We start from the raw sequence: 72,089 nt of genomic DNA, 5'->3' as shown, positions 1-72,089 counted from the left end.
TTGCGCTCCACGACGCCGTTCTGCTGAGGAGTATAAGGAGAAGATAACTCATGAGTAATACCAAGTTCATCAAGATAGTCATCTAGACCAGAACTCTTGAACTCAGTTCCATTGTCACTTCTAATGTGCTTGATCTTCACACCAAAGTTGGTTGAAGCCCTCGAGGAAAATCGTTTGAAGACTTCCCGCACTTCATGTTTGTAAGTAACAATGTGTACCCATGCGTATCGAGAGTAATCATCAACAATAACAAAGCCATATTGAGATGCCTCATTTGAGACTGCAGAATAATGGTTAGGATCGAAGAGATCCATGTGAAGCAATTCAAATGGACGAGTGGTGGTCATGATAGTCTTCGCTGGATGCTTAGCCTTTGTCATCTTCCCAGCTTCACAGGCTCCGCATAGGTGATCCTTGAGGAATTTGACATTCTCGATGCCAATGACATGCTTCTTCTTCGCAAGCGTGTGCAAATTCCTCATGCCTGCATGACCAAGTCGTCGATGCCAGAGCCAGCCTTCTGAAGCTTTTGCAAGTAGGCACACGGCTGGTTGTGGTCCTGTAGAGAAATCAACAATATACAGGTCTCCTCTCCTAAAGCCTTCGAAGACTTTGGAATTGTTAGCTTCCATAACCACAACACAACGGTACTTGCCAAAGACAACAACCATATCAAGATCGCAAAGCATTGAGACAGACATGAGGTTGTATCCTAAGGACTCGACAAGCATGACTTTGTCCATGTGTCGATCCTTTGTGATCGCAACCTTACCTAGACCCAATACCTGACTTTTGCCTTTGTCGGCAAAGATGATATGCTTCAGATGCGACGGAGATAATGGAGCATCCATCAATAGATTCTTGTCACCAGTCATGTGATTTGTACATCCACTATCAAGGACCCAATCAGTGGCTTTGGGTTGATCATCCTGCATATGAATTAGTGCAACTTACGAACTCATATACTTCATTAGTGAAGAATATGACATCAATTCATCAGATCAATTTCATCAAGCAATAGAACAGATAAAGCAGTATGAGGACGTGTGAAATGAAAGTTCATTTCTTCATGGTTAGCCTGCGTCCTATGAGGCATACTCAGGTCTCCATCAAATATTTCAGACGATTACGTACGTCTGGAGACCTGACCCTGCAGAAGCGATTAGTTCTTTTTCTTCACCACCCACATCTCAAGGGGTGGCAAAGAGTTCATCACTCTGCAAGCTCCATACAAGAAAGATGGCATAGAAGCCAGCCCATTTCGTTTCACATAAGAGGAGTTAGAATAAGCATATGAATAAGCAGAGAAATTCATAGAGGACTTATGAACATGATGATTAGAAGAATAGTGCTCATATTCATAGCCCTTAGTTCTTCCCTGTGAAACAGAGTTGTTAGCACGATGATATTCATGTGAGGACTTTGATCCTTTTGAGGAATTTGGTCCATATGAAGAATTTGATCTGGGGTTCCTATTCTTCATAGGTGGTGTCCTGAGGACATTCACCTGAAGACTTTCAAGGCACCTTTTGGGAACCCAGATTTTCTTCATAAGGGGACCGTTCCTGCAGTTAGTGCCAACATATCTAGCAAATATTTCACCATTCTGATTTTTGAACAGTTTATAGTTGGAGTCAAATGACTCATCATCAGAACGAGGAGATTCACATGCAAATCCAGATAAGTTAGATGGATCAACTGGAGGTCCCTTTGCAGCAACCCATGTAGTTTTGGGGTACTGCTCAGGCTTCCAATATGTACCATCAGCATTGAGTTTCCTCTCAAAGGCAATACCCTCTTTCCTAGGGTTCCTGTTGAGGATTTGCTTTTTAAGCACATCACAAAGAGTCTGATGCCCTTTGAGGCTTTTGTACATGCTTGTCATGTACAATTCCTTCAGCCCTACATCGTCGGTGATACTAGCAATGTCCTCAAATGAGGAATTAGTGATAGCAGAGGCATGTGAATAATTTGAAACATTAGCAGCATTTGAACATTCAGGTGAAGAATTAGCAGATTCACGTTCAATGCACTTCAAGCATGGAGGAACAAATTCTTCCTGAGAAGCGCTGATTTGTTGAGCAAGTAATGAATCGCGCTCCTTCTGAAGATCTTCATAACTCACTCTTAGCTTCTCAAGGTCTTGCTTTCTTTGAAGAAATTCATAAGAAAGCTTCTCATGATCAGATAAGAGAGTGTTATGATGACCTTGAAGGTTGTCAAACCTAGTCTGAAGTCTCTGAAGACTTTCAACCAAAGCTTTTGACTGATCCATTTCTTCACCCAACATATCATCGCTCTTATTTAGCATGTATTGAACTTTTTCCAAAGCTCTTTGTTGTTTAGTGGCAAGGGAAGCAAGTTTGACATAGCTGGGTCCAAATTCATCACCAGATTCATCATCACTAGACTTAGATAGGTAGCATTCAGTTACCTTAGCATCTTTTTCCATAAGGCATGATGTAGAAGATGATGATTCTGGTTCGAATGTCATCGCTTTGAGAGATTCCTTGAAGTCCTCAAACCAAGGATCATGGCAGGTTCGATGACCTTCATAGACCTTGGAGAGACGTTCCCAGATAAGCTTCGCATGATCGAGATGCATGATATTCCTGAACTGATTTTGAGACAGACAGGAGCAGATGACGTCCTTCATCGTGAGGTTGAGAAAAGTGTACTTGCGAATGTCATCTGCTTCCGCCATCTTGCACAGATCGGTCAGACCAATCTCAGTGACGGTCCACAGTTCGCTGTTCATCGCCATGGGGCGCTTCTTCATCATGGCCTTCCACTTGGGATACTTGTGACCGTCAAAGATGGGGCATGTCACTTTCTTCATACCTGCCATCGACATAACTAAAACTCCAGGCGGTTAAACCAAAATCACACAGAATAATGGAGTACCTTGCTCTGATACCAATTGAAAGTGCGTTATATGGACCAGAAGAACTTCGTCTCTGTCACTGAAGAATATGACTGGACTGTATGAGATTTCCAATGGCTTCACTCGAAGGGATTGGTAGGTGTAGGATTTTGAGTTGAGCATCACATGGAAATTTTTCCTTAGTATTTCCTCGACCCCTTTAACAGTACGGTGTTTCCTATGACTCAAGAAAGAGAAAATGAAACTACGAAAACAAAAGTCTTCACGCTTCATGTTCCTCGAATGAATACCAAGTCTTCAAGGTCACACCAATTTCTTCACTTTCAAAGTCTTCATAAATCCAAAGTCTTCAGTCGAAGAACTTCATTTTTAGGGGTTGACTTTCTCTGTAAATATCAAACTCCTCATAGACTTATAGACCTGTGTATACTCACAAACGCATTAGTCCCTTAACCTATAAGTCTTCAATACACCAAAATCACTAAGGGGCACTAGATGCACTTACACGCATGACTGACATCTGGACCCAGAGAGGATCCCAGTGCCGGCGGCGTCGCGGTCGGCTAGGGCGCACGAGGAGGAGGTGCGGTGCCGGCGGGCGCTGCTGACGCCGGAGCAGCGCCCTGACGCCACCTACGCATCCGACTTGCCGAACTGGAAGAGGTGGTTCGCCTTCGAGCACGAGGAGGCAAGGCGAAGCGGCGTGCGTGAAGTTGACCGCAGCGTGCCGCCGCCCCCGCTTGTCGTCTGCGAGGAGGACCACGCGGCGGAGGACGCCTACCAGATGGCCCTTGCGGCGGTCTACCGCGAGAGCGAGGAGGACGAGCGGCGCATGGTGGAGGCGGGCGAGGAAGAGGAGGCTCAGTACGAGGCGGACATGGCGCATGCCATTGCCCTCTTCGCGGCCGGCGACTGCGTGCTGCCGCCAGTGGCCCCGCTGTCCCCTCCCCGACACAGCGTCAAGGCCGACCCGGAGCTACAGCCGGAGCCCGAGCCGGAGGCGTCCCCCATCGAACGCTACTCCTGGATGAGAGTATTGCATGAGTGGGTGTCCGTGCCACCAGTTTGGATGGGGATGATGCCGGCGCAGGAGGCGGCATACCTCGAGATGTGGCGCCAGCGACGGCTGGCCGAGGAGCACTGACGCGGCAAGTACGAGGAGATGCTCGAGTGCGACCTTGAGGAGGAGCAACGCGAGGCTGAGGAGGAGGCACGCCAGGCCGCGGGTGCATAGGCGGCCGCATAGCCCTCCGCGCCGGCATTGCCCATGCCGGAATAGCTGCCTGCGACCTACATTGCCGCCGCCTGGAACATGACGTTCCCGTGGGCCGGCCCTGCACCGACGCTCATCGACCCCGAGGACGACGACGATGCCTAGGGCAGTGCGCCGCCTCGTACTTTAGTTTGTTTTTGATTTCTTTTAATGCTAATGTGGACGCGTGGACTCTCGCCGACCTTTCTGGCCGGCTTTAATGTTTAATTAAATTATTTTTATTTTAAATATGCATGCACATTTTTTTTGTCGGTGCCGCCAAAATGGGTCGGGCGAGCATTGGGCGCAGACGCCGACTCAAACGTGAAAGCGGACGTCCGTGTCCGCCTGGCCGACCCAAACGAACAAAAATGGACAAATGTGTTGTCCGTTTGAGTCGACCCGTTGGAGTTGCTCTAAGGTATGAAACTTGGACATACGAAAAGGGCACGTCGCCTACGCTCTCATCAACCCGTCTACCAAAATGAACTCGCGCTACTTAGCCCCCCTCATTTTCATTTTGCGATCTTGTCCTCTTACTCGTCGCCCCCTATCTATTTAGGACCCTGTGCAAGCGGGAACACAAAGCCCACACTTTTTTTTCTCGTCACTTCCCGAAATCTCCAAATCCGCCTCGTCATCCCGTGTCGTGTATGCTGGTCTTTGCTTCTGTCATCTCCTCTCGCTATGTCTGCTACCAGCTCTTCTTTGTGTGTTCCCAAAATCCCTTCCCCTCGTGCCTTGCCCTGGCTGTCACGGCGAGGTTCTTTTTCTTAAAAAAATATGCATGAGTGCGCATCTCATATATTATAAAAGAAAGGGGTGAGAGACCCTCCATAAGGTTTACACTAGATTTATAAGGTTGTAACTAGAACCTTCACAAGCATGTTTTTTTTGAAACTGTCACTGGAGGGAAAGACTCCCACCTGAATCTCTACTACTTAAAAAAACGCAAAGTTTTCATTTCACGTTACTTTTCACCATCCCTTCGTCCAACCTTCCTTGTATAATAATAAATCAACTTAATTGACTTACCTTCTGAACGAATTTCACTTTCATTTCCTTACCAAACTTCAGATCAAAATATAAGGTAATTCATGGGCAGAATTTGATGATCATTTATTTACACAATCACATTATTATAGACAGGTAAATTACAAGCCGGCGTACTGAAGATCTATATCACGTTGCAATGGACGGGCATTGTTCTAGTTAATTACAAAATGTTGAAGCAGTGGACCGATCCATAGCCAAGGTCATCACTAGAAAATTTCTCTATACTAGTTAAAAAGAAGGTAAGGTTCCCATTTCACCTTTCTTTCCACCACCCCTTCATCCAACCTTCCTTGTATAATAATAAATTGACTTAATTTACTTACCTCCTAAACCAGTTTCACTTTAATTTCCTTACCAAACTTCAGATCGTCCTACACTTAGCCCCAGATAAGGAGTCATCATTAAACCAGAAAAAAATCCTCCTACACTTGTCTATTGTGATGCCCTCGATTTGACCGTACACTAATCATACACGCAAATGTGTACGATCAAGATCAAGGACTCACGGGAAGATGTCACAACACAACTCTAGACACAAATTAAAATAATACAAGCCAGGGGCCTCGAGGGCTCGAATACATAAGCTCAAAAACACAAGAGTCAGCGGAAGCAATAATATCTGAGTACAGACATTAAGTTAAACAAGTTGCCATAAGATGGCAAGCACAAAAGTAGCAACGATCAAAAAGGCAAGGCCTCCTGCCTGTGGCCTCCTAACTACTCCTTGAAGCCGAACTCCACGTAGAAACATCCTCGGGATCCTTTGGCTCCTGGACTCCATCATCTGGTTGCGACATCCGAGAAAAATGGAAAAGGGGAAAAGAGGGACAAAAGCTACCATGAGTACTCATCCAAAGTACTCGCAAGCAAGGATCTACACTACATATGCATTGGTATCAATGAAATGGGTAGTATCTGTGGACTGGACTGCAGAATGCCAGAGTAAGAGGGAGAAAGCTAGTCTTATCATAGACTACGCTTCTGGCCGCCTCCATCTTGAAGCATATAGGAGAGAGTAGCTGGTAAGTGCACCAAGTATCATTGTATAGCATAATCCTACCCGACGATCCTCTCCTCGTCGCCCTGTGAGAGAGCGATCACCGGGTTGTATCTGGCACTTGAAAGGGTGTGTTTTATTAAGTATCCTGTTCTAGTTGTCATAAGGTCGAGGTACAACTCCGGGGCGTCCTTTTACCGAGGGACACAGCTATTTGAATAGATAAACTTCCCTGCAGGGATGCACCACATTACCCAACACGCTCGATCCCTCTGGCCGGACACACTTTCCTGGGTCATGCCCGGCCCCGGAAGATCAACACGTCGCAGCCCTACCTAGGCTCAATGGTGAGGTCAGCACACCGGTCTAAATCCTACGCGCGTAGGGGTCTGGGCCCATCGCCCATTGCACAACTGCACGTTGCGTGGGCGGCCGGTGAGCAGATCTAGTAACCTCCATTACAAAGGAAGTTGCGTTACGCGGTCCAACCCGGCGCGTGCCGCTCAGTCGCTGACGTCAAGAAGGCTTCGGCTGATACCACGGCGTCGAGTGCCCATAACTGTTCACGCGTAGTTGGTTAGTGTGTATAGGCTCGTAGCCAGACTCAGATCAAATACCAAGATCTCATTAAGCATGTTAATTGATGTAACCGTAAACGCCAACCAGGGGCCAGGCCCATCTCTCACCTAGGTGGTCTCAACCTGCCATGTCGCTCCGCTACAAAGTAACAGTCTAGGGCCGTCGGGAACCCAGGCCCACCACTACCTGGATGGAACCACCTGTCCTTTTAGTCCCCACATCGGAATCACTTGCGGGTACTCTACGAGCCGACCCGACTTTAGTCACCACATGTATCATATAATATGTATGTAAGTATATACCAGTGATCACCTCCCGAGTGATCACGGCCCGGTAGTATAGCATGGCAGATGGACAAGAATGTAGGGCCACTGATGATAAACCAGCATCCTATACTAAGCATTTAGGATTGCAGGTAAAGGTAACAACAGAAGTAACAAGGACATGCTATGCAGCAAAATAGGTTCATTTCTCTGCTTTGGGTCATCATGATGAAGTAGGCATCCTTTCTTCAGGAACTTCATCGTACTTACGACATGATAAGGGGGTATTTCGGAAGAATGGGCCGCTACAGTGTTGCTTATCTGGTAGATAACATCTGGAAAGGTGGAGGAAAGTAACTCTCGATTTGAAACTTAAGACATTATCGAGAGAAAAGTAAGAAGGTGCAAGATAGAAGTTCCAAGCACATAGGCAATCGCTCGTCGCCTAAAACAAAGTGTGGAAGGGATTCAGAGCAATGGGAATAAGTAATGCGTCTGGTACCAGAATAGATCACTAGGCAGGTGACCCATGAATTATATATGAAGTCAAGCGCGAGGAATAACTTTGGCAACCGGGTGTACAGGAGAGTTAGGTTTTGATCCCGTGGAACTGTGCGTTATGGGCCCACCATGTGGGTTAAAAGTAGAAAGAGCAGAGACATCTTGCACGGTTATGATAGCAAGGCACGTCACAGAATAACCTGTCAGTTATGTTGGCAACCACATCGGTGCCAAGGGCGAGGGACGAAGAGAACCATTTTCCTGTTCGTTTAACGAGGCGGACCAATAGGCAAAGTTCTCGTCCATCAGTGGTTACCGGAATGTCATCAACAAAAATAAAAGGGTTTTACTGACATGGTGTACAACGAGGTGCTTACTAAAGCAAGGAATTATCACTGCTAAGCTAAGTCAGATTACAAGAAAGGTTAAACAAAACAATGGAAATGGAAATGTGTTTAAACACATATTTCAGGGGTATATCCTTCCCAAGGACAAATAGAGCATGATATCCATGACAGAATAGAAAGTAGAAAACCATTTAGGTAATGGGAGAGGAATTTCATGACAATACCCATACAACGGTGTTAGGATAATCGATAAAGAAAATTTAGCATTGTGCTTCAAATGTTCTTATTGAAGATCGGAGTACCACAGACATGCTTCGAGATAGCATTGACATGGTCTTCGAGCAAGGTCGGACTTTGGATACACAAAGGATCCATCAGGAAAAACTTATAAAATAAGTCATTCAATTTCCTCATGGAAGAATGGTTAACCTTGCTAAAAAGGAAACTATAACACTAGGTCCTCCGCCCAGGTGTGCTAGGCATGACATCACCTTACCGGGTCATATGAGGACCAATGTTACAACTCTTGAAAATATGTTCCAACCATCATATCTGACCGAGATTCAGATCTGATTGGTGTCAGGATACCTCAGACTCAGGATGCCTGAGAAGAAGGTGCAACACCAATTAATGAGGTGACATTGTAAGATTCTTGGGAAATGAACTATGGAAGCGAGTTCCGGAACAAGAGTTCATCATTAAACCAAGGATAGGATGAGGGGGTGGCTGATGGACTAAGCGACAATCCTCAAAATTTCCAACAAGATGGATTTCCACAATTATGTGAACAAGGAGAAAACATTTGTCTAATCAAACAGTACAATATAATGATGTATGTTCAAGGAAAACATCCACAGTTAAACATTGGTTGAACGGTGCACACGAAATATGGGCTGGGTTGCATGGCCAACATTGGAATGGCGATTTAGCAACCTGCACACTAAATTGGAATAGTTGTCCATTAATTCAGAAGCAATAGGGTTGCTAGAAATATTAAACTCTCACAACAGAGTTCACTTATTGGTACTCCAGTTGGAACACGGGGACCAAGAGAAGGATGGTGATGATGAGAAGCATCACTATACCAAGAATTATTAAGAGGTGGAGCAATTCTCACAACATCCTCGACATAACAAATGGTAATACTCCAACGTAGAACATATCATAAGCTAGATAGCAAGGAAGTCAAGATACAACACAAAACATGAACATGTTTGTGTTGGGGGAAGGCAAGAATGTTGTCGATGATAACACAATTCATCAAGGGGCAAGGATGGTATTTCTCATCCTGAATTCGACACACCACTTGGAAAAAGTCAAATTGTTGACAGTGATCACGACAAATTTGTCGAGAGGTTTCAAGAAGATGTAATCAATCGAAGATGACATCAAGTCAAAGGAATGATGAAAGCAAAAGGTTGTTGGAACCGCGGGTAGGACACAAACTCAAAATCAAGTTTGTTGTTCAAGGAGAAGTGATATGACGAGGAATATCGACGCGAGATTAGCTCACTGTCGAAATTTGTGCTCTGGGAAGAAGGACCATGTAGCACAGATAAAATTAGCATGATAATGATATAGCCGATCAGGCTAGGAATGACTTGAAGGATTATTAAACTCGTAAGCAACGAAAATTGTTTAGAGTTATTGAATCGAAGTGCGGACTCGATTCACTATTCGGTGTTCTTGGTTGACGACAACCCAGAACCTAGGAACAATTGGATCCGGTGAGAAATAATAGTTGATGAATGTCGGTGTACAAAGGTAGGGGCTCCCCTTTTGACCCCTTTACTTGTGCACGGGCAGTCAGAGCCGCGCCCGCGGCCACACTTAACAAGGCAGAGGAGGGAAGCCGGAGGGAAACCGAAGCATAAGACAAACAAAGCAACGCCAAGGCCAAAAACACTGAAAAACAAAGGGGCAAGGTGGACTCCCTCGGCAAGACCCTTGCCGGGGCGACCTCCGCGGCCCCGGCAAGTGCCTTGCCAGGGCAACTTGCCCAACACCAGCAGAGCGAGCCACCCTTGAGCCCAGGAGTTCCAAACACCGCCAACAACTACATTGGAACCAAGGCTCGGGAGGCACCTCCATGGTGACATGCAGATCTTTGTCAAGATCATAAACACGCAAGATCAGATGAGGACCAGAAGACGACGCCCCCCGGCGAGATCCTTGACGGGGACCACCGCGACGCCACGGCAAGACCCTTGCCGGGGGCCCGGCAAGACCCTTGCCGAGGACACCAGCAGGACCGCAGCCAGGCCCGCGTCTGCCAAAGCTCCACCGTCGTCCCCAAGCATCTGCTAGCTCAACCAGCTATGCGGGCACCTGCATGGCGACGAGCGGCCTCTACACCGACCCAGCAAGCACCTGCGTGGTGGCATGCAAGTATTCCTAAATGCTCCACCACCGCGCCAGCCCAGCAGCCAGCCAACGTGGCACCACGACACCTCGTCAGCTCTGACGCGTGTCGAAGCTAGGCATGGCGGCGACAGCTGGGACGTGCTTCCTTGTCGTCCTCGATAAAGTGAGAGGGGCACGTCGTCAGCGCATTAAATGTGTTTGTCCAACGGTGCCAGATGATAGACTCATCCACTATACATATTTCCACCTCCTGTGTGCCACGGTGGCAACCCCTTTTTCTTATAAAAGGAGGCCCGAGGCGACCAGGAGGAGGATTTGGATCTTTTGGGCAAAGTTGCATCCTGTAGCTAGCTCAAGAACACAAGAACACTCTCAATACATCCACCATAGTAGGACTAGGGTTTTACACATCCTCGCGGCCTGAACCTGGGTAAACGATCCGTGTGCTTCCTGTCAGACCCACTCTTTCCACAACCCCGCGCCCGCCAACCATAGAAGGGATCCCAGTGATCCCATAGGTGTCGATTTCCCCCGACATCTTTGGCGCGCCAGGTAGGGGGAGCGTGGTTGTGAAAATCCGGTCTAACAGTCAGCCTAGCAATTCTTCATCGTCATGGCTCCCAAGAAGAAGGCGGTCACAACGATCAGTTCGTCGGGAGCTGCACGGCCCGTACCGGTGCGGGCGAGCAGCGGGCCGGTTGCGGATAGAACCCGAGGTGCGGCCCGCGAGAACCAACATCGCTCTGGCAGCCAGAGCCTGGCGAGCGGCTTCGTTCGCGCGTGAGACAGCAAGTCGCATGCCGCCAAATCCAAAGACAGAGCCGGGCCCCTCGCAGGCGGCACGGGGCCCTCCAAGGGCGGCGCTGTGCCACCTACGGGCGGCGCGGCGACCTCCAAGTCGCCTACGCCAGCGCCTATGATGCGGTCTTCTCAGGATGCACGTGACGAGCAGCGCCACCATGCTGGGGACCCCGGGCGCCGCCATGAGGAGGGGTCATGTGCATCACTCGCCGGATGGAGGAAGCCAGCACGCCCGCCGAAGTGCTGGCGAAAATGGCACACACCCGCTGGGCCGTGATAGAGCTCCTTCTAACGTGGTTAGAAGTCGAAGCGCGCCACAGTCCATGCAACTTTCGCCGCCACCCATGCTAGCAGAAGCTTTGGCGCGCGCACATCTGCTCCTCGACTTCGCTCATGCCGCAGAAAAGCTCGACGAGTGGAGAGCCACCATTCGGAGCCTCGTCGGCATCGCCAACAAAGATGAGCCATGGCCAGCGGGGCCCTCAGGCCGGCGCTCCGTCGAACCACCGCACGCCAACGGTGGGGGGGGGCGGAGGTGCTGTGGCCAGGTGAACTCTCCTCCTCCATGCCAGCCGCCATGGGTGTCGATCCGTTGTGATGACGCTTGTGATAACATTTCCATAGCGTCATCCGATCCGCGGACCCACCACGACCAGCGTCAAGTTCTTCGGGAGCGAGCCCACGAAGATGCTAGAGCACTGGCGCGATATGCGCCACCAGTCAGACAGGCGGGCAGGGCCCGCTATGGACCACCCAGCACCGGGAGGCTCCGGCGGCCTACCTTACGAGGTGGGTTGCCCAGCCTTTACCCATGAGCTGCGGCAGTTCCAGTGGCCGTCCCACCGCATGTTCAAGCCCGACGTCGGCGAGAAGTACAACGACAAGACCCATCTGTCAGAGTTCCTCAGCATCTACACCATCGCGATGCAAGCCGCTGGAGCTCATGACAACAAGGTGCTTGCTAACTACTTCCCATTGGCCCTGAAACCCAATGTCATGTCTTGCTTGATTGTAACGCCCTCGATGGGGTTATATCTCCCACGTGTCGAGGCACGACTTAGAGGCATAACCGCATTGAAAGCAATGTCGCAAGTTAGGCAATCTTCGCAACATCCCATGTAATATAGATAATAAAAGGGGAGATAACATAGTTGGCTTACACTCACCACATCAATCAAAGTACATGAATAGCACTACAACATTCAAACACTCATGGCCCGACTACGGCACCAAAATAAAAGATAACCCAACATGCGACACGGTCCCGATCACCCCAACTGGGCACCACTACTGATCATCAGGGAAAGACACGTAGTATCGGCGTGAGTCCTCGCAAACTCCCACTTGAGCTCAAGCGCGTCATCTGGAACGGAGTCGTCAGGCCCTGCATCTGGTTTGGAAGTAATCTATGAGCCACAGGGACTCAACAATCTCGCACCCTCGCGATCAAGACTATTTAAGCTTAAAGGTAAGGCAAGGTAATTATGTGGAGCTGCAGCAAGCGACTAGCATATATGGTGGCTATCCTGTTCGCAAAAGAGAGCGAGAAGAGAGGGCAAAGCGCGAACGAGAAACTAGAGAACAACCTGCGCAAGCATTACTCCAACACCGTGTTCACTTCCCGGACTCCGTCGAGAGGAGACCATCACGGTAACTCACACTGTTGATTCATTTTAATTAAGTTAAGGTTCAAGTTATCTACAACCAGACATTAACAAATTCCCATCTGCCCATAACCGCGGGCACGGCTTTCGAAAGTTCAAAACCCTGCAGGGGAGTCCCAACTTATCCCATGACAAGCTCTCATGGTCAACGAAGGAATAGACCTTCTCCCGAGATGTTCCGATCAGACTCGGTATCCCGGTTCTTCAAGACACTTCGACAAGTTAATAACCAATCCAGCAACACCGCCCGAATGTGCCGAAAAATCCCGATAGGAGCTGCACATATCTCGTTCTTAGGGCACACTCAGATGAGATCTCCATACAACTAAAACCAAACCTCGAGTTTCCCCGAGGGGGCGCTGCACAGGACTCTAGTTCGGACCAACACTCAGAGGAGCACTGGCCCGGGGGGGGGGGTTTAAATAAGATGACCCTCGGGCTCCGGAAACCCAAGGGAAAAATAGGCTAGGTGGCAAATGGTAAAACAAAGGTTGGGCATTGCTGGAAAAGCTTTAATCAAGGGGTTCCCATTATAACCCAACCGCGTAAGGAACGCAAAATCCGGGAACATAACACCGATATGACGGAAACTAGGGCGGCAAGAGTGGAACAAAACACTAGGCGAGAGGCCGAGCCTTTCACCCTTTACCAAGTATATAGATGCATTAAGATAACATGGCAATATAATGATATCCCAACAAGTAAATAGTGTTCCAACAAGGAACGGTCTCCAATCTTCACCTGCAACTAGCAACGCTATAAGAGGGGCTGAGCAAAGCGGTAACATAGCCAACCAACGGTTTGCTAGGACATGGTGGGTTAGAGGTTTGACATGGAAATTTTGGAGGCATGATAAACAAGTGGTAGGCATCGTAGCATGGCATAGCAAAAGAGCGAGCATCTAGCAAAGCAAAGATAGAAGTGATTTCGAGGGTATGATCATCTTGCCTGCAAAGTTGTCAGAGTTGACTGGACCCTCGAAAGCAAACTCAACGGGCTCCTCGTTAGCGAACTCATCTCACGGCTCTACCCAAACAAGACAAACAAGTAACAAGGACACAATCAATCACGTGCAAATCTCAAACAATAAGATGCAAACATGGTATGCTATACGGGATGCAATATGTGATGCATATGCAAGATATGACAAGGAACGAATGAACCTGGCCTCAACATAGAAATCCAAGTGTGCCACTGGAAAGATGAGATGAAATCGCTTGAAAACGATATAAAGAACCCCGGAATCGGAGTTATGGTTTGGAAATGGCAAGCAATTCAAATATGGCCACATTCTGCGATTTACAACAAGTAGCCATCTAAATGCAACAAGATGAACATGCTACAGCACCCAAACGTGGCATCAAAATACATGGAAGGAATCCATTCAGGATGCTTAACAAAAGTCTAGCACTGAGCTACGGCCAATTAATCCATTAACAGGTTCAAACAAGCATGGCAAAAATGCATTTGGCAAGCAGATCTCAGACTTAATGAAATTAACACTTGTCTGGAATTTCAGATCAGATAGCACTCTTTGAAGCATGAAAACAATATGCTACAGGACCTGAACATGGCAAAGTAAAGCATAGCATGGAGCTACTCAAAGATCTTAACAAAAGTCCCTTAGTGATCTTGAGCCAAAAGAGATCAGAGAATACATTTGCAAGCATGTGAACATGGCAAAAACATAATCAGTTCTCAGACTTAGTGAAAACCGGAGCATGCTGAAACAGATATCAAGTAGGCATGTTTACGAGCTCGATGCACTCACTACAGAGCATGTCATGACAATCTAAGCATACAACCATCAAGAATACACAGAATACAAGCTAGACATGGCAAGAACAAAAACATAACATGCACGGATCAACTACAACATCCTCGGCAAAATTGCTAACAAGTAGACAATCTGCCTAGATTCACGAAATGACAAAAGTAGAGCTCGATTGACTCAAGCTAGGTTGCTCCATAATTGCAAACAAAGACATGGATGGATAGAGCACTACAAGATTAACAAATCATCCTTACTGATCATCCTCAAAAGAGGCATGGATCACTAGGAAACCACATGAACATATGGCATAATGAGATAAACAGATCAAGGACTTAGTGGAAATGCTAAGTTCCTGAAATCAGCATTAACGAATGCTCCACTTTGCAAGCTTGTGCTAGTCACCACACACATCACAAAAATACATGGGTTGCACCTCTGTATAGATGGCAAAACATCTAACAAAACACATGTAGAGCTCAAGGGTATATCATGCACACAAAAATCATGGCAAAAATGACAAATATCTAATTGGAGCAGCAGATCTGACAATTATCTCAAATAGCATTCTTCTAACAGCATTTCCGGCATCAAGATGAACTCAAATGAAAATGATGCAATGAGATGAAATGATGACCTCTTGGAGATGAACATTTTGATATGCTATATGCCCAAAACGGAGCTACGGATGCAAAGTTACGGCATGTCAAAGTATGCAAGAAAATTAGGGTTTAGGGACGAAAAGTCAACCGATTCCGGATCTAGATCTGGCGGGTACTGTAGCTCCACGAGAATCAAGGTTCACCGGAAATGGAACCACAGTGGCCGGAGCAGCAGGATCCGGCCGGGGTCGGAGGAGAGGACGATGGTGCGGCGGGCTCGGGCGTCGGCGAGGCGCGCGGTGGCCGGAGCGAGGCGAGGCGGCGAGGTGCGCCGGCGAGGTGAGTCGAGGCGGCGGGCGGTGGTCGTCGTCGGCGACGAGCGGACCAGGCGGCGCCGGCAAGGAGAAGCGGCACGGGCGGCGTCGGGCGCGGGGCGGCGACCGCGGGAGCTGGCGGCGCTGCTCTGTGCCGGGAGGGCCCGCGGCGGGCCTCGCGGGCCTCGGGCGGAGGGAGTCGCCGGCTGCCAGGTGGCGGCTCCTCAGTGGCTGCGGGCGGCGGCAGCGGTTGTCCGGACCGGGATGGACATTGTCCGGCGGTGCGCGAGGTGGAATTTAGGGTTAGGGGGAGAGGAGATCCGAGATTTGGACGGGGAAGGCCTATTTATACATAGAAGGAGCTAGGAGGCTCCAAATGAGGTGCGGTTTTCGGCCACGCGATCGTGATCGAACGATCTAGATGATGGAGTAGGTTTAGGTGGGTTTTGGGCCAAATTGGAGGGGTGTTGGGCTGCAACACACACGAGGCCTTTTCGGTCCCTCGGTTAACTGTTGGAGCATCAAACGAAGTCCAAATGGTACGAAACTTGACAGGCGGTCTATCGGTAGTAAACCAAGGCCGCTTGGCAAGTCTCGGTCCAATCCGGAAATGTTTAATCCGCACACACGAAAGAAAGGTAGAAATGACCACCGGAGGAGAACGAAGCGCCGGAATGCAAAACGGACAACGGGGAAAAAGCTCGAATGCATGAGATGAACACGTATGCAAATGCAATGCACATGATGACATAATATGAGATGCATGAAAACGATAAAAACACACGGAGACAAAAACCCGAACCCGAGAAAATAAAATAACTTAACGCCGGAAACGGCAAGAGTTGGAGTACATATTGGGAAAATCACATCCGGGGTGTTACAACACTCCACCACTACGAAAGGATCTCGTCCCGAGATCTAGGACTGAAAGAACACCGGGTACTCAGAATGGAGGTGATCCCCGCGTTCCCAGGTAGCTTCACGGTCGAAATGGTGTGACCACTTTACTTTGAGGAATTTGATTGACTTGTTGCGAGTCTTGCGTTCAATCTCTTCAAGAATAGCCACGGGGTGCTCACGATAAGAGAGATCTTCTTGGAGCTCAATGTCCTTGAAGTTGATGGTGCGGTCAGGAGTCTTGAAGCACTTTCGGAGCTGAGAGACATGGAACACGTCATGAACATTTGCAAAGTTTAAAGGAAGCTCGAGTTGATAGGCGAGATCGCCTCTCTTGCTGACGATCTTGAAAGGTCCCACGTATCTAGGGGCAAGCTTCCCTTTGATACCGAAGAGACGAGTACCTTTCATTGGAGAGACGCGGAGGTAAACATGATCTCCGATCTCGAAAACCAAATCACGATGCTTACTGTCATAGTAGCTCTTCTGGCGGGATTGGGCTGCTTTGAGGTTATCTTGAATGACTTTGCACATTTCCTCTGCCTCTGTGATTAAGTCATTTCCGAGAAGCTGACGCTCACCGGTTTCAGACCAGTTGAGAGGGGTACGGCACTTCCTGCCATACAGAATTTCAAAAGGGGCCTTGCCTGAACTTGCTTGAAAACTGTTGTCATAGGAGAATTCAGCATATGGAAGAAAATCCTCCCACTTCATGCCGAAGGAGATCACACAAGCCCTGAGCATATCTTCAAGAATCTGGTTGACACGCTCGACTTGACCGCTAGTTTGAGGATGGAAAGCTGTGCTGAAGCGGATGTTGGTGCCAATGGCCTTCTGAAAAGAATCCCAAAACTTTGAGGTAAAGATGCTGCCACGGTCTGAAGAGATCACTTGAGGAATACCGTGCAGAGATACAATCCGAGAGGTATAGAGTTCCGCCAATTGAGCTGCAGTGATAGACTCTTTGATAGGCAGGAAATGAGCCACTTTAGTGAGTTTGTCGATGACAACGAATATAGCATCATTGCCATGCTTGGACTTTGGGAACCCAGTCACGAAGTCCATCTCAATGTGCTGGAATGGCAAGAGGTTGGAGGAGACCCGCTGGCCTTTGATGTTCTGCCTTCACTCTTCTGCAGACATCACACTCATTTACGAACTGAGCAATCTCGCGCTTCATTCGAGTCCACCACTAAGCCTGCTTGAGGTCCCGATACATCTTCGTGCTCCCAGGGTGGATGGAGAGGAGAGAATTGTGAGCCTCGTTCATGATCACTTTACGAAGGTCACCTTTGGGCACGATGATACGATCCTCGAAGAAGAGAGTATCCTTGTCATCAAGGCGGTAGCACTTGTACTTGGGTTGACTCTTGGCAATCCCAATCTTCACCTTTTTCACCATAGCATCAAGAAGCTGGACTTGGCGAATCTGGTCTTCTAAGGTAGGAGAGACTTGAAGGTTGGTGAGGAAACCTTGAGGAACAACTTGCAGATTAAGTTTGCGGAAAGCTTCACAAAGCTCGGGTTGATAAGGCTTGAGAATCAGACTGTTGCAGTAAGCCCTCCTGCTCAATGCGTCAGCAATCACATTGGCCTTGCCTGGAGTATACTCGATACTCGGATTATACTCTTGAATCATTTTGACCCATCGAGTCTGCCTGAGGTTGAGATTAGGCTGAGTGAAGATGTACTTGAGACTCTTGTGGTCAGTGAAGATGTCCACTTTTCTTCCCAATAAGAGATGTCTCCAAGTCAAAAGAGCATGCACAACTGCCGCCAACTCGAGATCATGAGTGGGGTAGTTCTTCTCATTGGGCATCAATTGGCGAGAGGTATAAGCAACAACTTTCTTCTCTTGCATCAACACTGCGCCAAGACATAGGAGAGAGGCATCACAAAAGACCTCATACGGCTTGGATTCATCAGGCGGAGTCAGAACTGGAGCAGTGACCAATTTCTCTTTCAAAGTGTTGAAAGCAATGTCACACTCCGGAGACCAAACGTACTTGACATGCTTCTGGAGAAGATTTGAGAGAGGCTTCGCAATCTTGGAAAAGTTTTCAACGAATCTTCGACAGTAGCTGCGAGACCAAGGAAGCTACGGAGTTGCTTCACGTTCTGAGGTGGTTCCCAATTCACAATTGCAGACACCTTCTCAGGATTCACCGCAATGCCCTTGGCAGAGATGATATGACCAAGATAAAGAACCTCATCGAGCCAAAATTCGCACTTGGAGAACTTGGCGTAGAACTGGTGTTCCCTCAGCTTATCGAATACCAAATGCAAGTGCTTGGCATGATCTTCCTTGTTCTTCGAGAAAACCAGAATGTCATTGAGATAGACCAAAACAAAGTCATTGGTGTAGGCGTTGAAGATGAAGTTCATCATGCGAGAGAAAGTCGGAGGAGCGTTGATGAGGCCGAAAGACATGACGGTGTACTCATATGAACCATAGCTTGTCCTGAAAGCCATCTTGGGACTATCTTGCTCACGGATTCGAATCTGATGATAACCCATACGGAGATCAAGCTTGGAGAATACTTGGGCACCTTTGAGTTGTTCGAACAGCTCATTAATGTTGGGAAGTGGATACTTGTTCTTATGGTCTTCTTGTTCAATGGACGGTAATCAACACAAAGTCGGTCCGTTCCATCCTTCTTCTTCACAAAAAGAACACCACAACCCCACGGAGAAGAACTAGGTCGGATGAGGCCCATTCTCTCTTGAACATCGAGTTGCTTCTTCAGCTCCTTCAACTCTTCCGGTCCGAGCTTGTAAGGACGCTTGCACACTGGTTCCGTGCCAGGCTCAAGATCGATGACGAATTCAACTGGCCGGTGCGGAGGCATTCCTGGAAGCTCTTCTGGAAAGACGTCTTGATATTCGCAAACGACTGGAATTTGCGAGATAGCATCCAGTTCACCCTTCTCATTGAGAGAAAACAGACGGATGGTATTATCCCGAGCGGCAAAGACAATTACATCCTCAGACGAATGAGTCAATTGAATCTGCCTGGCAGCACAATCAAGATGTGCCTTGTGCTTAGAAAGCCAATCCATTCCGAGAATAAGATCAATATCTGAGTCACCCAGAACAATAGGAGAAGCTAGAAATTTGTAGTCGCCCAACGTGATAGTAATATCCGGGACGCAGAAATTAGCTGTCATTTGCTTGCCTGGTGACACGATTTGCAAATAATTTTGCAGATACTGATAATCGCACTCATACTTCGATGCAAAAGGTTTGGAAATGAAACAATGCGATGCACCGGTGTCAAAAAGAACTTTTGCAGGGATATCGTTAACAGGAAGGTTACCCATGATGACATCTGACGAGTCCTCTGCCTGAGCTGCATTCATCAAGTTGACCTTGGCGTGCTTGGGGTTATGCTTGACCATAGCTGTACTTGCCGATCTGACAGGAGGAGGAGGAAGACGCCTCTGATTGAAGCATTTGTTGGCATAGTGACCCTTCTGTTGGCACTTGTTGCACGTGACCTCTGAAAGCGGACGGTGATACAGAGCACTCGATCTTGGAGCTTGAGATGAAGTCTTGTTCTGAAAGCCAGGGTTGGGTGGGTGGGAAGATCCACTGCCACCTTTGCTCTTCTGATACGGCTGACGAAACGGAGGAGGAGGAAGCCAATACTTCTGCTGCTTGGCCACTTGAGTAGAGGAAGAAGGAGTAGCATCTCTGACTCGCTTCTTGGAAGCATCACACCTCAGTTGAGCGGCCTCTTGCTTCAATGCCATGTTGTAGAACTCATCGTACCTCAAGGGCTCAAAGAGAACAAGAGCTAGCTGAATTTCTTCTCTGAGACTACCCCTGAACTGGTATATCATGCTCTTCTCATCAGGGACGTCCTGCTTAGCAAAGCGGGCGAGCTTCTGAAACAACTTGTTGTAGTCATAGACAGACAAAGAGCCTTGCTTCAGGTTGCGGAATTCCCCACGCTTGCTTTCAACCACGCTCTAAGGAATATGATGAGCTCTGAAATCTTGACGGAATTCATCCCAGGTAATAACACATCCATCTTTGGAATCCTTGTACTGCTGGAACCATTCTGCAGCTTGATCTTTGAGTTGGAAGGAAGCAAACTTGACAAAGTCCTCAGGCCTGACGTTACTGCACTCGAAATGCTTGCACAGATCCACAAGCCAATCGTCAGCATCAGTTGCCTCAACACAATTGCTGAAAGTCTTTGGCCCGTTAGCAAGGAACTGGTTGAGTGTAGCAAAGTGATTCTGATTGTTGCCTTGGTTGCCTTGGTTCGCTTGATTGCGCTCTTGAAGAATTTTCATGATCAACTGTGTGTTAGCATTGGTTGCGGCCATCACAGCTTGCCATGCCTCCGGAGGAGGTGGAGGTGGTGGCGGATCTTGATTCTGATTCTGATTGGTGCTCTTAGCGGGAGCCATCCTGAAGAGGGTGACCACCGTTAGCACATTGACAGATAAAATGAAGCTGAATCCAACATAATGAAAATTGCAACATAAAGTCTTCACATCCGAACAAAATGAACGAATGCATTCCTCTTGAAATGGTCACATATCCATAAATTGAGAAGCCACTTAGAATTTAGGTAGAGAAATAAATCAACAAGGTATGAATCAAGAACGAATACTCGGTAAGAAATCCCAATCTCAAACCAAATATCCGTGGAAGAAGAACTAGAGCTACAAGAATTCTCACCTATGAAACTCCCAAACCTTTCCGGTTATGCAATCAGGTGTTGGGGATACAGGGGAAGCATAATATCTCACCCAAATCTAGCAATTCCTACATCCAGCTGTATCCATCCTTCAACACATAACCGAGAAAAAACTTCGGAAAGCATCTACCTCAACCTTCGAAAAGCATCCATTATACAAGTTATGGCGATGCTCCCGAACTCCCGCCCCAGTACTGGGTGGCGTTGAGGTTATCTCACCAACGAACTGCATAAAAGAGATTTTCGATGTCGGCGAACTAAACTCAGGTATTCCAGAACTGCAACGATAAAATTGTGACGACAACACCTCGGAGCTCAACTCCCCGGGACACTGCCACAAAACCCTTGACAGGAGGCACCAAGACAATGTTCTCGTCACAAAGCCATCGGAACGATTCCAAGATACCCGTGTGATCCTAAATTTTTTTTAGTGAAATTTGAGAAGAGAAGAGTCAAAACTCTACGCCAGGATGCCTTACCAGAGCGATGAGGAGACTGGGAAGTAAAAAGAATTCCTAAACTCTCCGATATATAATTCCTAAATGACTCAAAACATTTTTTGAGACACAACTCGGCTGCTAAAATGATCAAGCAATGGGGCTCCTAAGGTCGGGGAAGGCTCTGATACCAACTTGTAACGCCCTCGATGCGGTTATATCTCCCACATGTCGAGGCACGACTTAGAGGCATAACCGCATTGAAAGCAATGTCGCAAGTTAGGCAATCTTCGCAACATCCCATGTAATATAGATAATAAAAGGGGAGATAACATAGTTGGCTTACACTCACCACGTCAATCAAAGTACATGAATAGCACTACAACATTCAAACACTCATGGCCCGACTACGGCACCAAAATAAAAGATAACCCAACATGCGACACGGTCCCGATCACCCCAACTGGGCACCACTACTGATCATCAGGGAAAGACACGTAGTATCGGCGTGAGTCCTCGTCGAACTCCCACTTGAGCGCAAGCACGTCATCTGGAACAGAGTCATCAGGCCCTGCATCTGGTTTGGAAGTAATCTATGAGCCACAGGGACTCAGCAATCTCGCAGCCTCGCGATCAAGACTATTTAAGCTTAAAGGTAAGGCAAGGTAATTATGTGGAGCTGTAGCAAGCGACTAGCATATATGGTGGCTATCCTATTCGCAAAAGAGAGCAAGAAGAGAGGGCAAAGCGCGAACGAGAAACTAGAGAACAACCTGCGCAAGCATTACTCCAACACCGTGTTCACTTCCCGGACTCCGCCGAGAAGAGACCATCACGGTAACTCACACTGTTGATTCATTTTAATTAAGTTAAGGTTCAAGTTATCTACAACCGGACATTAACAAATTCCCATCTGCCCATAACCGCGGGCACGGCTTTCGGAAGTTCAAAACCCTGCAGGGGAGTCCCAACTTAGCCCATGACAAGCTCTCATGGTCAACGAAGGAATATACCTTCTCCCGAGACATTCCGATCAGACTCGGTATCCCGGTTCTTCAAGACACATCGACAAGTTAATAACCAATCCAGCAACACCGCTCGAATGTGCCGACAAATCCCGATAGGAGCTGCACATATCTCATTCTCAGGGCACACTCAGATGAGCTCTCCATACAACTAAAACCAAACCTCGAGTTTCCCCGAGGGGGCGCTGCACAGGACTCTAGTTCGGACCAACACTCAGAGGAGCACTGGCCCGGGGGGGGGGTTTAAATAAGATGACCCTCGGGCTCCGGAAACCCAAGGGAAAAAGAGGCTAGGTGGCAAATGGTAAAACCAAGGTTGGGCATTGCTGGAAAAGCTTTAATCAAGGCGAAGTATCAAGGGGTTCCCATTATAACCCAACCACGTAAGGAACGCAAAATCTGGGAACATAACACCGATATGACGGAAACTAGGGCGGCAAGAGTGGAACAAAACACTAGGCGAGAGGCCGAGCCTTCCACCCTTTACCAAGTATATATATGCATTAAGATAACATGGCAATATAATGATATCCCAACAAGTAAATAGTGTTCCAACAAGGAACGGTCTCCAATCTTCACCTGCAACTAGCAACGCTATAAGAGGGGCTGAGCAAAGCGGTAACATAGCCAACCAACGGTTTGCTAGGACATGGTGGGTTAGAGGTTTGACATGGCAATTTGGGAGGCATGATAAGCAAGTGGTAGGCATCGTAGCATGGCATAGTAAAAGAGCGAGCATCTAGCAAAGCAAAGATAGAAGTGATTTCGAGGGTATGATCATCTTGCCTGCAAAGTTGTCAGAGTTGACTGGACCCTCGAAAGCAAACTCAACGGGCTCCTCGTTAGCGAACTCGTCTCCCGGCTCTACCCAAACAATACAAACAAGTAACAAGGACACAATCAACCACGTCCAAATCTCAAACAATAAGATGCAAACATGGTATGCTATACGGGATGCAATATGTGATGCATATGCAAGATATGACAAGGAATGAATGAACCTGGCCTCAACATGGAAATCCAAGTGTGCCACTGGAAAGATGAGATGAAATCGCTTGAAAACGATATAAAGAACGCCGGAATCGGAGTTATGGTTTGGAAATGGCAAGCAATTCAAATATGGCCACGTTCTGCGATTTACAGCAAGTAGCCATCTAAATGCAACAAGATGAACATGCTACAACACCCAAACATGGCATCAAAATACATGGAAGGAATCCATTCATGATGCTTAACAAAAGTCTAGCACTGAGCTACGGCCAATTAATCCATTAACAGGTTCAAACAAGCATGGCAAAAATGCATTTGGCAAGCAGATCTCAGACTTAGTGAAATTAACACTTGTCTGGAATTTCAGATCAGATAGCACTCTTTGAAGCATGAAAACAATATGCTACAGGACCTGAACATGGCAAAGTAAAGTATAGCATGGAGCTACTCAAAGATCTTAACAAAAGTCCCTTAGTGATCTTGAGCCAAAAGAGATCAGAGAATACATTTGCAAGCATGTGAACATGGCAAAAACATAATCAGTTCTTAGACTTGGTGAAAACCGGAGCATGCTGAAACAGATATCAAGTAGGCATGTTTATGAGCTCGATGCACTCACTACAGAGCATGTCATGACAATCTAAGCATACAACCATCAAGAATACACAGAATACAAGCTAGACATGGCAAGAACAAAAACATAACATGCACGGATCAACTACAACATCCTCGGCAAAATTGCTAACAAGTAGACAATCTGCCTAGATTCACGAAATGACAAAAGTAGAGCTCGATTGACTCAAGCTAGGTTGCTCCATAATTGCAAACAAAGACATGGATGGATAGAGCACTACAAGATTAACAAGTCATCCTTACTGATCATCCTCAAAAGAGGCATGGATCACTAGGAAACAACATGAACATATGGCATAATGAGATAAACAGATCAATGACTTAGAGGAAATGCTAAGTCCCTGAAATCAGCATTAACGAATGCTCCACTTTGCAAGCTTGTGCTAGTCACCACACACATCACAAAAATTCATGGGTTGCACCTCTATATAGATGGCAAAACATCTAACAAAACACATGTAGAGCTCAAGGGTATATCATGCACACAAAAAATCATGGCAAAAATGACAAATATCTAATTGGAGCAGCAGATCTGACAATTATCTCAAATAGCATTCTTCTAACAGCATTTCTGGCATCAAGATGAACTCAAATGAAAATTATGCAATGAGATGAAATGATGAACTCTTGGAGATGAACATTTTGATATGCTATATGCCCAAAACGGAGCTACGGGTGCAAAGTTACGGCATGTCAAAGTATGCAAGAAAATTAGGGTTTAGGGATGAAAAGTCAACCGATTCCGGATCTAGATCTGGAGGGTACTGCAGCTGCACGAGAATCAAGGTTCACCGGAAATGGAACCGCGGTGGCCGGACCTGCGGGATTCGGCCGGGGTAGGAGGAGAGGACGATGGTGCGGCGGGCTCGGGCGCCGGCGAGGCGTGCGGTGGCCGGAGCGAGGCGAGGCGGCGAGGTGCGCCAGTGAGGTGAGTCGAGGCGGTGGGCGGTGGTCGTCGCCGGCGACGAGCGGACCAGGCAGCGCCGGCAAGGAGAAGCGGCGCGGGCGGCGTCGGGCGCGGGGCGGCTACCGCGGGAGCTGGCGGCGCTGCTCTGGGCTGGAAGGGCCCGCGGCGGGCCTCATGGGCCTCGGGCGGAGGGAGTCGCCGGCTGCCAGGTGGCGGCTCCTCAGTGGCTGCGGGCGGTGGCGGCGGTTGTCTGGACTGGGACGGACATTGTCCGGCGGCGCGCGAGGTGGAATTTAGGGTTAGGGGGAGAGGAGATCCGGGATTTGGACGGGGAAGGCCTATTTATACATAGAAGGAGCTAGGAGGCTCCAAATGAGGTGCGGTTTTCGGCCACACGATCGTGATCGAACGATCTAGATGATGGAGTAGGTTTAGGTGGGTTTTGGGCCAAATTAGAGGGGTGTTGGGCTGCAACACACACGAGGCCTTTTCGGTCCCTTGATTAACCGTTGGAGCATCAAATGAAGTCCAAATGGTACGAAACTTGACAGGCGGTCTACCGGTAGTAAACCAAGGCCGCTTGGCAAGTCTCGTTCCAATCCGGAAATTTTTAATCCCCACACACGAAAGAAAGGTAGAAATGACCACCGGAGGAGAACGAAGCACCGGAATGCAAAACGGACAATGGGGAAAAGCTCGAATGCATGAGATGAACACGTATGCAAATGCAATGCACATGATGACATGATATGAGATGCATGACAACAATAACAACACAGAGACAAAAACCCAAACCCGAGAAAATAAAATAACTTAACGCCGGAAACGGCAAGAGTTGGAGTACATATTGGGAAATTCACATCCGGGGTGTTACATTGATGCACTTGCCGGCGGATTTCATTTCTTCTTGGTCGGATCTGTGTCAAGAGTTCGTTGGGGCCTTCACTGGAGGCCACCAAGCTCATGGCCAGGCGAGTGATTTGCATATCATTCCCCAGAAGGAAGGCGAAAACCTGCGCAAGTACATATAGAGGTTCGGCAAAGTGCAATACCACATCCCAGATGTTCATCCTGCCACCGTGATCAGCGCATTCCATCAGAATGTGCATAACTGCAAGATGCATGAAGAGCTGGCAATGAACAAGGTCAAGGACATGGGCGAACTTTATGTTCTGGCTGATAGATGCGCCCGGGCTAAAGAGGGAAGGAAGAACCCCGGCGAAGACGCCGATGCGGAAACCGACTCTACCGACGAAGACACCACCGCCCCGACGAAGAAGGGTCGGCATCGCAACAGGAAACGCAAGGGCAAGGCCGTGCTTGCCGTCGAGGGATCCGACGACACCGGCGCCACTAAGAAGGCCAAGGCAGACGACCCCGGCAAGGAGATTGCTGGATGCGCCGCTTGCTGGGCCTTGGCGGCTGCCGACAAGCCAGGGGGCCTCGACAAGCAGTATTGCAAGATCCACCACACCAAGGGCCACGACCTCTAGAACTGCCGACAAGTTGAGCTTCTTGCTGAAAAGCAAAAAGCCGAGTATGAGAGGCGAGACAAGGAGAAGGGTCAGGATGGTGCCGAAGGATCCGGCAAGAAGCGTGGTGGCCAAGGAGGCCGCCGCGGCAAGGACAACCAGCAAGAGAGGCCCGCTCAGGGCCGCGACAAGAAGGAGGAAGACGACGATCATGACGAGGACGACGAGTCTAGTGAGCATGGTTTCCAGAAGGCTACAGAGGCTATGTGCGTCGATGGTGGCGCCTCACTGCATACTTCTCACCGCCAGCTCAAGCAGTGGGTGCATGAGATCACAGCAGCAGAGCCGTCGTTCGACGCTCAGAAGCCGCTGAAGTGGTCCAGCATGCCCATCATCTTTGACGCCGAGGACCACCCTAATCGCACAACTGCGGTCGGGTGTTTGCCGTTGTTGGTTTCACCAATGAGACGCACCCTCAAGGTGAACAAGATGCTGGTTGACGGCGGGGCCGGTCTGAACTTGATCTCACCCGTTGTGATCTAAAGGCTACAAATTCCTGATGGAGACCTCGAGGAGACGGGTATGTTTTAAGGGGTCAACCCGGGAAGGAGTCAGCCGAAGGGCAAGGTCACTCTACTTGTGACGTTTGGAGGCGATCTGAACTACATGATGGAGAGGATTGTCTTCGATGTAGCCGAGATTCCCTTGCCCTACAACGGGATTCTCGGCCGCCCGGCACTAGCCAAGTTCATGGCAGCATCACATTACGCCTACAACACGCTGAAGATGCCTGGGCCGATGACCATCGTCACCGTTCCCTGCGACAAGAAGGATGCGCTGATTTGCGCCGACCTGCTCTACCGGGAAGCAGTTGCAGCAGCTGCCGCCAAGGCGCTTGCTCCTGCCGCTGAAGTCCCGGGAGGGAAGAAGAAGACTAGCAGGACCTCTCGCACCCACTCCGGCAAGCGCACTTCTTCGGAGTGTTGTGCTACCGTCGAGGACGTGCTAGAGAGCTCCACCGGCAAGAGCAAGAAATCCAGAGCTGTGTCACCAGAGACCAAGAAGGTGTCCATCAAGGAGGATGGCACGGGAGGGGATTTCACCATAAGCTCCACCCTCGACAGCAAATAGGAAAGCGCGCTCGTCACTTTCCTATGGGCGAATGTCGATGTGTTTACATGGCAAGCATCCGACATCCCCGGCGTTCCCATGGAACTGATTGAGCACCATCTTGCTGTCTGTCCCCATGCGCGACCCGCCAAGCAGAAGGTCAGGAAGCAAGCTTTGGAAGAGCAAGAGTTCATCACAGAGGAGATCAGGAAGTTGGAAGCGGCAGGCTTGGTGAGAGGAGTGCTCCATCCGACGTGGTTGGCCAATCCGGTGGTGGTGCGCAAGGCAAATGGGAAGTGGAGGCTGTGTATCGACTACAAGATATCAATAAGGCTTGTCCTAAGGACCCCTTCCCATTGCCGCACATTGATCAGATTGTTGACTCCACGGCCGGGTGTGATCTGTTATCATTCCTCGATGCCTACTCGGGCTACCACCAGATCTTCATGACAAGAGAAGACGAAGAGAAGACAACATTCATCACCCCATGTGGTACGTATTGCTTTTTACGGATGACTTTCGGGTTGAAGAGTGCTAGCTCAATGTTTGCAAGAGCAGTCCAAATTGGTTTTGAGCCCCAGCTACATAGAAATATGGAAGCTTATATGGATGACATAGTGGTCAAAAACCAAGGACAAGGCAACTCTTGTGCAAGACTTAGAAGAGATGTTTGACAACCTGCACAAGATCAACCTCAAGTTGAACCCTGAGAAGTGTGTCTTTGGCGTTCCGTCCGGCAAACTTCTCGGGTTCTTCATGTCACATCGCGGGAACGAGGCAAATCCAGACAAGATAAAGGCTATTGAGCAGATCGAGGCGCCCAAGCAGATCAAGGATGTACGTCGGCTCACTGGCTGCGTTGCCGCCATGAGCAGATTCATCTCCAAGTCTGCTGAGCGTGCCCTTCCCTTTTTCAAAATCTTGAAAAAGGCGGGCCCAATGGAGTGGACCCCAGAGGCCGAGGCAGCGTTGCAGGATTTGAAGAAATACCTCTCCTCTACACTGGTACTAGTTGCACCTAAACCACAAGAGTTGTTGCTGCTGTATCTGGAGGCAACGAATCAAGTAGTCAGCGACGCACTAGTGGCGCAGAGGGAGGTCGACGAAGAGGCAGTGGCAATGGCGGGGCTGGCGGAGAGCAAGCCATAGATTCCCCGGCAGGGCCTGGCGCCGGCGAGGCAAGGCCCCCGGCAGAGTCTGACGCCGTTGGGACAGGTCCCGTGCAACCAGATGAAGTGGTGCGGAGGAAGAAGATGATGTAGCACCCAGTTTACTTTGTCAGCTCCCTCTTGTAGGGGGCTAGGTCAAGGTACTCTGGTGTGTAGAAATTTCTCTTCGGCCTCCTTATGGTCTCGAGGAAGCTGCGTCATTACTTCCAGGCACATGAAATCACCGTCGTCACCCGCCTCCCGCTGCAACGGATACTGCATAACTCGGACGCGAGCGGGAGGATCATGGAGTGGGCCTTGGAGTTGTCAAGCTTTGGTTTGAAGTTTGAAAGTACTTCGACAATCCAGAGAAGAGTCTTGGCGGAGTTCATTGCGGAATGGACCTCAACGCCCGACGAAGAGATCCAGGAGACCACTCTTCCCGGCGAGGCGGCAAGTCGCAACTGGATCATGTACTTTGACGGGGCTTTCTCGCTGCAAGGCGCCGGTGCTGGTGTGCTGCTTGTCGCACCCACCGGAGAGCACCTCAAGTATGTAATCCAGATGCACTTCCCCAGGGAATTGTCCACAAACAACACTGCTGAATACGAGGGGTTGCTTGTCGGTCTCCGGATCGCGGCGAACCTCGGGGTTAAGAAGCTCATCATCAGGGGTGATTCACAGCTTGTCGTCAGGCAAGTCAATAAAGATTATCAGAGCCCATTGATGGAGGCCTACGTAGATGTAACGCCCATGATGCGGTATATCTCCCACGTGTCAAAGCATGACTTAGAGGCATAAACGCATTGTAAGCAATGCCGCAAGAGGGGTAATCTTCACACAACCCATGTAATGAATAAGGAAAAGAGGTACATAGTTGGCTTACAATCGCCATGTCACACAATAACATAAATATAACATTACAATCATCCAGGTACAATCAAGGTCCGACTATGGAACCAAAATAAAGACAACCCCAAATGCATAACGTCCCCGATCGCCCCAACTGGGCTCCACCACTGATCGTCTAGAAAGGAAACGTAGTATCGTCCTGAGTCCTCATCAAACTCCCACTTGAGCTCAGTCGAATCTCTTGGAGCGGTATCATCGGTCCTTGCATCTGGTTTTGGAAGTAATCTGTGAGTCACGGGGACTCAGCAATCTCACACCCTCGCGATCAAGACTATTTAAGCTTATAGGAAGGGTAAAAGGTATGAGGTGGAGCTGCAGCAAGCACTAGCATATATGGTGGCTAACATACGCAAATGAGAGCGAGAAGAGAAGGCAAAGCACGTTCGAGAATGTATGATCAAGAAGTGATCCTAGAACAACCTACGTTCAAGCATAACACGAGACCGTGTTCCCTTCCCGGACTCCACCGAAAAGAGACCATCACGGCCATACACTCTGTTGATTCATTTTAATTAAGTTAAGTTTCAGGTTTTCTACAACCAGACATTAACACCCATAACCGCGGGCATGGCTTTCGAAAGATCAAATCCCTGCAGGGGTGTCCCAACTTAGCCCATCACAAGCTCTCACGGTCAACGAATGATATTCCTTCTCCCAAGACAACCCGATCAGACTCGGAATCCCGGTTACAAGACATCTCAACAATGGTAAAACTAAACCAGCAAAGCCACCCGAATGTGCCGGCAAATCCCGATATGAGCTGCACATATCTTGTTCTCAGGGCACACCGGATGGGAAAGACGTCGGGTTGGCATAGACCCTGGTTGCCTAGGGGGCGCCGGACATCGCCCACTTTGGACCAACACTTGAGTCCGCGAAACCCAAGGGAAAAGGCTAGGTGGCTAATGGTAAAACCAAGGTTGGGCCTTGCTGGAGGAGTTTTATTCAAGGCGAACTGTCAAGGGGTACCCATTCTAACCCAACCGTGTAAGGAACGCAAAATCAAGGAACATAACACCGGTATGACGGAAACTAGGGCGGCAAGAGTGGAACAAAACACCAGGCATAAGGCCGAGCCTTCCACCCTTTACCAAGTATATAGGTGCATTAAAGTAGACAAGATATAATAATGATATCCCAACAATAAACATATTCCAACAAGGAACAAACTCCAAACTTCCCCTGCAACTAGCAACGCTATAAGAGGGGCTGAGCAAAGCGGTAAGATAGCCAAATAACGGTTTGCTAGGACAAGGTGGGTTAGAGGTTTGACATGGAAATATGCGAGGCATGATAAGCAAGTGGTAGGTATCGTAGCATAGGCATAGCAAAAGAGCGAGCATCTAGCAAGCAAAGATCGAAGTGATTTTGAGGGTATGGTCATCTTACCTGCAAATTTCTCCGAGTTGACATTAGCTTGATCCTCGTAAACGTTCTCAACGGGTTCCTCGATCACGTACTCGTCTCCCGGCTCTACTCAAAACAAGAACACAAGCAAAGGGAGACACAATCAACCACGTGCAATGCACAAACAACATGGTGCATAACATGGCATGATATGCGGGATGTGATATGCAATGCATATGCATGCTTCGGAAAGGAAAGATTGAACCAGGCCTCAACTTGGAATTCCAAGAGTTCCACTGGAAAGAGAAGTTGATTTCGGTCGAAATCGATATAAAGATCACCAAAATCAGATGCACGGTTTGCAAATGGCAAGCAAAACAAATATGGCACCGATCTACGATAAACAGCACGAGGCCATCTAAATGCATCAAGAACAACAAGCTACTGCACTCTAACATGAAAACAAATCACATGGCAGTGATCCACTCAAGAGGCTTGACAAAATGAACACTGAGCTACGGCTAATTCACTCAATAACAAGTTCAAACAAGCATGGCAAAAGTGTAAAAGATAACAGGTTACAGACTTAGTGAAAATAACGACATGTCAGGAATTTAACATCAGGAAGCAATGTTTAGAGCAACATATCAACATGCTACAGGAACATATCATGGCAAAGCAAAGCTTGGCATGAAGCTACTCAAAGCATACAACAAAATTCCCTTACTGAACATAAGCCAAAAGGTATCAGAAAATACAATGGCAACCATGTGAACATAGCAACTTTCGTTAACAGATTCAGACTTAGAAGAAAACTGGAACATGCCAAAACAGATATTAAGTAGGCATGTTTACGAGCTCGATGCACTCACCACAAGGCATTGCATGACAAACTAAGCATACACCCAGCAAGTAGACATGGCATAGAAGCTAAACATGGCAAGAACAACATCATAGCATGCATGGATCAACTACAACAACCTCGGCAACATTGCTTAACATATAAACAATCTTCCAGGAACATTTTATAGCAAAATTAGAGCTCGATTGAGTCAAGCTAGGGTGCTCCATAATTGCAAAAAAGACATGGATGGATAGAGCATAATATTATCTACAAAACATCCTTACTGAACATTCTCAAAAGAGATATGGATCACATTGTAGCAACAAGAATACATGGCATAAAAATATAATCAGGAGGCTCTGGGCGGCGCGGGAGGAGATGGGCGGAGGCGAGCGGCGGCGGGCGGCGACTGGCGATGAGACGGCGAGGCGCGCCGGCGTCGTGGTGGAGCAGGGCAGCGACAGGCGGGCTCGGGCGGCACGGCGAGGGAGGTAGGCGGCGGCGGGGCGCGGGGAGGGCCGGCCACGGGCCAGGCGGGCCGGCGGCGGCGACCGAGCCATGTGGCGGCACCTGGTTCGTCGGGGAGAGCGGGGCGGACATGTCCGGCCTGATCGGACACGTCCGGCGGCGAGAGGAGCAGATTTTTAGGGTTTGGGGAGGAAGAGATCTGGGATTTGGAATGGGAGGACCTTTTTATAGGTAGAGGGAGCTAGGAGGCTCCAAATTGAGCACGGTTTGCGGCCACGCGATCGTGATCGAACGACCGAGATGATGGAGGGGGTTTTGGGCCACTTTGGAGGGGTGTTGGGCTGCAACACACACAAGGCCTTTACGGTTCCTCGGTTAACCGTTGGAGTATCAAACGAAGTCCAAATGGCACGAAACTTGACACACGGTCTACCGGTAGTAAACCAAGGCTGCTTGGCAAGTCTCAGTCCAATCCGAGAACGTTTAATATCTGCACACAAAAAAGAGGTAGAAAGGGACACTGGAGGACATAGGAGCGCCGAAATGCAAAACGGACAACGGGGAAAAAGCTCGGATGCATGAGATGAACACATATGCAAAAGCGATGCACATGATGACATGATATGAGATGCATGACAAGACAAAAGCAACACGAAGACAAAAACCCAACAACGAGGAATCTCATAACTTAGTGCCAAAAATGGCAAGAGTTGGAATACAATTATGGCAGGTTACATATAGGGTGTTACAACACTACACCACTACGAAAGGATCTCGTCCCGAGATCTAGGACTGGAAAAAACTCTGGGTACTCAGAACGGAGGTGGTCCTCGCGTTCCCAGGTGGCTTCACGGTCGGAATGATGTGAACACTTGACTTTGAGGAATTTGATAGACTTGTTGCGAGTCTTGCGCTCAGTTTCTTCAAGAATAGCAACGAGGTGCTCATGATAAGACATGTCTTCTTGGAGATCAATCTCTTCGAAGTTGACGGTGCGGTCAGGAGTCTTGAAACACTTGCGAAGCTGAGACACATGAAACACGTCGTTCACATTTGCAAAGTTGGATGGAAGCTCAAGTTGATAGGCGAGATCGCCTCTTTTACGGATGATCTTGAAAGGACACACGTATCTAGGGGCAAGCTTCCCTTTGATACCGAAGCGGTGAGTACCTTTCATTGGAGAGACACGGAGGTAGACATGGTCTTCGATATCGAAAGCCAAGTCACGATGCTTGCTATCATAGTAACTCTTCTGGCGCGATTGCACAACTTTGAGATTTTCACGAATGACTTTGCACATTTCTTCAGCCTCTGTGATCAAGTCATTGCCAAGAAGTTGGCGTTCACCAGACTCTGACCAGTTAAGAGGAGTGTGGCACTTCCTGCCATAGAGAATCTCGAATGGGGCCTTACCCGAACTCGCTTGGAAGCTGTTGTTGTAGGAGAACTCGGCATATGGAAGACAATATTCCCACTTCATACCGAAAGAAATGACACAAGCCCTGAGCATATCTTCAAGAATTTGGTTGACTCGCTCGACTTGGCCACTAGTTTGAGGATGAAAAGTTGTGCTGAAGCGGATGTTTGTGCCCATGGCCTTCTGAAAAGAATCCCAGAACTTAGAGGTAAAGATGCTACCACGATCTGAAGATATCACCTGCGGAATGCCGTGCAGAGAGACAATCCTGGAGGTATATAGCTCTGCCAACTGAGCTACTATGATAGATTCTTTGATAGGCAGAAAATGAGCCACTTTAGTGAGCATGTCGATGACAACAAAGATAGCATCATTGCCATGCTTGGACTTGGGAAATCCAGTCACGAAGTCCATCTCCATATGATCAAACTTCCATTCTGGAATGGCAAGAGGTTGGAGGAGACCAGCTGGTCATTGGTGTTCTGCTTTCACTCTTCTGCAGACATCACATTCGTTCACGAACTGAGCAATCTCGCGCGTCATTTGAGTCCACCAATACGACTGCTTGAGGTCCTGGTACATCTTTGTACTTCCAGGGTGAATAGAGAGGAGTGAATTGTGAGCCTCGTTCATAATGACTTTACGAAGGTCACCTTTAGGAACAACAATGCAATCCTCGAAGAATAGAGTATCCTTGTCATCAAGGCGATAACACTTGTACTTGGGTTGACTCTTGGCAATCCCAATCTTCACCTTCTTCACCATAGCATCAAGAAGTTGAGCCTCATGAATCTGATCTTCCAAAGTAGGAGAGACTTGGAGGTTGGCAAGGAATCCTTGAGGAACAACTTGGAGATTAAGTTTGCGGAAAGCTTCACAAAGCTCTGGTTGGTAAGGCTTGAGAACCAAACTATTGCAGTAAGCCTTCCTTCTCAATGCGTCAGCAATTACATTGGCCTTGCCTGGAGTATATTGAATACTCGGATTATACTCTTGAATCATCTCGACCCAACGAGCCTGCCTGAGGTTGAGGTTGGGCTGAGTGAAGATGTACTTGAGACTCTTACGATCAGTGAAGATGTCCACTTTTCTTCCCAATAAGAGATGTCTCCATGTTAAAAGAGCATGGACAACTACCGCCAACTCTAGGTCATGAGTGGGGTAGTTCTTTTCGTTGGGCTTCAACTGGCGAGAGGTATAGGCCACAACTTTCTTCTCTTGCATCAACACTGCACCGAGACCTTGAAGGGAAGCATCACAGAAAACCTCGAACGGTTTGGATTCATCGGGAGGAGTCAGAACTGGAGTAGTGACTAACTTCTCTTTGAGGGTGTTGAAAGCGATGTCACATTCAGGCGACCAGACATACTTCACATGCTTCTGGAGGAGGTTGGAAAGAGGCTTCGCGATCTTAGAGAAGTTCTCAACGAACCTTCGATAATAGCTTGCGGGCCCAAGGAAGCTGCGGAGTTGCTTCACATTCTGAGGCGGTTCCCAATTCACAATTGCAGACACCTTCTCAGGATTAACAGCTATGCCCTTGGCAGAGATGATATGCCCAAGGTAGAGAACCCCATCGAGCCAAAACTCGCACTTTGAAAACTTCGCATAGAACTGATGTTCTCTGAGTTTATCCAGCACCAATCTCAAGTGCTTGGCATGATCCTCCTTGTTCTTGGAAAAGACCAAAATGTCATCGAGGTAGACCAGGATGAAGTCATTTGTGTAGGCGTTGAAGATGAAGTTCATCATGCGAGAGAATGTTGGAGGAGCATTGACAAGGCCGAAAGACATCACGGTGTATTCATAAGAACCATAGCTTGTTCTGAATGCTGTCTTGGAGATATCTTCTTCACGAATGCGAATCTGATGATAGCCCATATGGAGATCAAGCTTGGAGAATACTTGAGCACCTTTGAGTTGTTTGAAAAGCTCGTTGATGTTGGGAAGTGGGTACTTGTTCTTTATGGTCTTCTTGTTCAATGGACGGTAGTCGACACAAAGTCAGTCCGTTCCATCCTTCTTCTTGATGAAAAGAACACCACAACCCCATGGAGAAGAACTTGGTCAGATGAGACCCATACGCTCTTGTTCATCAAGTTGCTTCTTCAGCTCCTTCAACTCTTTCGGCCCAAGCTTGTAAGGACGTTTGCAAACAGGTTCCGTGCCAGGCTCAAGATCGATGACGAATTCAACTGGTCGGTGAGGAGGCATTCCTGGAAGCTCTTCTCGAAAGATGTCTTGATACTCACAAACGACTGGAATCTGAGAGATGGCATCCAACTTGCCCTTCTCGTTGAAGGAAAACAGTCGAATGGTATCATCACGAGCGGCAAAGACGATTACATCCTCAGACGAATGTGTCAATTGAATCTTCCTGGCAGCACAATCAAGCTGAGCCTTGTGCTTAGAAAGCCAATCCATTCCGAGAATAAGATCAATATCCAAGTTACCAAGGACCATTGGAGAAGACAAAAACTTATAGTCACCCAACGTGATAGTAACATCCGGAGCCATCATTTTGGTGTTCATGAACAAACCCGGAGAGGAAACCGCTATCGGCTTAGGCAAATCAACAGTATGCAAATCGTGCATGGATGCAAAAGGCTTCGATATGAAAGACAAAGATGAACTAGTATCAAAAAGGACTCTTGCAGGAACATCGTTAACAAGAAGGTTATCCATAATCACATCTGACGAGTCCTTTGCCTGAGCCGCGTTCATCATGTTGATCTTAGCAGACTTGGGATTGTGCTTGACTACTGCGGTGCTGGCAGATCTCACAGGAGGAGGAGGAAGACGCCTCTGATTGAAGCATTTGTTGGCATAATGACCCTTCTGCTGACACTTGTTGCACGTGACCTCTGAAAGCAGACGGTGATACGGAGCACTTGATCTTGGAGCATGAGACGAAGTCTTGTTCTAAAAGCCTGGGTTGAGTGGGTGGGAAGATCCATTGCCACCTTTGCTCTTCTGCTGATAAGCCTGACGGAACGGGGGAGGAGGCAACCAACACTTTTGCTGCTTAGTTACCACTTGAGTTGGGGAAGAAGGAGTTGCATCCCTGACTCGTTTCTTGGAAGCATCGCACTTGAGCTGAGCAGTCTCTTGTTTCAGTGCCATATTGTAGAACTCATCATACTTCTTCGGCTCAAAAAGCACGAGATCTAGTTGGAGATCTTCTCTGAGGCCACCTCTGAACTGGTAAATCATGCTCTTCTCGTCAGGAACGTCCTGCTTAGCGAAACGAGCGAGCTTCTGGAACATGATGTTATACTGGTAAACAGACAAGCTGCCTTGCTTCAGGTTGCGGAATTCCTCACGCTTGCTCTCAACAACACTCTGAGGAATGTGATGAGCTTTGAAGTCTTAACGGAATTCATCCCATGTAATCACACGACCTCCACTGGAATCTTTGTATTGGTGATACCACTCTGCAGCTTGGTCTTTGAGTTGGAACGAAGCAAACTTGACAAAGTCCTCAGGCTTGACGTTGCTGCACTCGAAATGCTTGCAGATATCCACGAGCCAATCATCAGCTTCTGTTGCCTCGACACAGTTACTGAAGGTCTTTGGCTGGTTTGCGAGGAACTGGTTGAGTGTAGCAAACTGATTCTGATTGTTGCCATGGTCTTGATTTCCTTGGTTGCGCTCTTGCAAGAGTTGCATGAGCATCTGCGTGTTGGCATTGGTAGCGGCCATCATAGCTTGCCATGCCTCCGTAGGTGGAGGTGGTGGTGGCGGTTCAGGATTCTGACGCGTTGGAGGAGCCATCCTGAAGAGCGTGACATCCGTTAGCATCTTGATAGACATATATTCAAGCTGAATCAAATGGATCGAAATTGCAACATATAGTCTTAACATTCGACCAAGATTGAACGAATGCATTCCAAATTAAATGGTCACACTTCCATAAATTGAGAAACCACTTAGATAGAGGTAGAAGAATAAAACAACAAGGTACGGACAAGAACAAATACTTGGTGAGGATTACCCAATCACAAACCAAATATTCGCAGAAGAAATACTAGAGCTACATGAATTCCCACCTACGAAAACTCCCGAAATTTTCCCGGTCATGCAGTCAGGTGTTGGGGATACAGGGGAAGCATAATATCTCACCCAAAACTAGCAAATCCTACATCCAGCTGTATCCATCCTTCAACACATAACCAAGAAACCTTTGGAAATCATTTACCCCAACCTTCAAAAAGCATCCGTTATACGAGTTATGGCAATACTTCCGAACTCCCACCCCAGTACTGGGTGGCGTCGAGGTTATCTCACCAACAACTACATAAAAGAGATTTTCGATGTCGGCGAAACTCAGGTATTCCAGAACTGCAACGATAAAATTGTGACGACAACACCTCGGAGCTCAACTCCCCGGGACACTACCACAACCCCTAAATGTCAGGAGGCACCAAGAACAATGTTCTCGTCACAAAACCATCGAAACGATTCCAAGATACCCGCGTGATCCTAAAAAAAATTAGTGAAATTTGAGAAGAGAAGAGTCAAAACTCTACGTCCGGATGCCTCACCAGAGCGACAAAGGGACTGAGGAGTAAAAAGAATCCTACTCTCCGATATATATAATCCTAAATGACTCAAAACATTTTTCTAGACTCAACAACGCCAACAATTCGATCAAGCAGGGGGGCTCCTAAGTCGGGGAAGGCTCTGATTACCAACTTGTAACGCCCACGATGCGGCTATATCTCCCACGTGTCGAAGCACGACTCAGAGGCATAACCGCATTGTAAGCAATGTCGCAAGAGGGGTAATCTTCACACAACCCATGTAATGAATAAGGAAAAGAGGTACATAGTTGGCTTACAATCGCCACGTCACACAATAACATAAATATAACATTACAATCATCCAGGTACAATCAAGGTCCGACTACGGAACCAAAATAAAGACAACCCCAAATGCATAACGTCCTTGATCGCCCCAACTGAGCTGCACTACTGATTGTCTAGAAAGGAAACGTAGTATCATCCTGAGTCCTCATCGAAATCCCACTTGAGCTCAGTCGAATCTCCTGGAGCGGTATCATCGGTCCTTGCATCTGGTTTTGGAAGTAATCTGTGAGTCACGGGGACTCAGCAATCTCACACCCTCGCGATCAAGACTATTTAAGCTTATAGGAAGGGTAAAAGGTATGAGGTGGAGCTGCAGCAAGCACTAGCATATATGGTGGCTAACATATGCAAATGAGAGCGAGAAGAGAAGGCAAAGCACGTTCGAGAATGTATGATCAAGAAGTGATCCTAGAACAACCTACATTCAAGCATAACACGAGACCGTGTTCCCTTCCCGGACTCTGCCGAAAAGAGACCATCATGGCCACACACTCTGTTGATTCATTTTAATTAAGTTAAGTTTCAGGTTTTCTACAACCGGACATTAACTAATTCCCATCTGCCCATAACCATGAGCACGGCTTTCGAAAGATCAAATCCCTGCAGGGGTGTCCCAACTTAGCCCATCACAAGCTCTCACGGTCAACGAAGGATATTCCTTCTCCCAAGACAACCTGATCAGACTCGGAATCCCGGTTACAAGACATCTCGACAATGGTAAAACTAAACTAGCAAAGCAACCCGAATGTGCCGACAAATCTCGATAGGAGCTGCACATATCTCGTTCTCAGGGCACACCGGATGGGCAAGACGTTGGGTTGGCATAGACCCTGGTTGCCCAGGGGGCGCCGGACATCGCCCAGTTTGGACCAACACTTAGAGAAGCACTGGCCCGGGGGTTAAAATAAAGATGACCCTTGAGTCCGTGAAACCCAAGGGAAAAAGGCTAGGTGGCTAATGGTAAAACCAAGGTTGGGCCTTGCTGGAGGAGTTTTATTCAAGGCGAACTGTCAAGGGGTTCCCATTATAACCCAACCGTGTAAGGAACGCAAAATCAAGGAACATAACACCGGTATGACGGAAACTAGGGCGGCAAGAGTGGAACAAAACACCAGGCATAAGGCCGAGCCTTCCACCCTTTACCAAGTATATAGGTACATTAAAGTAGACAAGATATAATAATGATATCCCAACAATAAACATGTTCCAACAAGGAACAAACTCCAAACTTCCCCTGCAACTAGCAACGCTATAAGAGGGGCTGAGTAAAGTGGTAACATAGCCAAACAACGGTTTTCTAGGACAAGGTGGGTTAGAGGTTTGACATGGCAATATGCGAGGCATGATAAGCAAGTGGTAGGTATCGTAGCATAGGCATAGGAAAAGAGCGAGCATCTAGCAAGCAAAGATAGAAGTGATTTCGAGCGTATGGTCATCTTGCCTGCAAATTTCTCCGAGTTGACATTAGCTTGATCCTCGTAAACGTTCTCAACAGGTTCCTCGATCACGTACTCGTCTCCCGGCTCTACCCAAAGCAAGAACACAAGCAAAGGGAAACACAATCAACCACATGCAATGCACAAACAACATGGTGCATAACATGGCATGATATGCGGGATGTGATATGCAATGCATATGCATGCTTCGGAAAGGAAAGATTGAACCAGGCCTCAACTTGGAATTCCAAGAGTTCCGCTGGAAAGAGAAGTTGATTTCGGTCGTAATCGATATAAAGATCACCGGAATCGGATGCACGGTTTGCAAATGGCAAGCAAAACAAATATGGCACCGATCTGCGATAAACAGCACGAGGCCATCTAAATGCATCAAGAACAACAAGCTACTGCACTCTAACATGAAAACAAATCACATGGCAGTGATCCACTCAAGATGTTTGACAAAAGATGAACACTGAGCTACGGCTAATTCACTCAATAGCAAGTTCAAACAAGCATGGCAAAAGTGTAAAAGATAACAGGTTACAGACTTAGTGAAACTAACGACATGTCAGGAATTTAACATCAGGAAGCAATGTTTAGAGCAACATATCAACATGCTACAGGAACATATCATGGCAAAGCAAAGCATGGCATGAAGCTACTCAAAGCGTACAACAAAAGTCCCTTACTGACCATAAGCCAAAAGGGATCAGAAAATACAATGGCAACCATGTGAACATAGCAACTTTCGTTAACAGATTCAGACTTAGAAGAAAACTGGAACATGCCAAAATAGATATTAAGTAGGCATGTTTACGAGCTCGATGCACTCACCACAAGGCATTGCATGACAAACTAAGCATACACCCAGCAAGTAGACATGTCATAGAAGCTAAACATGGCAAGAACAACATCATTGCATGCATGGATCAACTACAACAACCTCGGCAACATTGCTTAACATGTAAACAATCTGCCAGGAACATTTTATAGCAAAAGTAGAGCTCGATTGAGTCAAGCTAGGGTGCTCCATAATTGCAAACAAAGACATGGATGGATAGAGCATGACATTATCTACAAAACATCCTTACTGAACATGCTCAAAAGAGGCATGGATCACTCTGTAGCAATAAGAATACATGACATAAAAATATAATCAGGAAAATGACTTGGAAGATTTCTAAGTCCCTGAAATCAGCAACATTACGAGAGCTACTTTGCATGCTTGTGCTAGTCACCACAAAGATCACAAAAATACATGGCATACACCCCTGTAAAGATGGCATGGCATACTTCAAAACACATGTAGGGCTCAAGTTCATAGGAGGCACACATTAAACATGGCAAAAATGACAAATGTCAATTACTGATATGAATCTGAAACTAAAATTGCATAGCACTCTATCAACAACATTTAGGGCATCAAGATGAGCTCAAATGAACATGGTGCAATGGAATGAAATGAAGTACTCATCGAGACGAACAATTTGATATGCTACACGCCCAAAACGGAGCCACGGATGCAGAGATATGGCATAATGAAATATGCAAAAATTACTGGGACTAGGGCAAAAAGTCAACCCTTAGGGTTTGGATCCAGGTCTGGATCGGGGTGGCGCGGAAACCGAGGTTCGCCAGGCTTCTCGCCGGAACAGTGCTCGGGGGTCGCCGGGAACTGGCCGGAGAGGAGGAGGCTGGCCGGAGTGGCGGACGGCGACGGGCGACGGCGGTGGAGGCTACGGGCGGCGCGGGCGGAGATGGGCGGAGGCGAGCGGCGGCGGGCGGCGGCCGGCGACGAGACGGGCGAGGCGCGCCGGCGTCGAGGTGGAGCAGGGCGGCAACAGGCGGGCTCGGGCGGCGCGGCAAGGAAGGTAGGCGGGGGGGGGGGGGAGCGCGGCCCGAGTCGGGCATGGGGAGGGCCAGCCACGGGCCAGGCGGGCCGGCAGCGCGGGGCGGCGACCGGGCCACGGGCCAGGCGGGCCGGCGGCACGGGGGCGGCGACCGGGCCACAGGCCAGGCGGTCCGGCGGCGTGGGGGCGGCGACCGGGCCACGTGGCGGTGCCTGGTTCGTCGGGGGGAGCGGGGCGGACGTGTTCGGCCCGATCGGACACATCTAGCGGCGAGAGGAGCGGATTTTTAGGGTTTGGGGAGGAAGAGATCCGGGATTTGGAATGGGAGGACCTTTTTATAGGTAGAGGGAGCTAGGAGGCTCCAAATTGTGCATGGTTTGCGGCCACACGATCGTGATCGAATGACTGAGATGCTGGAGGGGGTTTTGGTTGGTTTGGGGCCACTTTGGAGGGGTGTTGGGCTGCAACACACACGAGGCCTTTACGGTTCCTCGGTTAACCGTTGGAGTATCAAACGAAGTCCAAATGGCACGAAACTTGACAGGCGGTCTACCGGTAGTAAACCAAGGCCGCTTGGCAAGTCTCGGTCTAATCCGAGAACGTTTAATACCAGCACACGAAAAAGAGGTAGAAAGGGACACCGGAGGACATAGGAGCGCCAGAATGCAAAACGGACAACAGGGAAAAAGCTCGGATGCATGAGAAGAACACGTATGCAAAAGTGATGCACATGATGACATGATATGAGATGCATGACAAGACAAAAGCAACACGAAGACAAAAACCCAACAACGAGGAATCTCATAACTTAGTGCCAAAAATGGCAAGAGTTGGAATACAATTATGGCAGGTTACATATGGGGTGTTATAGTAGATGAGGTGAGGAAGCTGGAGGAGCGCTTTGATGGTATACAAGAGGAGCACGTTCCTCAGGTGGAGAACGACATCGCCGACTACCTGTCGAAGCACGCTGCCTTCAAATTACCTATGGAACCAGGTCCTTTTGTGCTTCGGTTAAGTACACCATCTGTTGAACCATCAACAGAGCAGAACAAGCGGAGGAAATTAGGCCCCGTCAAGTACTTTCCCGCCGAGCCCCCTGGGGCCGCCGGCAAGGATGTTGCCATGGATACTGAGCCTGCCAGGGGCAGCCGACTCCGGCAAGGCGTCAAGCTCTAGCCGTAGAGACGGTCGCTCCCATGGCAGAGGAAATGTCTTTGGTCCTTGCCGTCGAGCCCCAGGCTCCGGCATGGGCACAACATACCGTCCGATTCCTGCAAACAGGGGAGCTTCCTGAGGAGCAGGAAGAAGCAGAGAAAGTAGCCTGTCGGTCTGCTATGTATCAGTTCGTCGATGATGTCCTGTACAGGAAAAGGCCAAACGGTGTGAAATTGAAGTGCATTCCCCGAGAGGAAGGACTGGAGTTGTTGGCAGAGATACACGAAGGCATATGTGGCTCCCACATAGGGTCGAGGGCCCTTGCCAGCAAGGCATTCCGGCAAGGTTTCTTCTGGCCCACTGCCCTCCAGGATGCAACGACACTAGTAACCAAGTGTGAAGCATGTCAGTTCCATTCGAAGAAGCTTCATCAACCAGCTCAAGCCCTTCAAACAATTCATCTCTCCTGGCCATTCTCGGTCTGGAGGGTCGACATACTGGGCCCTTTCCCCCGCGCTGTCGGGGGCTTTGAGTACTTGTACGTTGCAATCGACAAGTTCACAAAGTGGACGGAGGTGGAGGCAGTGAGAAAGGTGACAGCACAGTCAGCTGTCAAGTTCTTCAAGGCGCTAGTATGCCATTTTGGTCTGCCCAACAGGGTCATCACCGACAACGGCACATAGTTCACAAGCCACACCTTCTTACAGTACATCCAAGACCTCGTCAGCAAGGTCTGTTTCGCTTCTGTGGCACACCCACGGAGCAACGGCCAAGCGGAGAGGGAAAATGCTGAAGTACTGCGAGGCCTGAGAACAAATACTTTTGACAAGCCGCACAAGAGCGGAAGGCGCTGGATTGATGAGTTGCCAGCGGTTCTTTGGTCGATCAGAACGACACCAAATCGAGCCGCCGGCCAGACACCCTTTGCCCTAGTATACGGGGCAGAAGCAGTTCTCCCCACGGAACTCACATACGGGCCACCTCGAGTGCTCACTTATGGCGAGCTTGAGCAAGAGCAATTGCGGCAAGATGATGCAACGCTCCTTGAGGAAGATCGTCTTCGGGCGGCTGTGAGAGCAGCACGCTACCAGCAAGCCTTGCACCGTTACCATAGCCGCAGGGTTCATGCCCGAAGCTTTGAGGAAGGCGCCCTTGTTCTTCGGCGCATTCAATCGGCCAAGAATTTCAACAAGTTGACGCCAAAGTGGGAAGGCCCTTATCGGGTAATACGAGTCACCAAGCCTGGCGCAGTCCGCTTGGAGACCGAAGATGCTGTTCTAGTGAGTAACTCCTGGAACATTGAACATCTTCGCAAGTTTTACCCATAAGGCACGGTTGTCGGGCCCCCCGGCAAACCACCATTTTTACAAGCCTTGCCGGCAAGGCATGTAACCCTCTGTACAAAGCCAGGCGCAGACCCTGAGCATAAATAAATGAAGCGCTGGTGTTAGTGTCAAAACCGGCGGATCTCGGGTAGGGGGTCCCAAACTGTGCGTCTAAGGCGGATGGTAACAGGAGGCGGGGGACACAATGTTTACCCAGGTTCGGGCCCTCTCGATGGAGGTAATACCCTACTTCCTGCTTGATTGATCTTGATGATATAAGTATTACAAGAGTTGATCTACCACGAGATCATAGAGGCTAAACCCTAGAAGCTAGCCTATGATTATGATTGTTCTTGTCCTACAGACTAAACCATCCAGTTTATATAGACACCGAAGGGGGCTAGGGTTACACAGAGTCGGTTACAAGGGAGGAGATCTACATATCCGAATTTCCAAGCTTGCCTTCCATGCAAAGGAGAGTTCCACCCGGACACGGGACGAAGTCTTCAATCTTGTATCTTCATAGTCCAACAGTCCGGCCAAAGTATATAGTCCGGCAGTCCGAGGACCCCCTAATCCAGGACTTCCTCAGTAGCCCTTGAACCAGGCTTCAATGACGATGAGTCCGGCGCGCAGATTGTCTTCGGCATTGCAAGGCGGGTTCCTCCTCCGAAAACTCCATAGAAGATTTCGAACACAAGGATGTTTTATTGTCCTTGAACATCATCAATGATATGTATCAATAAGTATGTGACTTGTTTGTGGAACTATGTATTGTATGATGATTGTTTTAATGGTCCCTAGTTGATAAGGTTATGCGGACACATATCCTTGACTAGTATACGACTCGGTTGATGACTATGTTTCACAAGTTATGTGCATGAAGATGCTAAACCGATAGTATGGGCTCGGGGATGGAGATCACCGAGCCGGACAGACCCACTTTGAGACGCAGCGAGATATAGTCATCTGTTAGTCTCAAGTGCAATGTCTATGCCATGTCCTAGACCTGAGGTCCTCGCATGTTCTCGGTATGAGGATCGACTCACTTAGGGTCTATCAAACGCTACTCTGTAACTGGGTAGTTATAAAGGTAGCTTTCGGGTGAGTCGAGAGACATGCCGCGAGACATGGTTGACCAAGATGGAATTTGCCCCTCCTATTTGGAGATATATTCTCTAGGCCCTCTCGAGTGATCAGATTCGGAAAGCATGGCCATGCGACATGGGTTAAGTGTTAACCCAGTTCGGGAATCTGTATCATGGTTTCGAGAAGAGAGGTCAAGCTAACACAAGGGTGACAAGTACTCGCCTTGAGCTCGACAACAAATATCATGAGGCAAAAGGAATGTTGCATATGCCACATTGTCGAGGTTCGTCAAATGACTTTACGCCCACATGGGAGTTGGCACGTTCTGCTAGGAGCCGCTACCAACTATCGACTCTGGTCGTGTCCATGTGTACGTGAACCTATAGGGTCGCACACTTAAGGGGCTGCAGCCCATTCGGATTGGATCTGAGTGGAAAATGGATGTGGACTCCTAGTGGGCTCAAGTATTGAGCCCACCTCAGAGGTCTATATAAAGGGGAGTGGGCGCACCACTTAGGGTTGATCGAATTGAACCCTGGTTAGCCACCGCCACTCCCCACGCCCATGCTGCGCGACCGGACCTAGCAGTCCGCCACTCGATGCTGCTCGCCATACGTGTGGATAGCTTGGAGGCATTGCATCTGCGGTGCTTGGACGAACCATTCGAGGGAACCGCGAGGTGCCGTTCATGGGAGATCACCATTCACGGGTCTTCGATGTTCGCGGGAGATCGGCAACATGAGGAGGAGACGGCCCGGCAGATCGGCTACACGCATCACCAACTCTACTTCCGCTACGGTAACTGCGCGTCTAGTGGTAAACCCGATCCCATGATCTATTTCCAGCAGCATGATCTTGGGTGCGCGGTAGAAAATTTTATTTGGCGCTAGCGTAGCGTACCATGTGTTCCAATAGTGGTATTAGAGCTTCCGCTGTGTGGTAATAGATTCGATGATATGCATATGAGATATGTAGATCGGTTTAGGTGCGGGTCGATGAGATCGGTCGCGCATGTCGGTGTTGAAGTTTGGTTTCGTGATCTTGTTTCCGTGATCGTGATGCAGAGGTCGTGACAAACTTACCCCTACCGGTCGGTTGTCCGCCATCGGGGTAGACAGTGGACCATAAATCCGGATACAGCACGTGAAGATCAATGAGATTGATCGAATCGGAACATAGATCAACACCTTGGAAATGTGATTTCCGCGGTGCTGAAATCTGTTGGAGCGGTCTCGGTAAAACGGTTGTATCTTTTGCATACGAACTCCGATTTTGCTCCACGACCTGTCAAACTGAAGCTAACAAAAAGTTGGATCTGTGACCAAATCCTAGGATAGGATTTCGGCGCTTCTGGCTAGGCCAAAATCCGCTTGTAAGATAGAGTTTCAGGAGGTTTTTATCTTCGGCGGTAGAACGTCTGACTCGTTTTTGCATGGAATGACTGTGATTTGGTATAGCCGATGTATGTTGCTTGTATATTATTGTTTCATGACCTGCATGTCATGAGTGCAGCAACCGGCTGGAGCTATATGGTTGTCCCATTATTGTATTAATGACATGCGTGTCAACATGAGAAGCCATGTAATGTAATTTACTTTCAGTAGCTATTAGTTTTTAATAGCATAGTATCTTATGTAACACTTGGCGGTTGACACCATGGTGTGGGGATGGAGATCACCACGAGGACAACCATGCATGGGCAGACCGCACACGTGGAGATGGAGATCACCACGCGCTGTGAAAAGGGGCTATACCATATCACACATACATAAACTGCCTGTGAAAATTTATCCCCTTTATGCACCCTTCCTTTTGCATGGTAGATGTTTTAAGTAGGGTGATCCCTCAAAGAATGTCAAGTACAAATGCCTCCCCAATTGATGCAGCTTCACATGCCAAGTATATTTAGTGGCGGGCCTATGAAATTAGGGTGCCACTAGATCTCCTTGAAGTGATGGGTTTGTGTCGGACACTTACACGCGGAGCATTGGTTGACTTGTCGTGGCTATCAAAACAGTTTCGGGCTACAAGGCATAGGTGTTGGCGAGGCATGAGATGTCCCCAACAACAGGAGTCGTATGGAGATACGATTAGCAAGAGTTGCTTACCGAGTGATCTTGTCCTCTAGCGGTGATGCAAAAGCTCACTAGTTGACATGTTGATCTTGTATCTTGAATCACTAAGTATCAACCAAGGGATGTTGATTTTAGTGGGTGTAATGATCTTATTAAAATGTTTAATATGAATTACTGTTCACGAATACATGTCTTAGTGTTTTGCATATTTCTGTTGTAGATCAATGGCACCACCTGCTCAAGTTACCCCTTTTGCGTTGAAATCAATCCTGGAAAAAGATAAATTGAATGGAACAAACTTTACCACCTAGTATAGAAACCTGAGAAATGTTCTTAGGCATGAGAAAAAGGAACAAGTTCTAGAGAATCCGCTTCCAAAGGAGCCCGCCGATAATGCTAATGCCATAGCCAGAAATGTTGCGGAACATTGCAGAAAACAAAAATTTTCCTACTCGTTTCACCAAGATCATCTAGGAGTTCATCTAGCAACGAGTCATTGGATGCATCTACATACTTTTGTAGATCGCGCACGGAAGCGTTCAAAAGAACGGTGATGATGTAGTCGTACACGACGTGATCCAAATCACCGATGACCAAGCGTCGAACGGACGGCACCTCCGCGTTCAACACACGTACGGGACGGGAGACGTCTCCTCCTTCTTGATCCAGCAAGGGAGAAGGAGAGGTTGAGGAAGATCCAGCAGTACGACGGCGTGGTGGTGGATGCAGGGCGTCACAGTAGCAGGGCTTCGCCTATACTACGGGGAAGAGAGACGTAACGGGGAGAGAGGGAGGCGCCAAGGGCTGGTTGTGAAGTCCCTCCTCTCCCCCACTATATATAGGGGTGCCAGGGGGGCGCCGGCCCTAGTAGATAGCATCTACTGGGGGGGCGGCGGCCTAGGGTGGGGGGCTTGCCCCCCAAGCAAGGGGGCGCCCCCTCTAGGGTTTCCCCTCAACCCTAGCCGCATGGGCCCTTGGGGGGTGGCGCCCCAGCCCACTATGGGCTGGGTTCCCTCCAACTTCAGCCCATGGGGCCCTCCGGGATAGGTGGCCCCACCCGGTGGACCCCCGGGACCCTTCCGGTGTCCCGGTACAATACCGGTGACCCCGAAACTTGTCCCGATGGCCGAAACAGCACTTCCCATATATAATTCTTTACCTCCGGACCATTCCGGAACTCCTCGTGACGTACGGGATCTCATCCGGGACCCCGAACAACATTCGGGTTACTGCATATACATATCTTGACAACCCTAGCGTCACCGAACCTTAAGTGTGTAGACCCTACGGGTTCGGGAGACAAGCAGACATGACCGAGACGACTCTCCGGTCAATAACCAACAGCGGGATCTGGATACCCATGTTGGCTCCCACATGCTCCACGATGATCTCATCGGATGAACCACGATGTCGAGGATTCAATCAACCTCGTATGCAATTCCCTTTGTCAATCGATATGTTACTTGCCCGAGATTCGATCGTCGGTATCCCAATACCTCGTTCAATCTTGTTACCGGCAAGTCACTTTACTCGTACCGTAATGCATGATCCCGTGACCAGACACTTGGTCACTTTGAGCTCATTATGATGATGCATTACTGAGTGGGCCCAGTGATACCTCTCCGTCATACGGAGTGACAAATCCCAGTCTTGATCCATGTCAACCCAACAGACACTTTCGGAGATACCCGTAGTCTACCTTTATAGTCACCCAGTTACGTTGTGACGTTTGGTAGACCCAAAGCACTCCTACGGTATCCGGGAGTTACACGATCTCATGGTCTAAGGAAAAGATACTTTGACATTGGAAAACTCTAGCAAACGAACTATACGATCTTGTGCTATGTTTAGGATTGGGTCTTGTCCATCACATCATTCTCCTAATGATGTGATCTCGTTATCAATGACATCCAATGTCCATAGTTAGGAAACCATGACTATCTGTTGATCAACGAGCTAGTCAACTAGAGGCTCACTAGGGACATGTTGGTGTCTGTTATTCACACATGTATTATGATTTCCGGATAACACAATTATAGCATGAATAAAGACAATTATCATGAACAAGGAAATATAATAATAATGCTTTTATTATTGCCTCTAGGGCATATTTCCAACAGTCTCCCACTTGCACTAGAGTCAATAATCTAGTTACATTGCGATGAATCGAACACCCATGGAATTCTGGTGTTGATCATGTTTTGCTCTAGGGAGAGGTTTAGTCAACGGATCTGCTACATTTAGGTCCGTATGTACTTTACAAATCTCTATGTCTCCATCTTGAACTTTTTCACGAATGGAGTTGAAGCGACGCTTGATGTGCCTTGTCTTCTTGTGAAACCTGGGCTCCTTGGCAAGAGCAATAGCTCCAGTGTTGTCACAGAAGAGCTTGATCGGCCCCGACGCATTGGGTATGACTCCTAGGTCGGTGATGAACTCCTTCACCCATATTGCTTCATGTGCTGCCTCCGAGGCTGCCATGTACTCCGCTTCACATGTAGATCCCGCCACGACGCTTTGCTTGCAACTGCACCAGCTTACTGCCCCACCATTCAAAATATACACGTATCCGGTTTGTGACTTAGAGTCATCCAGATCTGTGTCGAAGCTAGCGTCGACGTAACCCTTTACGACGAGCTCTTCGTCACCTCCATAAACGAGAAACATTTCCTTAGTCCTTTTCAGGTACTTCAGGATATTCTTGACCGTTGTCCAGTGTTCCTTGCCGGGATTACTTTGGTACCTTCCTACCAAACTTACGGCAAGGTTTACATCAGGTCTGGTACACAGCATGGCATACATAATAGAACCTATGGCTGATGCATAGGGGATGACGCTCATCTCTTCTATATCTTCTGCCGTGGTCGGACATTGAGCTGAGCTCAATTTCATACCTTGTAACATAGGCAAGAACCCCTTCTTGGATTGATCCATATTGAACTTCTTCAATATCTTATCAAGGTATGTGCTTTGTGAAAGACCTATGAGGCGTCTCGATCTATCTCTATAGATTTTGATGCCTAATATATAAGCAGCTTCTCCAAGGTCCTTCATTGAAAAACTCTTATTCAAGTAGGCCTTGATGCTGTCCAAGAGTTCTATATCATTTCCCATCAAAAGTATGTCATCTACATATAATATGAGAAATGCTACAGAGCTCCCACTCACTTTCTTGTAAACACAGGCTTCTCCATAAGTCTGTGTAAACCCAAACGCTTTGATCATCTCATCAAAGCGAATGTTCCAACTCCGAGATGCTTGCACCAGCCCATAAATCGAGCGTTGGAGCTTGCACACCTTGTCAGCATTCTTAGGATCGACAAAACCTTTCGGCTGCATCATATACAATTCTTCCTTAAGGAAACCATTAAGGAATGCCGTTTTGACGTCCATTTGCCAAATTTCATAATCATAAAATGCGGCAATTGCTAACATGATTCGGACGGACTTCAGCTTCGCTACCGGTGAGAAAGTCTCATCGTAGTCAACCCCTTGAACTTGTCGATAACCCTTAGCGACAAGCCGAGCTTTATAGATGGTCACATTACCATCCGCGTCTGTCTTCTTCTTAAAGATCCATTTATTTTCTATGGCTCGCCGTTCAACGGGCAAGTCAGTCAAAGTCCATACTTCGTTTTCATACATGGATCCTATCTCGGATTTCATGGCTTCTAGCCATTTGTCGGAATCCGGGCCCGCCATCGCTTCTTCATAGTTCGAAGGTTCACCGTTGTCTAACAACATGATTTCCAAGACAGGGTTGCCGTACCACTCTGGTGCGGAACGTGTCCTTGTGGACCTTCGAATTTCAGTAGGAGCTTGATCAGAAGTATCTTGATCATTATCATTAACTTCCTCTCTAGTCGGTGCAGGCACCTCAGGAACATTTTCTTGAGTTGCGCCATTTACCGGTTCAAGAGGTAATACCTCATCAAGCTCTACTTTCCTCCCACTTACTTCTCTTGAGAGAAACTCTTTCTCTAGAAAGGACCCATTCTTGGCAACAAAGACCTTGCCTTCGGATCTGAGGTAGAAGGTGTACCCAATAGTTTCTTTTGGGTATCCTATGAAGACGCATTTTTCCGACTTGGGTTCGAGCTTTTCAGGTTGAAGTTTCTTGACATAAGCATCGCATCCCCAAACTTTTAGAAACGACAGCTTAGGTTTCTTTCCAAACCATAATTCATACGGTGTCGTCTCAACGTATTTCGACGGAGCCCTATTTAAAGTGAATGCGGCAGTCTCTAAAGCATAGCCCCAAAAAGATAGCGGTAAATCAGTAAGAGACATCATAGACCGCACCATATCCAATAGAGTGCGATTACGACGTTCGGACACACCGTTACGCTGAGGTGTTCCAGGCGGCGTGAGTTGTGAAACTATTCCATATTTTCTTAAGTGTGCACCAAATTCGTGACTCAAGTATTCTCCTCCACGATCTGATCGTAGAAACTTGATTTTCCTGTCACGTTGATTTTCAACCTCACTCTGAAATTCCTTGAACTGTTCAAAGGTTTCAGACTTGTGTTTCATTAAGTAGACATACCCATATCTACTCAAGTCATCAGTGAGGGTGAGAACATAACGATAGCCACCGCGAGCCTCAACACTCATTGGACCGCACACATCAGTATGTATGATTTCCAATAAGTCGGTTGCTCGCTCCATTGTTCGTGAAAACGGAGTCTTGGTCATCTTACCCATGAGGCATGGTTCGCACGTGTCAAACGATTCATAATCAAGAGACTCTAAAAGTCCATCTACATGGAGCTTCTTCATGCGTTTGACGCCTATGTGACCAAGGCGGCAGTGCCACAAGTATGTGGGACTATCATTATCAATCTTACATCTTTTGCTACTCACATTATGAACATGTGTAGTAATACGCCCGAGATTCATTAAGAATAAACCATTCACCATAGGAGCATGACCATAAAACATATCTCTCATATAAATGGAACAACCATTATTCTCAGATTTAAATGAGTAGCCATCTCGAATTAAACGAGATCCCGATACAATGTTCATGCTCAAAGCTGGCACTAAATAACAATTATTAAGGTTTAAAACTAATCCCGTAGGTAAATGCAGAGGCAGCGTGCCGACGGCGATCACATCAACCTTGGAACCATTCCCGACGCGCATCGTCACCTCGTCCTTTGCCAGTCTCCGTTTATTCCGCAGCTCCTGCTGTGAGTTACAAATATGAGCAACAGCACCGATGTCAAGTACCCAGGAGTCACTACGAGTACTGGTAAGGTACACATCAATTACATGTATATCAAATATACCTTTGGTGCTGCCGGCCTTCTTGTCCGCTAAGTATTTGGGACAGTTCCGTTTCCAGTGACCCTTCCCTTTGCAATAAAAGCACTCTGTCTCAGGCTTGGGTCCATCCTTTGGCTTCTTCCTGGCAGCTTGCTTGCCGGGCGCGGCAACCTCCTTGCCATCCTTCTTGAAGTTCTTTTTACCCTTGCCTTTCTTGAACTTAGTGGTTTTATTGACCATCAACACTTGATGTTCCTTCTTGACTTCTACCTCCGCTGATTTCAGCATTGAGAACAACTCAGGAATGGTCTTTTGCATCCCCTGCATGTTGAAGTTCATCACAAAGCTCTTGTAGCTTGGTGGAAGCGACTGGAGGATTCTGTCAATGACCGCATCATCCGGGAGATTAACTCCCAGCTGAGACAAGCGGTTGTGTAACCCAGACATAGTGAGTATGTGCTCACTGACAGAACTGTTTTCCTCCATCTTACAGCTGAAGAACTTGTCGGAGACTTCATATCTCTCGATCCGGGCATGAGCTTGAAAAACCATTTTCAGCTCTTCGAACATCTCATATGCTCCATGTCTCTCAAAACGCTTTTGGAGCCCGGGCTCTAGGCTGTAAAGCATGCCGCACTGAACGAGGGAGTAGTCGTCAACACGTGTCTGCCAAGCGTTCATAACGTCTTGGTTCTGTGGGACGGGTGGATCACGTAGCGGTGCTTGTAGGACATAATCTTTCTTGGCAGCTATGAGGATGATCCTCAGGTTCCGGACCCAGTCCGTATAGTTTCTGCCATCGTCTTTCAGCTTGGTTTTCTCTAGGAACGCGTTGAAGTTGAGGACTACGTTGGCCATTTGATCTACAAGACATATTGCAAAGATTTTAGACTAAGTTCATGATAATTAAGTTCATCTAATCAAATTATTAATGAACTCCCACTTAGATTAGACATCCCTCTAGTCATCTAAGTATTGCATGATCCGAGTTGACTAGGCCGTGTCCGATCATCACGTGAGACGGACTAGTCAACGTCGGTGAACATCTTCATGTTGATCGTATCTTCTATATGACTCATGCTCGACCTTTCGGTCTTCTGTGTTCCGAGGCCATGTCTGTACATGCTAGGCTCGTCAAGTTAACCCTAAGTGTTTTGCATGTGTTCCGAGGCCATGTCTGTACATGCTAGGCTCGTCAACACCCGCTGTATGTGAACGTAAGGATCCATCACACCCGATCATCACGGCGTGCTTAGAAACGACGAACTTTATGAACGGTGCACAGTTAGGGGAGAACACTTCTTGAAATTGTTATGAGGGATCATCTTATTTACTACCGTCGTTCTAAGTAAACAAGACGCAAAACATGATAAACATCACATGTAATCAAATAATTAACGTGACATGATATGGCCAATATCACATAGCTCCTTTGATCTCCATCTTGGGGCTCCATGATCATCTTGTCACCGGCTTGACACCATGATCTCCATCATCATGATCTCCATCATCGTGTCTCCATGAAGTTGCTCGCCAACTATTACTTCTACTACTATGGCTAACGCGTTTAGCAATAAAGTAAAGTAATTTACATGGCGTTTCTCGATGACACGCAGGTCATATAAAAGAATAAAGACAACTCCTATGGCTCCTGCCGGTTGTCATACTCATTGACATGCAAGTCGTGATTCCTATTACAATAGCATGAACATCTCATACATCACATATAGATCATTCATCATTCATCACAACTTTGGCCATATCATATCACAAACCACTTGCTGCAAAAACAAGTTAGACGTCCTCTAATTGTTGTTGCAAGTTTTACGTGGCTGAATTAGGGTTCTAGCAAGAATGTCTTCTTACCTACGTCAAAGCCACAACGTGATTTGTCAACTTCTATTTACCCTTCATAAGGACCCTGTTCATCGAATCCGCTCCAACTAAAGTGGGAGAGACAGACACCCGCCAGCCACCTTATGCAACTAGTGCATGTTAGTCGGTGGAACCGGTCTCACGTAAGTGTACGTGTAAGGTTGGTCCGGGCTGCTTCATCCCACAATACCGCTGAAGCAAGAAAAGACTAGTAATGGCAAGAAGGTTGACAAATCTACGCCCACAACTAATTGTGTTCTACTCGCGCAAGAAGAACTACGCATAGACCTAGCTCTGATACCACTGTTGGGGAACGTTGCAGAAAACAAAAATTTTCCTACTCGTTTCACCAAGATCATCTAGGAGTTCATCTAGCAACGAGTCATTGGATGCATCTACATACCTTTGTAGATCGCGCACGGCAGCGTTCAAAAGAACGGTGATGATGTAGTCGTACACGACGTGATCCAAATCACCGATGACCAAGCGCCGAACGGACGGCACCTCCGCGTTCAACACACGTACGGGACGGGAGACGTCTCCTCCTTCTTGATCCAGCAAGGGAGAAGGAGAGGTTTAGGAAGATCCAGCAGCACGACGGCGTGGTGGTGGATGCAGGGCGTCACAGTAGCAGGGCTTCGCCTATACTACGAGGAAGAGAGACGTAACGGGGAGAGAGGGAGGCGCCAGGGGCTGGTTGTGAAGTCCCTCCTCTCCCCCACTATATATAGGGGTGCCAGGGGGGCGCCGGCCCTAGTAGATGGCATCTACTGGGGGGGGGGGCGGCGGCCTAGGGTGGGGGGCTTGCCCCCCAAGCAAGGGGGAGCCCCCTCTAGGGTTTCCCCTCAACCCTAGCCGCATGGGCCCTTGGGGGGTGGCGCCCCAGCCCACTATGGGCTGGGTTCCCTCCAACTTCAGCCCATGGGGCCCTCCGGGATAGGTGGCCCCACCTGGTGGACCCCCGGGACCCTTCCGGTGTCCCGGTACAATACCGGTGACCCCGAAACTTGTCCCGATGGCCGAAACAGCACTTCCCATATATAATTCTTTACCTCCGGACCATTCCGGAACTCCTCGTGACGTCCGGGATCTCATCCGGGACCCCGAACAACATTCGGGTTACTGCATATACATATCTTGACAACCCTAGCGTCACCGAACCTTAAGTGTGTAGACCCTACGGGTTCGGGAGACAAGCAGACATGACCGAGACGACTCTCCGGTCAATAACCAACAGCGGGATCTAGATACCCATGTTGGCTCCCACATGCTCCACGATGATCTCATCGGATGAACCACGATGTCGAGGATTCAATCAACCTCGTATGCAATTCCCTTTGTCAATCGATATGTTACTTGCCCGAGATTCGATCGTCGGTATCCCAATACCTCGTTCAATCTCGTTACCGGCAAGTCACTTTACTCGTACCGTAATGCATGATCCCGTGACCAAACACTTGGTCACTTTGAGCTCATTATGATGATGCATTACCGAGTGGGCCTAGTGATACCTCTCCGTCATACGGAGTGACAAATCCCAGTCTTGATCCATGTCAACCCAACAGACACTTTTGGAGATACCCGTAGTCTACCTTTATAGTCACCCAGTTACGTTGTGACGTTTGGTAGACCCAAAGCACTCCTACGGTATCCGGGAGTTACACGATCTCATGGTCTAAGGAAAAGATACTTTGACATTGGAAAACTCTAGCAAACGAACTATACGATCTTGTGCTATGTTTAGGATTGGGTCTTGTCCATCACATCATTCTCCTAATGATGTGATCTCATTATCAATGACATCCAATGTCCATAGTCAGGAAACCATGACTATCTGTTGATCAACGAGCTAGTCAACTAGAGGCTCACTAGGGACATGTTGGTGTCTGTTATTCACACATGTATTATGATTTCCGGATAACACAATTATAGCATGAATAAAGACAATTATCATGAACAAGGAAATATAATAATAATGCTTTTATTATTGCCTCTGGGGCATATTTCCAACAAGAAATGCCTACCAGAATCTCGTTGATGAATCAAACGATATCAGCTGTCTCATGTTGGCTTATATGGAGCCCGATCTGCAGCAGCAGTTCGAAAATATTGAGGCTTTCGATATGATCGAGAACCTTAAGAGCATGTTTCAAATGCAGGCTAGGACCGAAAGGTTCAACGTCTGGCGATCCTTGATGGATTGTAAGCTGAAAGAGGGTGATCCACTGAGCCCGCATGTGATCAAGATGATCGGGTACATGCAAGCTCTGGATAGGCTAGGCTTCCCACTTGGGGATGAGTTGTCCACAGATACAATTCTGGGTTCTCTTCTGGACAGCTATGGGCCGTTCATCTCAAACTACCATATGCATGGGATGGAAAAGAAGCTCACTGAATTGCATGGGATGCTCCAAGTGGCAGAGAAGGATATCAAGAAAGGTACACATTGTCAAGTGTTGATGGTGCAGAACTCGGCTAAGTTCAAGAAGAGCTGGTCCAAGAAAAAGGCTAAGGCAAAGGGCAAAGAGAAGGAGGCAACTCCAACTGCAGCCGCTGCGCCTAAGTCAGGAATGGCTTCGGGGAGTATTTGCTTTCATTGCAAGGAACCCGGACACTGGAAAAGGAACTGCAGAAAGTGGCTTGCCGAGAAGGGCAAGAAGACTAGAAGTATGACTTCTTCTTCAGGTACACTTGTTGTATATGTTATAGACATTTATCTTGCTGATGTTGCTAGTAGCTCTTGGGTATATGATACCGGATCGGTTGTTCACATATGCAACTCGATGCAGGGGCTAAGCAGAACTAGGAATGTCGCAAGAGGAGAAGTTGACATTCGCGTCGGGAATAAAGCAAGAGTTGCTGCATTGGCCGTCGGCACTATGCAACTTAATTTACCTTCAGGATTTGTAATGGAACTTGATAATTGTTATTATGTTCCTGCTTTGAGTCGAAACATTATTTCTGCCTCATGTTTGATGAGACAAGGTTATGAATTCAGTATTAAGGACAATGGTTTTTCTATTTACTTGAACAATATGTTTCATGGCTTTGCACACGTTGTAAATGGGTTATTTATCCTAGATCTTGAAGGTGAATCAGTCTATAACATAAATGTCAAGAGGCATAAGCCTAATGAGATAAATCCGACTTACATCTGGCATTGTCGACTAGGACACATTAGTCAAAAGCACATGAAGAAGGTCCATGATGATGGAATTCTAACTTCGTTTGAGTTTGAATCATTCGATACATGCGAGTCTTGCCTACTCGGTAAGATGACTAAGACTCCTTTTGCAAAGAGTTGTGAGAGGGCGTCCGAGCTGTTGGAACTTATACATAGTGATGTATGTGGACCAATGAGCACAACTGCCAGAGGTGGCTTCCAATACTTCGTGACTTTCACCGACGACTTGAGTAGATATGGATATGTCTACTTGATGAGGCACAAGTCAGAATCTTTTGAAAAGTTCAAGGAGTTTCAGAACGAAGTAGAAAATCAACTCGGCAAGAAAATCAAACTTCTACGATCTGATCGTGGCGGTGAGTATATGAGCCAGGAGTTTGATGACAATCTGAAGAGTCGTGGAATAGTTCCACAACTGACTCCTCCAGGTACGCCACAGAGAAATGGTGTGTCTGAACGGAGGAATCGGACCCTGTTGGACATGGTCCGATCGATGATGAGTCAGTCGGATTTACCCTTGTCATTTTGGGGATACGCTCTAGAAACTGCAGCTTTCACACTAAACAGGGTACTATCTAAGTCCGTAGATAAGACACCATATGAGATATGGACTGCGAAGAGTCACAGTTTTTCTTTTCTGAAAATTTGGAGATGTGAAGCATATGTCAAGCGACTCCAATCGGATAAGCTCACACCCAAATCGGACAAGTGCATATTCGTGGGATATCCAAGGGAAACCTTGGGATATTACTTCTACAACCGTGAAGATGGCAAAGTGTTTGTCGCTCGACATGGAGTTTTCCTTGAGAAAGAGTTTCTCAATCGAAAGGCTAGTGGGAGGATGATCCGACTAGAAGAAATTCAAGAACCACACAGGGACGTTCCGGTAGGTGATACTGTCACACCGGAGTTAGTCAGGGTACCCGTAGTGGAGTCGACACCGGTTCCACGAAGGTCGGAAAGGTTATGCAATTTGCATGGCCGCAATGTGTTGTTCTTGGAGAACAACGAGCCGGCTACGTATGCGGAAGCGATGGAGAGCCCTGATTCCAAGTTATGGCTTGAGGCCATGAGATCCGAATTAAAGTCCATGGATGACAATCAAGTTTGGAACTTGGTTGATCTGCCAGATGGCGTTCGAGCCATTGAGTGCAAGTGGATCTTTAATAAGAAAACTGATATGGACGGAAATGTCACAGTCCATAAGGCTCGACTTGTTGCTAAAGGTTATCGACAAGTTCAAGGAGTTGACTACGATGAGACATACTCACCGGTAGCGATGCCTAAATCAATTCGGATCATTCTTCCTATAGCGGCATATTTCGACTATGAAATATGGCAGATGGATGTGAAAACGGCTTTCCTTAATGGAAATTTAACCGAGGATGTGTATATGACACAACCCGAGGGTTTTGTCGATCCAAAGAAGTCTAGCATGGTATGCAAGCTTCAGAGATCCATTTATGGATTAAGGCAAGCATCTCGAAATTGGAACATTCGTTTTAATGAAGTTGTCAAAGAGTTTGGCTTCATCAAGAATGACTGTGATCATTGTGTATTCAAGAAGGTCAGTGGGAGCTCAGTTGCATTTCTGATCTTATATGTGGATGGCATATTATTGATTGGAAATGATGTTCAAATGCTTGAATCTGTCAAGGACTCATTGAAAAATAGTTTTTCTATGAAGGACTTGGGAGAAGCAACTTACATTTTGGGAATCAAGATCTATAGAGATAGATCGAGAAGGCTTATTGGATTAAGCCAGAGTGCGTATATTGACAAGGTGTTGAAGCGGTTCAACATGCAAGATGCCAAGAAAGGTTTCTTGCCCATGTCACATGGCATTAGTCTTAGCAAGACTCAGAATCCTAAGACTCCTGATGAGCGAAGACGCATGGATGGGATTCCGTATGCTTCGGCTGTTGGGTCCATCATCTATGCCATGGTATGTACTAGTCCCGATGTTAGTTTTTCTCTTAGCGTGGTGGGCAGATACCAGGCTGATCCAGGGGAGAGTCACTGGACAGGGTTAAGAATATCCTGAAGTACTTGAGAAGGACTAAGGATATGTTCCTAGTTTATGGAGGTGAGGATGAGCTTGTTGTAAAGAGTTACACCGATGCTAGTTTCCAAACAGATAGGGATGATAGTCAATCGCAATCTGGGTTTGTGTTCATTCTGAATGGAGGAGCAGTGAGCTGGATGAGCTCCAAGCAAGATACGGTAGCTGATTCTACAACAAAGTCCGAGTACATTGCGGCTTCTGAAGCTGCAAAAGAAGGTGTTTGGGTGAAGAATTTTATTTCTGATCTTGGTGTGGTTGAGGGCGCGTCTAATCCATTGGACCTCTATTGTGATAATAGTGGTGCCATTGCGCAAGTCAAGGAACCACGGAACCATCATAAAACCCAACACATACTCAGACGTTTTAACCTTATTCGCGACATTGTCGAAAGAGGTGATGTAAACATATGCAAGGTACACACAAATGCAAATGTTGCTGATCCATTGACGAAGCCTCTCCCACGTCCAAAGCATGAGGCACACATGAGCTCCATGGGCATACGATGCCTAAATGATTGACTCTAGTGCAAGTGGGAGTCTGTTGGAGATATGCCCTAGAGGCAATCATGTGATGATTATATTTCCCTATGTGTTCATGAGTCCTTTGTATTGTCCTTGAACATCATCAATGATATGTATCAATAAGTATGTGACTTGTTTGTGGAACTATGTATTGTATGATGATTGTTTTAATGGTCCCTAGTTGATAAGGTTATGCAGACACATATCCTTGACTAGTATACGACTCGGTTGATGACTATGATTCACAAGTCATGTGCATGGAGATGCTAAACCGATAGTATGGGCTCGGGGATGGAGATCACCGAGCCGGACAGACCCACTTTGAGACGCAGTGAGATATAGTCATCTGTTAGTCTCAAGTGCAATGTCTATGCCATGTCCTAGACCTGAGGTCCTCGCATGTTCTCGGGATGAGGATCGACTCACTTAGGGTCTATCAAACGCTACTCTGTAACTGGGTAGTTATAAAGGTAGCTTTCAGGTGAGTCGAGAGACATGCCGCGAGACATGGTTGACCAAGACGGAATTTGCCCCTCCTATTTGGAGAGATATTCTCTGGGCCCTCTCAAGTGATCAGATTCGGAAAGCATGGCCATGCGACTTGGGTTAAGTGTTAACCCAGTTCGGGAATCTGTATCATGGTTTCGAGAAGAGAGGTCGAGCTAACACAAGGGTGACAAGTACTCGCCTTGAGCTCGACAACAAATATCGTGAGGCAAAAGGAATGTTGCATATGCCACATTATCGAGGTTCGTCAAACGACTTTACGCCCACATGGGAGTTGGCACGTTCTGCTAGGAGCCGCTACTAACTATCGACTCTGGTCATGTCCATGTGTACGTGAACCTATAGGGTCGCACACTTAAGGGGCTGCAGCCCATTCGGATTGGATCTGAGTGGAAAATGGATGTGGACTCCTAGTGGGCTCAAGTGTTGAGCCCACCTCGGCGGTCTATATAAAGGGGAGTGGGCGCACCACTTAGGGTTGATCGAATTGAACCCTGGTTAGCCACCGCCACTCCCCACGCCCATGCCGCGCGACCGGACCTAGCAGTCTGCCGCTCGACGCTGCTCCCTGTACATGTGGATACCTTGGAGGCATCGCATCTGTGGTGCTTGGATGAACCATTCGAGGGAACCGCGAGGTGCCGTTCGTGGGAGATCACCATTCACGGGTCTTCGCTATTCGCGGGAGATCGGCTACATGAGGAGGAGACGGCCCGGGAGATCGGCTACACGCACCACCAACTCTACTTCCATTGCGGTAACTGCGCGTCTAGTGGTAAACCCGATCCCGTGATCTATTTCCAGTAGCATGATCTTGGGTGCGCAGTAGAAAATTTTATTTGGCGCTAGCGTAGTGTACCGTGTGTTCCAACAAAGGATAGTGTCGGGCTCTACAAAACAAATTCCACATACCACCATAGAGAGTATAATATTTCCACAAATCTAATCTGCTGACAACTTTTCATAACGCGACATCACGCCATGGCCCGGTCATTATTCGAACCGTTTTTCTCAACCAACTACTGCACATATTGCGAGGCGGTCTTCTCGGCACGTCTTGTCGAAGCAGAGATCGTGTCCCCTTATCACGGGATTCTCATCAATACGAGTGTGGGTAATTCAATCGCGCCTGCTGGTATGACTCCTCGATTTTAGGCAAGTTCTGAACGGCCACGCGGAGGACGCTTGATATTCATCCTCTTTATAAAGGGGCCAAGGCCTTTCCTTTTCTTCTCATGCTCGATCCTTCCCCTCCCCCACCTCAAGTTCCAACACCCAAGGCTCAGGCTAAGCACTTTGGACCTTCAACCATGTCTAAATCCAACCTTCAAGGCCGGTGGATGACCTCCTCTGTCATAGAGGGGGACATCAAGAAGCTAAGGGAAGCCAGGGATCTGACCGCCGAAATCTCGCACAGGCTGCCTGCTCAAGGGCAGGTCATCCCCACTCACGAACCCAACGAGAGTGTCGTATTTGTTTCCCACTTCCTCTGAGGGCTAGGCTTTAGTCTTGATCCCTTTGTTAGAGGGCTTATGTTCTATTACGGGCTCGATTTCCACGATCTAGCCCCAGATTCCATCCTTCACATCTCGTCGTTTATCGTCGTGTGTGAGGCCTTCCTCCGCATCACCCCACACTTCGGCTTATGGCTCAAGACCTTCAATGTGAAGCCGAAGATGATCGATGGGCGACATGCAGAATGCGGAGGTGCCATAATAAGTAAAGGCGCCGATACTCCATGGCCAAAGGGTTCCTTCCCGGAGGTGTCCAACTTATGGCAGCGGGAGTGGTTTTACATCACAGCTCCCCGAAGTACTAAGTGGGTAGCTTCCCCCCGCCTTCCGTTCAGGCCCCCCGCCACAACTGGCGTCATGGGTCAACAAGGGGCTGGACTGAGGGCCAGTTAATGACGTGCCAACATTGCGAAGTCACATCCGGGATCTCCTCAAGAGGGATGTCAGTCTCGTCAAGGTAATGCAAGTTATGCTAGTTCATCGGGTCCTGCCATGCCAACGTCGATCTCTCCGTATGTGGGAGTTAAATCCGGAAGGACCGTGAACTATTCAGCAATTCTTCCGCGTGACGCTCGAAGGGATGTATGGATGTTCTTCGGATCACGAATAAAGTGTCCGAACACCATCGAGGATGCGGGTCTAAACTGCAATCGTCCAGATACCCATGTAAGTAATTCTGCGGCCGAACACGTCGTCTTTTCATTTGTCATAACATCACTCCAAAAAAATTGCTCTTGGCCAGGACTGGATAAGAAAGGCGAAGATGATCAGGTTCTCGGCCCCCCTTCCCGAAGGCTCACCGGATCCTGTACTAGCCAGGATGCTTGAGCACGCACTTTATCAAGTGCCATCAGGGGAAGATAAAGGGAGGAATAAAGAAGCCGAAAGTGGGACTCACGCATTACTCATCCAAACCGGGGGAATTATTGTCTCCGCGAAGGAGGATAATCGGGGAGAAGAATCTAGAATCCCCTCTCCCCAAGGAAGGAAAGGACCGCCTCTGAAGACTTAGAAACGAAGGTTTCCAAACGAGGGAAGAAACCTTCGCCAGGGGGCCCTGCCCCGGAGGGCGTCCTTACCGCACAGTGCCCGCAAGGGGGCCAACCCTCCACTGAGCTGTAAGTGAATCAAGAGTACTTTTGGTAAATATATCCTGCTTTATCTCCGAGGATAATAACCGAGACATATATCTTGCAGTCTGGCTCGTAGCCCTTCTCAACAGAGTTCGTCTTCGGGGGATCTTCTTCCGGAGATGATGGAGAGCGAAACGCCTCCCCCTGTCTCCCCGCCTCCTGGGGCGGACGACCCTGAGGTGTCATCACGGAGGATTTCTCCTGATCCGCCGAGGCCAGAAGGTAACCCTTCAGCCACCCGAAGTCCAGAGCATTCGGCTCCTAAGGAGAGCAACGGAAAGAGTCTGGGACTGTCCGGTGCACAACTGGACACACTGATGGGTCTTTTGGAGCAAGCGGCTATCTCAGAGGCGCATCGTACATTAATGGGTACAATGGTTGAGAGGATTTCATCTGCCAAAAGTGGGTTGCATGAAACTTTTATGAGTCTGCTAAGAGGCTTTGAGGTACGCAAAGTAATATATAAAAATTTTGACGGTACCGCACACACTAGGTGTGCTCTATACAGATAGTAGCCCCTAAGACTCTGGTTGCTGTTCCGAGGCGGCAAACAGAGGATCATAGTCCCAGGTAATGATCGTGCTGCTTTCATGTGCAGGCGGCTGACAGTCCGGTGGCTGGCCGGACTGCTGAGTTTGCCAGACTGAGGTGGCAACTTGATATGGCAGATGCCGACATTGTGCTTGTGAACAAGCGGCTTGACGAGGCACATGGTATGTATTCTCCGGCGGTCAACAAATATTAAGAGGAGCATGATGCTAGTATCTATAATATGTTCTGACTACAGATGGAGCTGCCGCCATGGAGACCCTTCGGGCGGAGCTTGCCCGAGCCAAGGAACAAGCCAGGAGAAGTGATGCGGCCGCCCTAAAGGCGGCCGAAGAGTTAAGAGCCGAACGGGCTGCTCATCGCCAGAGCGAAGATAAAATAGCCAAGATGGTTGTTGAGCTAAAGGATGCCGCCGACCGGTATGAGCTTCTTGAAAAGGAAAGCCAAGCGCAAGCGGCGGACCTGAAGAAAGCCATGGTAGCAGCCAAGGAAACCCGCTCTAAAATCAGAGCGACGAATGAGGAGCTCCGTCAGGCCGGAGATATCACGGCTGGGAAGCCCTTTTTGTTGCGGACGAAGTTCAGAGATCTGAAGTATGCCCCTCTGGATCAATTATGGAGTGCTGCAGACGCGTATTCGGGCCTGGCAATGAGTGTTGCTGATGCGACTGAGTTTTTCAAAGATCGGAAAGATCATGAAGTGGAAAGATTGTTTTGGTCGCAGTTCAGTGCTCCAACGCGTCCGTTGCTGTTAAATGAGCAAATGGCCGAGTGGGTTGAGCTCCATAGGTTGTCCGGGCTTGCCATGATGTCTGTCGTGGATCATCTTTGGCCGGAAGGACCAAGGCCGAATAGTTATTTTGGTTTATTGCAACGATTCCTTGGTGCTGCGCCGCATATCGATGCTGTAAAGAGGTCGGCGTGCATAGAGGGTGCGCGGATGGCTCTTGCCCGTGTTAAGACATACTGGGCAGATATGGATGCCACCGCTATTGCAACCCGGGGTCTGGTCGTAGGTCAGGTCTCGGCCGAGCACTATTTTGAAGAAGTCCTAGAAGGCACTCGTTTAATAGAGGCTCACTGCTCGAAGAGTATCATGTTCGAGTGACATGTATCCCAATTGTAAAAACAATGCTATTTGGATTATAAAGGATGTGTTTATAGTTTTGCCTGAAAGTATTATGATGCCTCATGTGCGGCCGTTTATGTATGTATATAACCTGAAAGTTTGCAGTCGTCGGCTTCAGCCCCCACGCATATAATGCGGGGGTGTTAGGAAAAGCGCGTATTCACACTTGATCCAACGTCTTGGTCCATTAAGGAGGTGATAGCACGACGAACAAGGCAATCGGACTATATTGCTTTAACACTTTCACTTAGACATAGGAGTTTGACAGTGGGGCTACTATATAGCCCCTGGTACTTCCGCGCTTATCCGAATACGATGCGCGTACATTCATGACCGGGAAACGGTCCTTCGTTAATGCGGAGGAATCGCGAAGATTCCGCTGAGTCCTCGAGTGGTTGACCAGTCTCGCGCTTTATCATGACAGTCAGTTTTCGGCTTTCTCTACTAAGGTGCTCATCCAGATGAATCAGTGCACAATCGCAGTAGTTCTCCCGGTGCCACCTTAGCCAATAGAGAAGAGCGTAAGGTAGCAAAACACGGGAGCTGGGCAAACCCAACTATTGACCAAAGACATGATTCGGAGCTGATGCATATAACGCCAAACTTGCGATGCCGAACACTCCCTAAGGTATTCGGTCTTTACAACATATACTGGGCTGAGTAACGCCCTCGATAATAAGGCCTGAATTTCCAGGTACGTGCATTAGTCTGACGTGACGAAATGCCAATAACGCTAGCATCCCTCTTGGTTATGTTGAGTATCCGGAGGGTCTGAAGCAACAAGAGATAGTAAAAAAGGTTTACACAGGGTCTTAATCTGAAAAGAAACCTTTGAGCGGGGCCCTGCTACACGTCTACGCCTGTGTCTCCGTTGTGCTGTATCCTGGAAGGGTGTAGCACGATGATCATCTATAAGAGAGAAAAGCCCAGGTGAAAGTTTTCATGCGAAAAATTGGTTATTCTTAATAAACCGTTCAAATTCAATCTAAATAAGGTCAAGCTGAACTGTAGTCCTTTTTACATGTGGGAAGCCCCTAGCACCACCTATGGGGGTATATCCATCGACCCGGTCTTAGGTTTATCTGAGCTGTTACAGCTAGTGGTGCGCCGGACTCATCTAGCCGTGTCCGCGGTCTTGACGATCGATCATTTATTCTAGTTGGAGCGGTCGTCCAGTGTTCGGCTGCTAAAGCCCCCACACATTCTTCCGCACGTAAGGAACGCTCTGTGTTTCCACTAACTATGATGATGCCACGTGGACCGGGCATCTTAAGGTTAAGATAAGCGTAATGCGGTATTGCATTAAAACGAGCGAAGGCCATTCTTCCGAGTAATGCTTGATAGCCGCTTCGGAATGGAGCGATGTCGAAGGTTAACTTTTCACTTCGGAAGTTGTCGGGAGAACCGAATACAACCTCTAGTACTAGAGAGCTCGTGCAACGGGCATCTGGGCCTGGTATTACTCCTTTAAAGGTAGTATTGCTTTGGCTGATTCTTGTCGGGTCTATCCCCATTTTGCGGACTGTGTCCTGATATATCAGATTAAGACTACTGCCGCCGTCCATAAGGACTCGGGTGAGATGGTATCCGTCAATTATTGGGTCTAGTACCAAGGCAGTCGATCCTTCGTGCCGGATACTAGTCGGGTAATCCCTACGATCAAAAGTGATCGGGCAGGCCGACCAAGGGTTGAACTTGGGGGGTGACGGGCTCCATGGTGCATACGTCTCGAAGTGCGCGTTTGCTCCTCCTCTTCATTACGTGAATCATGTTCACTGTTTTGACCTCTGGTGGGAATTTTTTCTTTCCCCTAGTGTTTTGTTGGCGAGGCTCATCCTCGTCTTCACTTGGTGTCTCCCTCCCCATGTGTTCGTGTTTATCTTGCCGGCCTGCTTGAAGACCCAGCATTCTCTGTTGGTGTGATTTGCCGGTTTGTCGGAGGTGCCATGAATCTGACATAATCTGTCTAGAATCTTGTTTAGGCTGGACGGTCCATCTCTGCTGCCTTTGAATGGCTTTTTCCGTTGACCGGGTCGAGAGCCCCTGAATCCGGTGTTTACCGCCGTGTTGTCTGGGATGTCTTCATTGTTTCGACGCTTGCTTTTATTGCGTCGTGGTTTTCCATTGCCATCCCTGACTTCGGATGTGCCTGTGTCGCTGATGCTGCTACGGGCCAGCCAACTATCGTCACCCGCGCAAAAGTGGGTCATAAGGCTTGTTACGGCTGCCATTGTCCTCGGTTTTTCCTGGCCGAGGTGTCTGGCGAGCCATTCGTCCCGAACACTGTGTTTGAAAGCCGCTAAGGCTTCGGCATCCGGGCAGTCGACAATTTGATTCTTCTTAGTGAGGAATCTGTTCCAAAGCTTTCGGGCTGACTCTCCGGGCCGTTGAATTATATGACTTAAAGCGTCTGCATCCAGAGGTCGGACATAGGTCCCTTGAAAATTAGCCCTAAAAGCATCCTCAAGCTCTTCCCAACTTCCAATTCAGTTTTCAGGGAGGCTCTTCAGCCAGTGCCGAGCTGGTCCTTTCAACTTGAGGGGCAAGTATTTGATGGCATGGAGACCATCTCCGCGAGTCATGTGGATATGAAGGATAAAGTCCTCAATACAGACCCCAGGGTCTGTCGTTCCGTCGTATGCCTCTATGTTCATGGGTTTGAATCCTTCTGAAAATTGGTGATCCAAAACCTCATTGGTGAAGCATAGGGGGTGTGCGGCACCCTTGTATTTGCATGTGTCATGGCATTCTGACGATTGTAGTGTTCGGTATTGATTCTGTGCCGGAGCGCGTTTCCTAGATCCGTAGATGGACCTGGTCATACCGCCTTTTTGGTGTAAGTCCTCACATGAATCGTGTGTTGACTTATGTGCGACATCGTTAGCCGCCCTATCGCGGCCACGGGGTGGTCGATCCGGTTGACCGGCCATTTTATTGTTCGGCTGTATAGGCTCTAAACCCTCACCATCGAATTCAGGCAGCAGCTTGCACTATGGATAGCTCTTTGTGTGGCGGCTGCCAGTGTGCTTTTCTTCAGTGTCGAGCACTTTGTTCCATCTACTGTTGAGTGTATTTTGCGCAGCTTTAAGCCTTTGCTTCTTCTTCTTCAGACTCCTCGCGGTGGCGTGGAGGTCCTCTTGCTCCAAGTGCCCCTCCGAGATGATGTGTGCATCGTCGTCTGGACTGTTCTCCTCTTCGGAGACAGGTTGATGAGCTTTACCCTCGGCATCGCCGTGATCGGACAGCGACTCCGTACTATGTTCGTCGTCCGCTGGTTCATCCTGCTCTGTCGCTGGGTCCATGTGGTCTTCGTTTGCTTTGGATTCGACTAGGGTATTATTCTTTCTTGCGTTGTTATCGCTGTTTTTGCCGAGGCGGGATTTCGAACGGCGCCTATGTCGTCGCTTTGGTTGCTTCTCGAGGGGATTATCCTTCCATGCATCCTTCCATTCCTCGTCATTATTTTCTTTGGGTGTATCCACCATGTATATATCGTGTGATGAAGTGGCGGTGGTTCATGTTCCTCTCCTGCATCGTCGTCCATACCGTCGATTTCTCCAGAGTCGAAATCAAGCATGTCGGTTAAGTCGTCGACAGTGGCTATTAAGTGGGTGGTGGGTGGGGAAGGAATTTCGTCATCCGCTTCCCACTCCAGCCAGACATAGTTCGGCCAAGGGCCTTCTGACAAGGAGAGAGACCTTAATGAATTCAGCGTGTCGCCCAAGGGCGAGTGCTGAAAGATATCCATGGAGGAAAACTCCATAATCGGCGCCCAATCAGATTCGATTGGCACGGACACAGGCAATTTGGAGCCCATGGCCGGGGACGAATCCAAGGGTCCGGCAACACACGTCTCGTAGGAGGTGAAGTCAGTATTCGGCTCTGTCGCCGCTGAGTGTGCGGCCTCCGTGGCGGGGTCCATCCACCCGTCCTCGGACGGCGCGATCTGCTCCAGATCAAGGGCCGGAGTTGCCATAGGTGTGATCTCCCGAACACTGTCCGGCGGCAGAGCTAAGTCATGCTCGTCGTGGCTGTGCAGCGCACCTGACACGGGCTCGAATCCGTCGAAAATCAAGTCTCCGCGGATGTCGGCAGTATAGTTTAAGTTTCCAAACCTGGCCTGATGGCCAGGGGCGTAGCTCTCGATCTGCTCCAGATGGCCAAGCGAATTGGCCCGCAGTGCGAAGCCGCCGAATACGAAGATCTGTCCGGGGAGAAAAACCTCACCCTGGATCACATCGTTGCCGATGATCGAAGGAGCCATCAAGCCTTATGGTGATGACACAGTGGAACTCTCAATGAAAGCACCAATGTCGGTGTCAAAACCGGCGGATCTCGGGTAGGGGGTCCCAAACTGTGCGTCTAAGGCGGATGGTAACAGGAGGCGGGGGACACAATGTTTACCCAGGTTCGGGCCCTCTTGATGGAGGTAATACCCTACTTCCTGCTTGATTGATCTTGATGATATAAGTATTACAAGAGTTGATCTACCACGAGATCGTAGAGGCTAAACCCTAGAAGCTAGCCTATGATTATGATTGTTCTTGTCCTACGGACTAAACCCTCTAGTTTATATAAACACCGGAGGGGGCTAGGGTTACATAGAGTCGGTTACAAGGGAGGAGATCTACATATCTGAATTGCCAAGCTTGCCTTCCACGCAAAGGAGAGTCCCACTCGGACATGGGATGAAGTCTTCAATCTTGTATCTTCATAGTCCAACAGTCCGGCCAAAGTATATAGTCCCGCAGTCTGAGGACCCCCTAATCCAGGACTCCCTCAGCTGGCGCCCTAAGTTTTAGCATGCATGCTAGGTTAAGTCTCTCCCTTGGTTAGGGTTGATAGTGCTTAGCAGCGACTAACCCCTAGCATAGAGGTCGAGTGTGCATTCCTCTGTTCCTTTCCATCCTCTTTGGTTTGCAGGGTACTTGGATGTTTCTATTGAGCTGTTTGGAGGAAAGAGAACAAGTCGGCGCTCCAGCCTCGGCAAGCCAAGGTTGTCGGGGGCTGCGGATACAAGAATCAACCACGGCAAGCCAAGGCTGTCGGGGGCTGCAGATTCAGATAATTCTTTCATCCTCTGTTGTGCATTTCCGTATGAAGATTGGGGCGTATAAAACCTCGTTTTTCCCCTTGACCACCGTGCTCCCCCTTCTTACATGTACCCAAGTCCCTGGGTCGGAACTGGGTCGTAGCCGCGGCAGCGAGGAAATGAATGAGGGGCCTAACTCTACTTCGCCCTGCCTCTGCCAAGAGCGTGAGGATGGTCGGCTGAAGCAAGAGGACGGGAAGGCCTGTTGCCGGGCATCAGTGTTTATCTTAAAAATAACAAGGATTCATTCCTTGGCATGAGCCTCGCTCACGCACAAAGAACCCAGCAGGCACCCCTTTTCATTAAAAACGTCCCATACAGGTACAGTTCATACGGGATGAAAAACATGAGCAAGGGGATTACAAATTTTAAATCTAACAAGTGCCCGCAGGCTTACAAACTAAAAAGAGATAAGATGCCCGTAATCCCTTTCTTGTCCCTCTCCTCAAAAGGTGGAACAAGATAGCAGGAGGGAAAAAAGAGCACCTAGGCAAGGTGCGAGGAGCAGAAGGCACCAAGAGAACGTCTCGGTGCCTAGATGGGAGCTGGAAGATGAGGCAGCGGGCCGGCAATACGCGACGAAGGCGTCGGTGCCCGCGTACTCCGACTTGACGGCCGCCACCCGCCTTCTTCGCCTTCTCCAACCCTCCTATGCCAGCCGCCCAAGGAGGCGACAGGGGACGCACCGATGGAGAGCTTGACGAGGAAGGCCCTCGGCAGGCAGCACGGCGTAGGGAGGGGCGACACGGTCAGTCGGAGACGAGGTCGACGTGACCTCGCTCGATGCTCTAGTCGTCGCTGTCGCTACCCTCCTCATCACTCCCGCTTGAAGAGGAATCTTCATCGTCGGAGGAGCTCTCCACGCAGCACTTCAGGCGAGTTCCAAGATCTCCAAAGACCTTGATGGAGAGCAGGCCACCCTCCATTAACTTGAAGTAGAGGACAAGCCCCACCATCAGGCTGTGGACACGAGCGAACGTCTTCCATCCGTGAAGGAGGTGCATGACGTGAGGAGCGGGGAAGTCGACGTCGACCCGCGTGCCGTCGTTCCCGCAGCCCCTCGTGTGCAACCTGAGGGTCTGAGGTGGATTGAGCTCCATCTCCCGAGCAAATGGGGTAGGGAGACGGAGGTGGCAACCCGGTGGCCGGCGCAGCCTGATGAAGAACTCACGGGGCTGGTCCCCGACGTGGACCTCCATCGGGGGAGGCATCGCTAGCGGAGGCGAGGCCGGTGCGCCGCCCCGTCCCCCTCTCCCCCGAGCGCCACGGCAACCTCGGCCTCGCCCCCTCCCCCTTCCTCTCATGTCCGACTCCGCCGCCACGAGCTCTTGGGAAGGAGGGACGCGCTGTCGAGCAGCAACCCTCGCCGCCACCATTCAAGGGCCGGCGGCTCCTCTCGCCATGGCAGATGGAAGAAAGGAGCCGAAGTGAATGGAGAAGGATGATGAAAGGATGTGGGATGCCATCCCCCTCCCCCTCCTTATAAAGGAGCGGGGTTGGGGCTCGGACGCCCCACTCGGCCAATCCGGCCATCGGGGGCGCAGGGGATCGGGACCGACCCGCTGCCCCAATCAGCGACGGCCCGGTTTCCCGCCTCCACCGCCTGCCACCTGCATGGGGGACACATGGCGAGCAAGCAAAATCGAAGGTTCAGGTGGGGCGACCGTTCCCCACCCCGTGATCGTGGGTCACTGACGCCTTAAAGACCACAACCCGAGTCCGCCCAAGTAAATGAG

At 48.5% G+C, this 72,089-nt stretch overlaps 1 protein-coding gene across 1 annotated transcript; it reads left to right on the top strand.

Annotated features, from left to right (window-relative positions):
- Window positions 1-47,741: 47,741 nt before the first annotated feature.
- On the top strand, window positions 47,742-70,378 carry LOC147984616 (uncharacterized). Its single transcript, XM_087541180.1, has 3 exons — window positions 47,742-47,922; window positions 56,668-57,345; window positions 70,185-70,378. The coding sequence occupies exons 2-3, from the start codon at window positions 56,724-56,726 to the stop codon at window positions 70,376-70,378; spliced, it is 816 nt and encodes a 271-aa protein (XP_087397306.1). The 5' UTR covers window positions 47,742-47,922; window positions 56,668-56,723.
- The last annotated feature ends 1,711 nt before the right edge of the window (window positions 70,379-72,089 follow it).

The sequence above is a fragment of the Triticum urartu genome, chromosome 2A, assembly GCF_056163025.1.
Source record: "Triticum urartu cultivar PI428250 chromosome 2A, HENAU_Tu73, whole genome shotgun sequence".
NCBI lineage: Eukaryota > Viridiplantae > Streptophyta > Magnoliopsida > Poales > Poaceae > Triticum > Triticum urartu.
This window is presented reverse-complemented; position numbering and strand designations above follow the sequence as displayed.

Bases quoted from the DNA above. Each gene is read 5' to 3' on its own strand.
- LOC147984616 (XM_087541180.1), top strand. From the start codon at position 56,724: ATGTTGGCTTATATGGAGCCCGATCTGCAGCAGCAGTTCGAAAATATT. The intron at 57,346-70,184 runs GTACACTTGTTG...TTTGGTTTGCAG, and splicing joins AAGTATGACTTCTTCTTCAG to GGTACTTGGATGTTTCTATT.